The sequence below is a fragment of the Coenobita brevimanus genome, chromosome 1 (assembly GCF_032717465.1).
Source record: "Coenobita brevimanus isolate Jiangsu-jjx chromosome 1, ASM3271746v2, whole genome shotgun sequence".
NCBI lineage: Eukaryota > Metazoa > Arthropoda > Malacostraca > Decapoda > Coenobitidae > Coenobita > Coenobita brevimanus.
This window is the reverse complement of record NC_136954.1, coordinates 5,517,400-5,589,488: the sequence shown is the minus strand read 5'-3', so window position 1 is coordinate 5,589,488 and position 72,089 is coordinate 5,517,400.

Sequence of the window (72,089 nt, the reverse complement as noted above, 5' to 3'; positions counted from 1 at the left end):
TTTCTCAATAGTTGAGTAGTTCTTTTGAGGTGGAGTGAACTTCTTACTGTAATAAGATACAGGATGTTCAATACCCTGATCATCCTCTTGCAGCAAAACAGCCCCAGCTCCTGTATCACTTGCATCAACAGCCATCTTAAAAGGCTTAGCAAAATTTGGAGTAGTGAGCACTGGCTGACTTAATAGAATAGCTTTAAGTTTGTTGAAAGAGGATTCACAGTTATCGGTCCAGACAAATTTAACTCCCTTTTTCAGTAGGTCTGTAAGTGGTGATACAAGAGTTGAAAAGTTAAGAACAAATCTCCTGTAATAACCTACCATTCCCAAAAATCTTTGTAGCTCTTTCCTACTTTTAGGTCTGGGAAGATCACTTATAACCTGAACCTTAGCTCCTGGTGGTGCAACATGTCCATCACCAATTATGGTACATACCCAAGGTACTGAACTTTAGCTTGACCAAACTCACACTTTGATAAATTAGCTACAAGATTAGCATGAACCAAACGCTCAAGAAATTTACTGACATGGCATAGGTGATCTTTCCAGTTGTCACTGAAGATTAATACATCATCAATATAAACAACACACCCTGCCAAACCCTCTGTTACAACATTCATGAGCTTCTGAAATGTGGCTGGTGCATTCTTCATGCCATATGGCATTACAGAACATGCAAAGTCCTTCCTAGTGTTACAAAACATGAGATCTCCCTAGCACGTTCAGTCATAGGTACTTGCCACTATCCCTTTAACAAATCAAACTTACTTATGTACCTAGCCTTTCCGATCTTGTCTATGCAATCTTCCACGCGAGGGAGAGGGTAAGTGTCTGTTTTGGTTATCTGATTAACACGTCTGTAGTCAATGCAAAGCCTCTGTGACCCACCTGGCTTAGGGACTAGAGTGACTGGAGAACTCCACTCGCTCTGACAGGGCTCAATCATCTTGTGGTCCAACAGGTAGCCAAGCTCCTTCTGGATGAGAGGAACTTTCACTGGGTTCACACGGTAAGGAGGCAATTTAATTGGCTTTGCGTCTCCAACATCGACATCATGCATCAACACAGTGGTTCTTCCTGGAGTAGCACGGAACACTTGCGGGTACTCCTGCAGTAATGCCGAAAACTCCTGCCTTTCCTTGGGAGGTAGATGAGAAAGCTTAGTCTGGAGATCATTCATGATATCAGGATTCTTCCCCAAACTATCACTCAGGCTCATGCTGCATGGGAGAACTTCACTTGTAGACTCGGGTGGAACAGCTACAGTGCAGACTGGATTATTTTCGTCCCGCCTGTGATATAACTTTAGCATGTTGATGTGACATAGTTGCTTGTTCTTTCTACGATCTGGTGTGGCGATGACATAGTTGACATCACTGAGTTTCTTCTCCACGAAATAAGGGCCACTAAACTTGGCTTGAAGAGGTTGCCCATGAACTGGTAGCAGAATCAAAACCTGATCTCCTGGCTGAAAGTGGCGTAACCTGGACTTCTTATCATACCAAGTCTTCATCTTCTCCTGAGCAGCTCCTAAATTCTCTCTCGCCAGCTGTAAAGCAGTGGACAGCCGTTCTTTGAACTTCATCACATACTCCAGCAGGTTGACGTCATCTTCCTCCGACAGCCAGCATTCCTTGAGTAACTTAAGGGGTCCTCTTACTTCATGGCCAAACAGTAGTTCAAAAGGTGAGAAGCCCAGTGATTCATTTGGAGATTCTCTTGCAGCAAACACAACGAATGGAAGACCTTTATCCCAGTCTTTCTGATGTTCCAAACAGTATTTCTTGAGCATCTATTTGAGAGTTTGATGATATCTCTCCAACGCTCCTTGGGTCTGGGGATGGTAAGCTGAAGACGTGATCTGGGTGATGCCCAACTCTTTCAGAGACTGCTTGAAAACATTTGACATGAAATTACTTCCCCGGTCTGACTGTACCTCCTTGGGCAGACCAAACTTTGTGAAGAACCCTAGCATTTCCTTAACCACGTTCTTTGCTGAGATGTTTCTAAGTGGAATGGCTTCAGGATAACGAGTAGCCATATCAATCATGGTCAACACATAAGAAAATCCTGAAGAAGTCTTAGGAAGAGGGCCCACAATATCCACCAACACACGGGTGAAAGGCGCCTCAAAAGGAGGAATGGGAACTAGAGGTGCAACCTTTTCGGTCTGATTACACTTCCCCAAAACTTGACAGGTGTGACAAGACTTACAATACCAGGAAACATCCCTGAAGATACCTGGCCAGTAGAAGTGTTTCAAAATGCGTGCCACAGTCTTCCTCACTCCAAGGTGTCCTGCCAAACTGGAATCATGAGCCACTCTAATGATATCCTGCCTACAAACACAAGGGATGACAACTTGATGTACAACCTCCCATTCACAGTCGGCTGATGCTGTTGGGGGTCTCCACTTCCTCATAAGTACTCCTGACTTTACATAATAACAAGTAGAAGCACCGGCTGACTCTTCTTCACTGTAAGCAGAGTTAGCTAGACCTTTCAACTCAGGGTCTGCAACCTGCAACTCAACCAACTCTTGACGAGACAAATTATCAACACTACGGGGTACTGCCTCATCTGGTGAGTGGTCCAAATTAGCAAGAAAAGTGTCAGCGAGGATAACATCATCATTATCATTATCCTCTAAATCACCAGTAACTTTAGACTTAGCCCTAGTGACAGCACATGCAGGGAACACATCAGGGACACTACAAGCCTGGGACGCAGCCACCGGCTCACTAGACAACTGAGGAGCTGGACACACTTGACTTCCACCAATATCATTTCCAAGTAAGAAAGTTACACCTGACATTGGGAGTGTCTCAACCAACCCAACCATAATGGAACCATTAACAAAACCAGACTCTAAATTCACTCTGCACAGAGGGACAGAGAAATAATTATTCCCTACACCTTGTAAGATTACAGTTTCATCAGAGGAATTAACATTAGAGCCTAGAACACTGGTCAGCATAAGGGATTGGCAAGCACCTGTGTCACGATATATTTTAACTGATTTCCTGTCATTACTGTCCAGAGGACTGACAAAACCATCAGACAGGAAATTAGCACATGAACTCTTGAGAGTGTCACCCACGTTACTGCTCAAAAGAGGAGCTCCATCATGAGAATTTAAGTTACCCCTCAAAGCAGGTTCAGTTAACTCAGTTAAAGAATTCTGGGAACTCTCAAGGGTGGACACTAGACCAATTGACTGAATATTTAAAGACTCCTTTTTGTTCACATCACGCTGTCTCCTGAAACATTTCTCCGTAGTATGACCAAGCTTACTACAATAAGTACATTTACGTTTCTGAAATCTAGAGGTGAAGCTGGTATTTACTTCCTGAGAAACATCATCCTTATTCTCTTTCTTGTTACCTGTACTCTGAGTAGAGGCAACGTACTTACTCTCAGCTTTCCCTTTTTCTTTAGAATATCTCTTGTGAGTGAGAACATATTCTTCAGCTAAAACTGCAGCATCAGACAAATTATCTATTCTTCTCTCATCAAGATATAGGCTTACATCTTTATAAATACACCTTTTGAAATCCTCCAGCAAAATCATCTGCTTAAATTTACCAAAATCAGAATCCACATTCTTAGAATTTAACCACTGCTCTAACAGATCTTCTTTGATATTTGCATACTCAACATGGGATTGCTTATCTTGCTTGTAAGTTGTCCTAAATTTTACTCTATAGGCTTCAGGAACAAGCTCATAGGCCTTAAGAATCAAGCTCTTAACTACATCATAATTATCAGATTGATCCTGAGGCAAAGATGCATAAGTTACTTGAGCTTTACCGGTGAGAACAGTTTGAAGGAGTACTGGCCAATACTCCTTGGGCCAGCTAAAACCTGTAGCTACCATCTCAAACAACTGAAAATACTTTGTTAAATCAGATTCATTAAAAGGAGGGACAAGTTTAACATTTTTAGCCACATCAAAATCATCAGAGCTAGATGATCCAGTTCCACCTTGTTTCATGCGATACTCATGGTCTGCCTGAATCCTGGCAAGTTCAATTTGTGCCTGAGCCTGTACCTGTGCCTCTTGAATACGAGCATTTGCCTCATTAACACGAGCCTCCGCCTCCTTAGCCTTAGCCTCCTGCAGGGCTAGCTGTAACTTAGCTAATTCAATCTGCGTTTGCTCATTTGGAGGAGTTACATTAAACAAGCTTTCATTAATCATGTCAACAATTTGATCTTTAGAATGATGAGAGCGAACAGCAATTCCCAATTGTTGAGCAACAAGCTTAAGTTCATTCTTTGTTCTGTTTTCTATATCACACACTGTTTGCACATTTGACAAAAAATCTTTGGCTTCATCAAGTGTAGTAATAGTAGACATAATTAATAAGTAACAGTCACAAAATATCAAGCAATATCCTTATGATAATATCCTGAATATCCTGATATAAGGTCGCCAAATTTATGTTACGGAACAGAGAAAGATAACGTACACTTTAAGTGAGAATACTAAGAGTCACTACTGTCCCGTAAAGTTCCAGGTTCAAAACAAAAGAGTTAGGTAAAATTACAAGTTAAAGTTTAATGCTCAAACTAACAACAAAACATTCAGGACTCATAAGGATAATGTAATGGCAAATAAACAGGTTAAATATATGGTTAACTGCAATAGCCTCTATTAACACGAAATTAGCATGAGTAAATTTATCTAAGTCAGCCCTGATGAAATGAAAAACACTGGGTAATGCTCAGTTAATGCAAGATAAATTATTACAGATACAAAATATTATCAAAAATGACTGACATAAAACCCAACATTAATCAAAAAACCTCACTAGGCCTAAGAATTAACCTTATGCTACACAGTACAAGAAAAAATGCAATAACACTTATACTCAAATTACACACAGCTGCTAGATGTTTGGAGATTTCTTGAGCACTCACAATAATAATAACTGTACAGGGGAGGACAGAGATGTGAACAAAATGAGAAGCAGATCTAAGTGGCAATGATGCAGAGACTGAGCTCATTATATAGGGGCCAGGAGAGCTTGATACAACTTGTAAGAAGGACGCGCAAATGAAGCCATGGGGACAAAGAGCTGAAAATCCCGCTCTAAATAACAGAGAGAACGACTTACTCTACTATAACGGTAGAAGGGGGGGACTGAGGCAGAACACGATCGTGATCAAACATGCAGCAACTGTGCGTTTAAATTACACAAAGGATGATGAAATCATAGGCTATGTAACAATATATATATATATATATATATATATATATATATGTAGACTGGATATGAGGAGGACTTTAAAGATTTCAGTGTGTATATCGTGGTGACGAGTTGAGTGAGGGAGAAGAAAGGAGATTCTTTCTCTTTCTCTCTCTCTCTCTCTCTCTCTCTCGCTGTCTTTCTATATTGTTACATAGCCTATGATTTCATCATCCTTTGTGTAATTCTAACGTACAGTATGCTGCATGTTTGATCACGAGCGTGTTCTACCTCACTCCCCCCTCCTCCCTTATAGTAGAGTAAGTCGTTCTTTCTGTTGTTCAGAGCAGGAGTGCCAACTCTTTGTCCCCTATGGCTTCATTTGCGCGTCCTTCTTACAAGTTGTATCAGGCTCTGCCGGCCCCAATATAATGAGCTCAGTCTCTGCATTAATGGCCACTTAGATCTACTCCTCATTTTGTTCACATCTCTGTCCTCCCCTGTACAGTTATTATTTTTGTGAGTGCTCAGGAAGTCTCCAACCATCTAGCTGCTGTGTAATTTGAGTATAACTGTTATTACATTTTTTCTTGTACTGTATAGCATAAGGTGTTAATTCGAAGGCCTAGTGAGGTTTTTGTGATTCATGGGTTTTAGGTGTCAGCCATTATGAATAATATTTTGTATCTGTAATAATATATCTTGCATTCACTGAGCATTATCCGGTTTTCTCATTTTATCAGGGCTGACTTAGATAAATTTACTCTTGCTAATTTCGTGTTAATAGAGGCTATTGCAGTTAACAATATATTTAACCTGTTTTTGCCATTACATTATCCCTATGAGTCCTGAATGTTTTGTTGTTAGTTTGAGCATTAAACGTTAACTTGTAATTTTACCTAACTCTTTTGTTTTGAACCTGGAACTTTACGGGACAGTAGTGATTTTTAGTATTCTCACTTGAAGTGTTCATTATCTTTCTCTGTTCCGTAATATAAATTTGGCGACCTCTTTTCAGGAAATTCAGGATATTATCATAAGGATATTGCTTGTTATTTTGTGACTGTGATTTATTCATGATGTCTACTATTACTACGCTTGATGAAGCCAAAGATTTTTTGTCAAATGTGCAAACAGTGTGTGATGTAGAAAACAGAACAAAGAATGAACTTAAGCTTGTTGCTCAACAATTGGGAATTGCTGTTCGCTCTCATCATTCTAAAGATCAAATTGTTGACATGATAAATGAAAGCTTGTTTAATGTAACTCCTCCAGATAAGCAAACGCAGATTGAAATAGCTAAGTTACAGCTAGCCCTGCAGGAGGCTTATGCTAAGGAGGCTGACTTTCAGGCTCGTGCTAAGGAGGCTGACTTTCAGGCTTGTGCTAAGGAGGCTGAGGCTAAGGAGGCTGGGTGTCAGGCTCGTATTCAGGAAGCACAGGCACAGGCTCAGGCATAAATTGAACTAGCTAGGATTCAGGCAGACCATAAGTATCGCATGAAACAAGGTGGAACTGGATCATCTAGCTCTGATGATTTTGATGTGGCTAAAAATGTTAAACTTGTCCCTCCTTTTAATGAATCTGATTTAACAAAGTATTTTCAGTTGTTTGAGAGGGTAGCTACAGGTTTTAATTGGCCCAAAGAGTATTGGCCAGTACTCCTTCAAACTGTTCTCACCGGTAAAGCTCAAGTAACTTATGCATCTTTGCCTCAGGATCAATCTGATAATTATGATGTAGTTAAGAGTTTCATTCTTGAGGCCAATGAGCTTGTTCTTGAAGAATATAGAGTAAAATTTAGGACAACTTATAAGCAAGATCAGTAATCCCATGTTGAGTATGCAAAAATCAAAGAAGATCTGTTAGAGCAGTGGTTAAATTCTAAGAATGTGGATTCTGATTTTGATAAATTTAAGCAGATGATTTTGCTGGAGGACTTGAAAAGGTGTATTAATAAAGATGTAAGCCTATATCTTGATGAGAGAAGAATAGATAATTTGTCTGATGCTGCAGTTTTAGCTGATGAATATGTTCTCACTCACAAGAGATATTCTAAAGAAAAAAGGAAAGCTGAGAGTAAGTACGTTGCCTCTACTCAGAGTACAGGTAACAGGAAAGAGAATAAAGATGATGTGTCTCAGGAAGTAAATACCAGCTTCACCTCTAGATTTCAGAAAAGTAAATGTACTTATTGTAGTAAGCTTGGTCATACTACGGAGAAATGTTTCAGGAGACAGCGTGATGTAAACAAAAAGGAGTCTTTAAATATTCAGTCAATTGGTCTAGTGTCCACCCTTGAGAGTTCCCAGAATTCTTTAACCGAGTTAACTGAACCTGCTTTGAGGGGTAAATTAAATTCTCATGATGAAGCTCCTCTTTTGACCAGTAACGTGGGTGACACTCTCAAGAGTTCATGTGCTAATTTCCTGTCTGATGGTTTTGTCAGTCCTCTGGACAGTAATGACAGGAAATCAGTTAAAATATATCGTGATACAGGTGCTTGCCAATCCTTTATGCTGACCAGTGTTCTAGGCTCTAATGTTAATTCCTCTGATGAAACTGTAATCTTACAAGGTGTAGGGAATAATTACTTCTCTGTCCCTCTGTGCAGAGTGAATTTAGAGTCTGGTTTTGTTAATGGTTCCGTTATGGTTGGGTTGGTTGAGACACTCCCAATGTCAGGTGTAACTTTCTTACTTGGAAATGATATTGGTGGAAGTCAAGTGTGTCCAGCTCCTCAGTTGTCTAGTGAGCCAGTGGCTGCGACCCAGGATTGTGATGTCCCTGATGTGTTCCCTGCATGTGCTGTCACTAGGGCTAAGTCTAAAGTTACTGGTGACTTAGAGGATAATGATGATGATGATGTTATCCTAGCTGACACTTTTCTTGCTAATTTGGACCACTCACCAGATGAGGCAGTACCCCGTAGTGTTGATAATTTGTCTCGTCAAGAGTTGGTTGAGTTGCAGGTTGCTGACCCTGAGTTGAAAGGTCTAGCTAACTCTGCTTGCAGTGAGGAAGAGTCAGCCGGTGCTTCTACTTGTTATTATATAAAGTCAGGAGTACTTATGAGAAAGTGGAGACCCCCAACAGCATCAGCCGACTGTGAATGGGAGGTTGTACATCAAGTTGTCATCCCTCGTGTTTGTAGGCAGGATATTATTAGAGTGGCTCATGATTCCAGTTTGGCAGGACACCTTGGAGTGAGGAAGACTGTGGCATGCATTTTGAAACACTTCTACTGGCCAGGTATCTTCAGGGATGTTTCCTGGTATTGTAAGTCTTGTCACACCTGTCAAGTTTTGGGGAAGTGTAATCAGACCGAAAAGGTTGCACCTCTAGTTCCCATTCCCCCTTTTGAGGCGCCATTCACCCGTGTGTTGGTGGATATTGTGGGCCCTCTTCCTAAGACTTCTTCAGGATTTTTTTATGTGTTGACCCTGATTGATATGGCTACTCGTTATCCTGAAGCCATTCCACTTAGAAATATCTCAGCAAAGAACGTGGTTAAGGAAATGCTAGGGTTCTTCACAAAGTTTGGTCTGCCCAAGGAGGTACAGTCAGACCGGGGAAGTAATTTCATGTCAAATGTTTTCAAGCAGTCTCTGAAAGAGTTGGGCATCACCCATATCACGTCTTCAGCTTACCATCCCCAGACCCAAGGAGCGTTGGAGAGATATCATCAAACACTCAAATCGATGCTCAAGAAATACTGTTTGGAACATCAGAAAGACTGGGATAAAGGTCTTCCATTCGTTGTATTTGCCGCAAGAGAATCTCCAAATGAATCACTGGGCTTCTCACCCTTTGAACTACTGTTTGGCCATGAAGTAAGAGGACCCCTTAAGCTACTCAAGGAATGCTGGCTGTCGGAGGAAGATGACGTCAACCTGCTGGAGTATGTGATGAAGTTCAAAGAACGGCTGTCCACTGCTTTACAGCTGGCGAGAGAGAATTTAGGAGCTGCTCAGGAGAAGATGAAGACTTGGTATAATAAGAAGTCCAGGTTACGCCACTTTCAGCCAGGAGATCAGGTTTTGATTCTGCTACCAGTGCATGGGCAACCTCTTCAAGCCAGTTTAGTGGTCCTTATTTCGTGGAGAAGAAACTCAGTGATGTCAACTATGTCATCGCCACACCAGATCATAGAAAGAACAAGCAACTTTGTCACATCAACATGCTAAAGTTATATCACAGGCGGGACGAAAATAACCTAGTCTGCACTGTAGCTGTTCCACCCGAGTCTGCAAGTGAAGCTCTCCCATGCAGTATGAGCCTGAGTGATAGTTTGGGGAAGAATCCTGATATCATGAATGATCTCCAGACTAAGCTTTCTCATCTAGCTCCCGAGGAAAGGCAGGAGTTTTCGGCATTACTGCAGGAGTACCCGCAAGTGTTCCGTGCCACTCCAGGAAGAACCACTGTGTTGTTGCATGATGTCGATGTTGGAGACGCAAAGCCAATTAAACTGCCTCCTTACCGTGTGAACCCAGTGAAAGTTCCTCTCATCCAGAAGGAGCTTGGCTACCTGTTGGACCACAAGATGATTGAGCCCTGTCAGAGCAAGTGGAGTTCTCCTGTCACTCTAGTCCCTAAGCCAGGTGGGTCACAGCGGCTTTGCATTGACTACAGACGTGTTAATCAGATAACCAAAACAGACACTTACCCTCTCCCTCGCGTGGAAGATTGCGTAGACAAGATCGGAAAGGCTAGGTACATAAGTAAGTTTGATTTGTTAAAGGGATAGTGGCAAGTACCTATGACTGAACGTGCTAGGGAGATCTCATGTTTTGTAACACTAGGAAAGACTTTTGCCTGTTCTGTAATGCCATATGGTATGAAGAATGCACCAGCCACATTTCAGAAGCTCATGAATGTTGTAACAGAGGGTTTGGCAGGGTGTGTTGTTTATATTGATGATGTATTAATCTTCAGTGACAACTGGAAAGATCACCTATGCCATGTCAGTAAATTTCTTGAGCGTTTGGTTCAGGCTAATCTTGTAGCTAATTTATCAAAGTGTGAGTTTGGTCAAGCTAAAGTTCAGTACCTTGAGTACGTAATTGGTGATGGACATGTTGCACCACCAGGAGCTAAGGTTCAGGTTATAAGTGATCTTCCCAGACCTAAAAGTAGGAAAGAGCTACAAAGATTTTTGGGAATGGTAGGTTATTACAGGAGATTTGTTCTTAACCTTTCAATTCTTGTATCACCACTTACAGACCTACTGAAAAAGGGAGTTAAATTTGTCTGGACCGATAACTGTGAATCCTCTTTCAGCAAACTTAAAGCTATCCTACTAAGTCAGCCAGTGCTCGCTACTCCAAATTTTGCTAAGCCTTTTAAGATGGCTGTTGACGCAAGTGATACAGGAGCTGGGGCTGTTTTGCTGCAAGAGGATGATCAGGGTATTGAACACCCTGTATCTTATTACAGTAAGAAGTTCACTCCACCTCAAAAGAACTACTCAACTATTGAGAAAGAGCTTTTGGCCTTGATTTTGGGTTTACAGCATTTTTCATTTTATTTGTGTTCTGGTTTTGACCCCATAGTCATTTATACCGATCATAACCCACTGAAATTCCTTAGTAAGTTTAAAGATAAAAATCAGAGATTGACAAGATGGAGTCTACTTCTTCAGGAGTATTCATTAGACATACAACATATCAAGGGGAAAGAAAATGTTATTGCAGATTGCTTATCTAGACTTTAGACAGATTGTTTTAGAGTAATAAGAAATTTCCTTTGTAAATTTCTTTTTCTTTGTGGGGAGGTGTTACGTAGCCTGTGATTTCATCATCCTTTGTGTAATTCTAACGTATAGTATGCTGCATGTTTGATCACGAGCGTGTTTTACCTCACTCCCCCCTCCTCCCTTATAGTAGAGTAAGTCGTTCTTTCTGTTGTTCAGAGCAGGAGTGTCAACTCTTTGTCCCCTATGGCTTCATTTGCGCGTCCTTCTTACAAGTTGTATCAAGCTCTGCCGGCCCCTATATAATGAGCTCAGTCTCTGCATTAATGGCCACTTAGATCTACTCCTCATTTTGTTCACATCTCTGTCCTCCCCTGTACAGTTATTATTTTTGTGAGTGCTCAGGAAGTCTCCAACCATCTAGCTGCTGTGTAATTTGAGTATAAATGTTATTACATTTTTTCTTGTACTGTATAGCATAAGGTGTTAATTCGAAGGCCTAGTGAGGTTTTTGTGATTCATGGGTTTTAGGTGTCAGCCATTATTAATAATATTTTGTATCTGTAATAATATATCTTGCATTCACTGAGCATTATCCAGTTTTCTCATTTTATCAGGGCTGACTTAGATAAATTTACTCTTGCTAATTTCGTGTTAATAGAGGCTATTGCAGTTAACCATATATTTAACCTGGTTTTTGCCATTACATTATCCTTATGAGTCCTGAATGTTTTGTTGTTAGTTTGGGCATTAAACTTTAACTTGTAATTTTACCTAACTCTTTTGTTTTGAAACTGGAACTTTACGGGACAGTAGTGATTTTTAGTATTCTCACTTGAAGTGTTCATTATCTTTCCCTGTTCCGTAACAATGTATATACTGTATATATATATATATATATATATATATATATATATATATATATATATATATATATATATGCGGACCTGAGAGACTACGAGAGGAGGAAGGCTAGATGGTTGAGTATGTGGGTGTAATTTGTGAGTGTGTGAGGGAGGAAGGGATGGAGGGTGTGGAGGAGGGAGTGACGGTTAGTGGGGTGTGAGAGAGACAGGCAAGATGGCTACGAGGGAAGGAAGAATAGTATGTGGGAGGGAGGGTGATAAGTAAAGAGAGTAGGGATATAGGGTGTGCATGGGATGATTGGTGGGTGATCTGGAAGAGAGAGAAGGCGGGGTGTGAAGTAGCATAGGGTGGAGAGTAAAGGAGGAGGGAAGGGAGGGTGAAGTATGAGGAAGAAAGGGTATGGTGCAAGGGAAGGTAGAATACAAAGAAGATAGGTAAGGTGCAAGTGAGGGAGGATGGGTGGAGTATAAGGGAGATAGGGTAAGGTTCAAGGGAGGTAGGAAGGATTGGGAGTGCAGGAGGTTGTAGTGTGAAACAGGGCCCATATACATACAGGGTCTTCTCACACCTTTCTGCTGCGGAGATTTACTGACGTCACGTTTGAGACAGGGCACTTCCTCCATTTCTCCCCACCCACCATCTCCCTTGGGACCTAAGAGGGAGGCCTCAAGTCGAGGTGAGGTGCAGCTGTCTGTCATCCTCCAAACCCACCCCTCCCACCTTACTTCCTTAACACAACTCATTCCCCACACAAAATTTCCTCAATTCAAGTGATTGTTTAACCTCTCCTTTCTCTTATTTAAAGATACATGATTTACAAATAAGCACAATATACTCTAATAGTGATATTTGTTAGGATACATTATCATCTTGTTATAAATGATACCAAATGTTTATTGGTACTGCTACCGGTATTGACTATATATTACTATGTAGGAGCTTCATTTCCTTAACTTCGACATCTTACTCTGCAGCTTTGATGTCGAGTTAGCCAAATTACTATTAAATACCCGCATCCTGAAAAATACTCGGCATCGAACAAAAAAGCTAATTTCTTCGGTAGGATGAGACACATGCTTATATATTAGTACTGGCAGTGCCTTTATGCAGTCCTTGCCAGCCCTTAGCTCAGTTTCCCCATGATAACATTTAAAAAGGTTTTTCATTACTTGCAGCTGTGCAAAGAATTCACTCCTTGGTTTCCTGAGTTTATTCTATTGCCTACAAGCTGCCTCGTTCCATGTATTATCCCCCTTTTCTACATTTGAGCCAAGAAATGGAAACAGGAAATTTGTGTGCAATGTAGCCTCCAACATACCGCAACCCCTCATTTTCCATCGTCTCTTCAAAAGTAATGTCTTCTTCAGGAGGCATAAGTTGATCACAATTTTCTGAGTCCTCATTCTCATTCACCTGATCATCTTCATCTAATGTGGAAAACAGCATAGCAGAAAGACAAAGCTCACGATCAAGGGCAACATCTTTGTTTTCAGGCGCAGCTGAGTTTGGTGTGTTAACGATAGAATAGGATGACTCTGACATAATGACATCATTATCGTTACTCACTGTGTTGTAGCTGCTACCCACAAGTGCAATATCCTTACCAAGCAGATAAGATCTCACCCGAAATTTTACCTCGACTGGAGATGGATGTTCCTATGAGCTTTTCTGCAAAAACTAAATTTTCCTCATATGAGAGAGAGAGAGAGAGAGAGAGAGAGAGAGAGAGAGAGAGAGAAAGAGAGAAGGCTAAACATAATAAATAATAATGGAAAGAAAGCAATGGCTGTGTTTTCACCCACAGCGTCTCGTTGGCGTGAATTAACGTCCACATGTTTTGTCACTGCCAATCCCGTCGACATACATAAACACGAATCAATTGCAAGGTCTCTAATTTGCACAATTTTCAATTTTCGCGAGTGATTTTTGGCACGTATACACGGGACACCTTCCTCTACAAGATGCCAGGCAGAGACAATGCCTTACCCAGCATGACCTCCTCCCCCCCCTGCATGCCCTTTTCTCAGCAATTCACCTGTTATCAGTAACCTGGCCAGTAAAGCCATGTCATGCCACGGTACGAAATTCAGGGCCAGAGTGATTCCCCAATCGATGACAATGTGAAGGACAAACATTAGAGGAAGAAACAGTCAGAAATGATGATTAGGTAATGTGGCAAAAAATGGTCAGGTATGGTGATGAGTTAGTGAGTGAAACAATGTTTTTAATGCCTATATTACCGTTTGAAAACCAATATACTCTCGTACTACATATAAATTCGTACCAAATAAATAAATAAATACCGTTTATGAGTGGTGTGGAATAGTTATCCTCCCATAGAATTCGTTTTCTTTGCAGCAAGCCTGATAGAAAACCCTGTAAGGTAAGGAGGTACTACCTGGATCGAGTATTTTAAACCTCAGGTGAGCGATTTCTCTATGAATTTTCGATGTTTCTCACCAAAAGCGGAGGTTTGAGCCAAAAAATTTTTTTTCCAAAAATGGGATTGGGGGGAGTCAGTGGTGGAAAAGTGGTCGGGATGGGGCGGGTTAAATTACAGTTGGTAAGGCTTAGGTTTTATGCTGGTTTCAAGGCATATTATGTCAAATGTATATATTCTGCATATATCATGGAGAGAGAGAGAGAGAGAGAGAGAGAGAGAGAGAGACTGCGTAGATGCCAAATCGTTAATTATAAATAACAAATCTCTTATTCTGAGCTATTAAATATATGTGAATGTATTTCATATACTCTTTGTGGCTTCATGTACATATAAAAGCAATATAGTTTTTTTGAATTATTTACTTTGTGAGCATGAAAAGTGGCTGTATAAATCATTTCCAACGACCTGGCACCGTTGTTTTTGCGACTTGGAAGGGAGGGAAGGAGGAAAGGAAGGGGGGAAATGATAACATACTTCTTGCCAAATGCTTCCAGATGAAATTACTACGTTATGAACCTGCATTAAACAAATACATTCTGCGATATACCGTACTTCAGTTTCAACACTATTGCTTTATTGCTAGGGTCAATAATGGTTACCTACAGTACGTGGGTAGAAAAAAATAATGGTGGGTAAATATGGATACTAGCAACTCATACTAGTGTGGTGGCCAGTTCCCTCAATTTATTTTACCTGGGCTGGTAAATGCAATGCATCACGTGCTTTTCCACATTTCTTCAAGCAATAACCACGTGAGGGGAGATACTACTGTACAACTTATGAAGAGCAAAGGTGACCTGTGTGGCACCGTGACCTCTAAGCAACTGAATCTACTTCTCACTGTCTGGCACCCCTACTCGGGAGACCTCACCTGGTGTCTTCGCCATGACGTCATGCGACACGTTTTCGGGTTGGTATGGTTAGACCCTGTATGTATATGGGCCCTGGTGTGAAGGACAGTGTGTAAAGTGTGACGTTGGGCAAGAGGTGTGTTTGTGTGGGAGAATGGAAACAAGGCCTTATCCTACACGGTGTGATGAAAGACAGTCGCATCCACTAATTCTGTTTACGTCGGTGTTGGGTCCCTCTCAATCGATCTTAGCGAGATCATGGGATGCTGTTTCTCCTCCGTGGTTAGATTGCCTTCCTGCAGAGGATGTGCGGGAGGCTTAAGATTACATAGGTGAGGTTGGGTTAGGTTAACTTAGGTTTTTTTTTTATGCGAGGAAGAAGGAACCAAAGGCCATGAGCCCGCAATAACAGTTCCCTCCAAGAGAAAAACAAAATACATGAGAGAGCCAAATTCAAGATCCGATCATTTCGAGATGCCTGGACACACTGCGTTTGAAAGACTGGAGATCATAGGCAACAGGAAATACAGACAGAGGGAGACAGTTCCAGAGTTGACCTGTTGCACAAGTGTAGGACTGGGAGTAACGGTTAACTCTTACATTAGTGAGTTGGACAGAAAAGGGATGAGAGTTTGCTGCTAGACGGTTGCTACACACCCGTCGTAGAGATGGAGGAATGCATGCAGACATTTCAGAGGAGCAGTGACCATTAAAGCAGCGATAGAAAAGAAATAAAGATGCAACAGTGCGGCGAAGAGACAGAGGTTGAAGGGAGTCAGTAAGAGGAGGAGAGGTAATGAGATGAAATGCCTTTGACTTCACCCTATTGAGAAGAGCTGTATGTGGGGAGCCTCCCCACACATGAGAGTTGTACTCCACACAGGGGCGGATATAACCCCTGTATAGAGTCAACATTTGTGCAGGGGTAAAGAAGGAATGGAGTCAGCTTAGCACACCTAATCTCTTGGAAGCAGATTTTACAAGAGATGTAATATGATCTTTCTAAGACAAGTCCCGAGTAAATGAAACCCCAAGCAAGTTCAAGGATGATGCAGGATTAAGCTGAATATTATTAAACATTAATGGGTATACCTGTTGATGATTCTGTCGAATTGATAGGTGTAAGAACTGAGTCTTGGATGCATTAAAAACAACGAGATTATTTTTACCCCAATCAGAGATACGAGCCAAGTCAGACATTAGGTGTGCCATAGCCTAATCCCTAGTTTGTTGAAGTAACTGCTGAGATGGGCTTTGTGGGAACCGAATGGAAAGGTGAAGGGTGGAGTCATCAGCGTATGAATGGATAGGGTTAGGTGTACAGCTTAGAAGGTCATTGATGAATAAAAGGAAGAGAGTTGGTGATAGGACAGAGCCCTGAGGAACACCACTCTTGATAGATCTGTGAGAAGAACGATGGCTGTCTACAACAGCGGCCATAGAACGACCAGAAAGGAAGCTAGCGATGAAGGGACAGATAGAAGGATAGAAACTGTAAGAGGGCAGTTTGGAAATTAAAGATTTATGCCAGACTCGATCGAAAGCCTTTGAGATATCAAGTGCAATGGCAAAGCTTTCCCCAAAGTCCCGAAAGGAGGATGACCAGGAGTCTGAAAGTGGGAAGATCGCCAGTGGAGCATACCTGACGGAACCCTTACTGACGATCAGAAAGAAGGTTGTGATAGGAAAGATGCCTTAAAATTTTTCTATTGTGAACTGACCTGAAAACTTTTGAAATACAGGACGTTAAAGCAATTGGACGATAGTTGGAGGGTTGGGAACGGTCACCCTTCTTTGGGACTGGCTGAATGAGAGCAAACTTCCAACAAGAAGGAAAGGTATGAGTTGATAGACAAAGGCGAAAGAGTTTGCCTAGGCAGGGTGTAAGCACAGAAGCACAGTTCTTGAGAAAGACAGCAGGGACACCATCAGTCCCATATGCCTTGTTAGTATTGAGGCCAGTGATGACTGAAAATACATCAGCTGAAGAAATTTTAATGTCAGCCATGAGGAAGTCAGAGGGGGGAAGTGATGGAGGAACAGCACCGGTATCGTCTAAGGTGGAATTGGAGGAGAAAGTCTGTGCGAAGAGATCTGCTTTATCGGTAGAAGAAATGGCTACAGAACCATCAGAGTAGAAAAGAGAAGGGAAGGATGGTGAGGTAAAGTTGTTAGAAAGGTTTTTGGCAAGGTGCCAGAAGGAGCGGGAAGAATTCGAGTTGGAGAGTTGAGAGCATTTAGCACGGATGAAATTATTTTTAGCAGAGCGAAGAACAGACTTAGCACAAGTCCGGGCAGAAACGTAAAGATGATGTGATTCAGGGGTTGGTTGGCTCCGGTACCTTTTGTAGGCCCTCTCCTTGTTGCGGACAGCATTAGAACAAGTGTGATTAAACCAAGGCTTTCTTGCATTAGACAAAGGATACGAGAAAGATTAGATAAGCTTGCTTAGTATAGGTTAGGTTAAGTTAGACTGGGTTAAGCTGGGTTAGCTTCAGTGGAAAAGGGGATAGTTACAGAACAGTAGGTTGGTTTACGTTAGGGTAGAGTAAAATATGCTAGTTTTGGTTTGGTTGGGTTTATTTTGGGTCTGTTTGTTTGGTCTGGCTTTTGATTAGACTGAGTTTGATTGTAGTTAGTTATATTAGGGTGGGGTAAGTTACGTTGTGTTAGATTTGGTTGGTTAAGGTTCAGTTTAGGTTACGTTAGATTCGTCTGGGTTATGATAGTGAGATTAATTTGGGTTATGATTACTAAAGCTGGATTGGGTTTTGTATGGTTATTTTTGAGTTGTAAGTTAAATTAATTGCTAGAGTATTAAAGTAGGTTCGGTATTTTATCGGTAAATTGGGATGGGGTGAGCATATATTACCAACAGTACCTATAGTTCCTGTTAGTTGTCAGACTTTCCAATGAAGTGTCTCATCGTTTGAGCGTTTTCTAGATGATGGTGAGCCTTTCGAGTCTCAGCCTTTTCCTCTGACACTGATTATTAAAGCAAGTTAGGGAGCGAGTTAGAAGAACGGAATCGAGTTGCAGCGTACTAGTGTTCTCAGACAGTTCTGCCTCAGTTTTAACCAAATATATTAAAGCCTATTTAAGGTGTTGAGGTACAGCCAAAGCGTTGTTGACCCTTTGTTTTCGAGAACAATAGATCAAAAGTCAAGGTCAGAGGGTAAGGTAAAGTTAAAAGTTTTTGTCCGATTTAGACCAGTTTTGGTGGAAAGTTAGAGGGTAAAACAAAAATGAAGTGAATCGATTCTGTAAAATACTCAGATGCCAAGGTCACAGAGCAAGATCAAAGTTTGACAGTTGTATATCTGGTGTGTACAAAAAATAACTAAACAGCTTTGATCTCATTAGAACCAAACTTGGCTTTTAAGACCAATAACTCAAAGATGACATGGCAGAGTCAGCGGAGACTGTTCATTTGAATTTGACCAGACATTGTGGATGGATTCCGGGAAGTCAAAGATGAGAATATTTGATATCAAGAAGAGCCAATTAAGAGTCAGGGTCACTGTGTATGGTCGCAGTTCGCCTGTATATGTTGTAGTGTACTAGTATTTATGTGATATCTTTTTGCATATGTCGTCTTCAGTACGCTAGTCTTCATCTTCTTTTTTTCTTCTTGCTGAAGAAGAGGTGGGTGAGGGTAAGGATTCATTTTTCTTATCATGTTTTTTTCTGAGACAGTTTGAACCAGGACTTCTTTCATAATTATACCTGTAACGCTTAGCTTCGGTCATTAGTTATTTTGGGGGGAGGGGGTAGGGGTGTCTGTCTTCTGTCTGGAAAATTCTCTCTCTCTCTCTCTCTCTCTCTCTCTCTCTCTCTCTCTCTCTCATACACAAACCCCAATAATAAACAAACCCAGATCTTACCTACACCTGCGCAGACCCATCCCCACAAATACATGTAACAATTTCACGGCCTCACCGGAGTTTTTAATGGCTATGGCAGTGCCGTCTTGGATTCTGCCAGAGAGGTTTCTTGTATGTGTCTTGTATCCGGGAATTTTGAGTGGTTGTTGATCAGGTGTGCCGTGACTATTTGATTAAAATTATATCTGCGTTTAGGTTTCGGTATATGTTGGAAAGTCCTAAGTGTCTCCCTTTCCAATTCAGTACGTTGTGTTGTACGACTTTTATCGTTTGTGCCGTCTTGTTTTAAGGGATCGAGTATTTCCTTTTGATGTTCCTGGTGCAGTGGAGGGGAGGGAGGTGGTTTTCGGTTTTGCCCCGGTCATATCTTGAGCCTCGGGTGGGAGTGGGGTTTTGTAAAACTTTTGTGCTGGGGCGTATCGTGTTGTTATTTTTTCCTCTCCATCGGCTTCTTGTTCAGAGTCTGATGTGTGGTTAAGGTCTGACTTGGTGTCTGCTTTTTCTTCTTCTTTTTCTCCTTCTTCTTCATCTTCATCTTATTTTTCATTTCCATTTGCTTCTACGGTAATTTGGTTTGAGGGGATCAGGTTTTGGAGAAATTGTTGAGATGGGGGGTTGGGTAGTATAACTGTTGGTAACTTGTTGACGTTAAGGAGGTCTATCAGGGTGTTTTGTAATGAACCAGGGTTAAGCATATTCATTGAATGAGCGTGGAAGACGCAGATGATGATTTTGGAAATCTGGTTGTTCCCAAGGATTGTTGATGCAGTAGAAAGAGTCGAAGCGGTGGTGGGGACTGTAGCGGCTTGGGAGTAGGTTTGGTTTGTTTTTTGTTTTATATCTTGTTCTTTTTCCTTTACTTTTTCCTTCCTCTTTGAGCATTTGAAGGCTAGTGTTCTGTGGGCATCCCCACAGTTTACACATTTGTTTGTTTCAGAGGTAAAGGATGTCCATGTGTGGTCTTGGCTCGAGCACTCAGAGCACACTTTGAATCCTTTTGGGCTTTGGGCATTGTTTTGGGGCATGAACTTCGATAGCGTAGCATTTCATACAGTACCCGGTAATTGATTTTCGTGAAGCGCTCCTTTGAGATTTGCTGCGTGGCCATAGAGATGTGGAACTTCTTCAGGCCGTGTGTTGTTGCCTTGTCAGCCATGGAGACTGTTTCGAATTATTCTTTGAGCATATTATTCCTGCTGGTGGTGTTGGGGAATTTGTATACAGAGTGCACTTTAGCCCAGTCTTGATTGGCTTCATTCTCGTCAGCGATGTCGTTAATGGTGTTTTCAAAGGCTAGTTGATCGACCTTGTAGCAAATGATCGTGCGCCTGGCCTTGACTTCTTGAGGAAGTAAAGGAGTGAAGTCATTTTCAGCTAGTTTCTTTTTAAGCTCTGGTTCCAGGTTCTTGTCTACCTCTTGGTCTGTGGTGGTGGTGATTATGATACCGTCATTGGTCTCGTGGAGCGAGTTAGCGAATACGTTGGCGGGGGATAGAAGTTCTAGGAGTTTAAGCTTTGTTCTCCTTTCTTTTGGGTTGTCCTTAGATTTTATTTTAATCCTCGCAATTTTTCATTATTAAAGAAAGAATAAGAGTGGCCTCCTACCTAGGCGGACGCAGTTAGCGATATCTCGTCTTCTGAAAGACGTCGTAGGTATCCCACGCCGCTCCCTAACCCTACAGCTTGTTGCCCTACTCCCAAAGTATGTTAAGGCACTCCACTAAGGAGCCCCCTTGTGGCATTGCCCGCAGGGTTCACCTGGACGACAGAGAGGTCTCTAGTGGGCTAGTGGCCAGAAGAGAGGAAGAAATAGAGGGAGGAAAAGATTCCAGAGTCTGAATGTTGCAAATGAATGCTCAGAAAGCATAAAAAACTAAGAATGCGATGCTGGAAAATATTGAAAGTCTGTGGTAGTACTCCACAAGTTTCAGTTACTGGCTGAAATAACTCGAGCTGTAGGAGTTGACTGAATGATGGATGGGCCATTAAAACCTCCATTCCACACAAAATATTCGACTCGTTCTTATCAGACTTATTAGCAATAGATATAGAAACAACCACAGGCCCTATAGTAATTTCTACACTTTACCAACCTCCAATCAGAGCATACCTCCCAGCCCCAGACTTTCTACACCTCTTCCACAGACGAACCACGGTGTACATGATCGTCGACCTAAATGCACATCATCCCACACTTGGCCACAGAGACACCAACACCAAAGGCAGACAGCTACAACACATGATCAAACATAAAACACTGAACCACATAGGTCCCCATTTTCCCACTTAGGATGCACACACCACTGCCACTACACCAGACATAATATTAACCAACTACAGGACATACCACAACACTCTAATTACACAAGGACTTCTAACCAACAGCGATCATGTACCCATACTACTTACCATTTCTGTAGCCCCCATTCAGATCCCTATTCCCCCAAGACCATGCTTCAACAAAGCGAATTGGGATGCTTTCAAAGAGGATATCTCCCGGAACATGCAGGAAAACTCTACTATAGATCAAGCAACCTTGGAAGAAATAGACTGCGAAATTCAACAGTGGTATGATGCAACCGATAGAGCCATTAAAAGACATATCCCCACTACACACCACAGAACACTACCACACACACCACACAACCAAGGCACACAAAACCTCATATCTCAGTTCAACTCACTCAGAAACCATTCAATCAGACATGATTGGACACGTCATCACTACAACAGATACAGAGAACTCAGAGACATCATCCATGAAACACTCCTTGCAGACTGTAACCAGCATTGGCACAACGCAATCACCCAGTTTTCCATACTATATAAATATCCCCTTGACTTCTGGAGAAAACTTAAACAACTCTCTGGCAACCACACTCCAAATACACATTATCTCATAGATCAAAACAACACAAGACACTGCACCCCAGAAGCACAAGAAATGCTCCACAGGGAAATATGGAGAGGAATTTTCCAAGAAGAACCACATTGACAATGAAACAACTCGCTTGGTAACTCAGTACATCGGACACAACCTACACAGAATCACACCGGACAACAACGGAGACCCATCGAGACTCAATTCAGATCCAGTCCTCATACCACCAGTCTTGCCTGAAGACATAAAGAAAATTATCACATATATGAGGAAAACTTGCCCGGGCAGCAGTGGTTTAAATAAGACTATAGTGAAAAATCTGCCTGATAGAGCAGTCCAGAACCTATCAGACATACACAACGCATCCCTCTCTGCAGGTTACTTCCCAGACACATGGAAGAAATCCACCCTAAAACTCATTCCAAAACCTGGCATATCTCCCACACTCCTATAAATTACAGACCAATCTCACTTCTTGAGGTACCAGGGAAAATACTGGACCGAGCAAACATTTAAAGACTTCAAACCCACCTGTAACACACACAGCAATATAATAACTACAAATACGGATTTCGTCGGGAAAGAGACACAACAGAAGCATTAGCCCTCATAACTGAACAGATTACACAAAACAAATCAAACGGGGGGCAGGGCCACCTCATCCAGACAGACATCACAAAAGCCTTTGACAAGGTATGGCACCTAGACCTGAAATGCAAAATACTTTAACTGGGACTCCCAGCCATCATAGAGAAGCTCCCTCTGTGACTTCCTTGATGACAGAGAGGCCAGGATAAGTGTCAACCAGCACCTAGGTGCACCCTTCTCCCTGAACTGTGGCGTCCCACAGGGAAGCGTATTGTCCCCTACTCTCTTCATTACATAAACAAGTTATCTCCCTCCAACGCGACAAGGACTAAATATCACTTATGCTGACGACATTACTCAGATCACAGGATGCCCAGACAAATCAAAACACAAGATTAAACTAGGAACTGAAAGAGAACTAAAACACATAAATGACTATGAAGAAAATTGGAAAATGAAAACCAATACTACTAAATTCACCCCCCCCCCCCGGCATTAGGAAGCCGCGGAAATCCACCACCCAGTATTAACGACAATGAAATTGAATTCCAGTCACAAGGAAAGTCCCTCGGACTCATAATCCCCCTCATGGCTACTGCAGACACGCCCAGGAGAAAAAAAACAAGGAGAACAAGTTTTAAGAAACTATACAGATTCAGACACTTGCCCGTCCACATGAAAATACACTTAGTCAAAGTCATGGTACTTCCCACACTCGACTACCCACCCATTCCCACTCACACACTCAGCAACACACAAATTAGAAAACTACAAAGGACACAAAACAAAGCTGTACGATGGGGTGCAGATCAGAGATTCCCTTACACATACACAACAAGACAGATACACGAGCTCACTAACACAGAAGCACTAAACATACGACTACACAAACAAGCAGTTAAAATATGGGAAACACTACACCGACAACAAAACGAGACATACTGATTACTTATAGAGAACTCAGAAATTATCTCAGGATACCATAAAACTTCCCAAGTAGTCTAGAAGAAATTCAATAACCCCTTGACCCTCTTTACACTTAAAAAAAAAAAAAAATAGCTAGCTAGTTAAAAAGGCATTATACAATGCTACATAAATAAAAAGACAACACACAATACTATATCAACGACAAAATTGCACACCCAACCCAGAAATATATGGAGCAAACAATAAAACCAATACATACTCCTCACCACGGTGGTCGGGCCATCAGCTTTCCCTCTCCAACATATTTCCTTTTCCTCCCTCTTTCTCCTTCACCACACCCCTTCTTCTTCCCCTCTTTATTTAAAAAAAAAGAAAAAAAAAAAAAAGGCTTCACCGTGCCAGCATACGAAGACAGAACGCTAATGCTGGTATAATCAGGCTGGCGGCGGCGACACCGGCACCAAACTGATCAGGAACGGTGTTGAACATAGGCTTAAAACGTGCAAGAAACTAAGTAGCTAATTAATGAAGCCAAATCCAAGTAGGGAGGTGAGTTTGTGTTGTATGGAGAAGTTGGATTAGAGGATCTTTTTTTACCGAGGTTTAAGAGAATGAGGGTCTTGAGGCTTGAAGGGAGGAGTTATTTAATTTTTCTGGGTTGAGGGTGATGAGATTTTACGAGGTTAATTTTTTTCCAGGGTTGAAGGGAAGAGGTTTCTGGGTTTAAAGAGGAGGAGGGTTAATTGGAGTGTAAGTTTCTTTTTTTTTTTGGGGGGGGGGAGTTAAAGTGGAAAGAGAGTGTTTTCTGGAATTTAGGGGGAAGGGGTGTCAGGGGAAGGCGTTTTCTGGTATGGAGGAGGGAGTTTTAATTTTCCGGGGTTGAATGGGAGGGGTTTCTGGGGTTAAAGAGGAGGAGGGGTTTATTGGAGTTGAAGGGGAGGTTTCTTTTTCTGAGGTTAAAGAGGGGTGGGGTGTCTGTGGAACTGAAGTGGAGGGTTTTGTCTGGGATGAAGGGTAGAGTTTTTTTCCTGGGTTGAAGGTTGTGAGTTTCCTGGGTTTTAGAGGGGGGGGGGGAGGTCCTGTAAATTGAAGGGAAGAAGGATATTCTGTGCCTGAAGAGAGTGGGGTTTGTATTTTTCCCTTGAGTAAAATTGTTTGGCTTGAAAAGAAATGACCACACCTCATTCGCTTTGGAGATATTAATGGCTTCAGGATATGCCATTATTACTACATGTTTGCTACCTCCAGACGATTTTATTCAACTTAAGAAATATTTTTGTGAACGATGGGGTTACATATGGCCATCATTTACCCTTTCCCTATTACAGCTGCTTCCTGAGTTGAATAAAATCGTCTGAAAATCGTCATGTTCAAGGTGGGGTGGGTTTTCTTCAGCTGAATAACAATCACCTGGATGCTGCAGGGGAATATGGTCACCTCGCTCGCTTTGTTTGGTGGGCTTTGTAAACATTAACCCTTCCAGTTCAATAGCTCATTTTGCATTCATTTTTGCCCGCCCAGGACGATTTTATTCAACATAGGAAGAGTTTGGCATACCGGAGAGTGTTAGTGAAGGCTGTATACACTTCCCTCAGTTTAAAAAATAAAGCCAGACTTAATAATCCAAAGTTAGCAGGAATAAACTTATAAAAACACAATGACATTGAAAGTCTCCGTGATTATATAATTCACTCTGATTCCATCCTTGAATCTTGTAACGTCTGTTAGTCTATTCTTGCAGTTTTCAGGCGATTTTATTCAGCTTAACCTAGCTCTTTCGTACTGAAGGGCTACTGAAGACTGTTTTTCTAATTGGGTTAGGAGACATTATATTTTCATACATCACAAGCTCCATTCCTACATCTTTCATTCGGCCAGCATCTTCTGCAAGAGTGTCCTAGATTATTTAACAATGTGCAGCTTAGTCCCACGTCCTCTCCCAGTATTCTTAGGGTTTCATACGCCCGGAACCTCTCATGGAAATATCAAATTACCTCTCTTGCAACATCTGCTTCCAGGAGATTGGGTGTGCAAAGTCGACTCCACCCCTTCTTTACCCCCGCACGGCTGTTACTTTGTACAGGGGTCTTACTTATCCCGGTGTAGGGTACAGTGCTCATGTTTGGAAGGGCTCTGCACACACAACTCTTCCAAGTAGAGTGGAGTCGAAAGCTTTTCGTCACATCACCTCCCCTCATCTTATTGACTCCCTCAAACCTCTCTAGATCTTCGCCACACTGTTGCATCTTTACCTCTTTACTGTCGCTATTTCAGTGATCGGTGCTCTTCTGAACTCTCTGCATATATCTCTCCTCCATCACGGCGGGCTCGTAGCACCCGTCTGTCAGTAAACTCTCTCCTCTCTTCTGTCCAGCTCACTAATGCAAGAATTAACTAGTACTTTTAGTCGACTTATATGCAACAAGTCAAATCTGGATCGTCTTCCTCAGTCTGTATTTCCCTCTGCCTTTGACTCCCAGTCGTCTAACCGCAATGTTTTCAGATACCTTGGACGGATATTGAAACTGGGCCCCCTGATTATTTTAAAGAACAAATTTGCTGGCTTCTAGCCCTTGTTTTTTTTCTTCTTCCCTCTCCTCCTTCCCCCCCCAAAAAAAAAAAAAAAAATTAATAATAATGTCCCTTCAAATCCAGATTCTGTCGTCTGGAGGTTGCAAGAATTTGCCAATAAAACAGGTCGTGGCAGTAAAAGTCTTAACGATGATATAATTCACCGTACTTTTTACCCCTTACTGGAGCCACTCTGGAACCTCGGGAAACTGGAAGAAAATGCGCTTTCATTTCTCACCCTGCAGTGGACTTTCATACTTGGGGCTCCAGCCATTTCCTGCCCACTAAAGGATTACCAATAACTGCTTCCTTTATACTTACGGCTTTAACTGTCTCGTAACTCGTGAGGGAACACTGTTGGAATTGGGGGAATATGCACTCCAGAATTTTTATACGATGGTGGGGCGGTAATGATGGTGGTGGTGGACGGCCAGACAAACAACAGTTGGAAGTTACGGGGCTTGGTTCATACCCCAGAATTCACAGCCACACCTACAGTACACATTAGTTACACCTACACCCATGAGGCGACCATCATCCTTTCACTTGATGTAGTGCTGCCTACCTCTTCTTTCAACTTTATCATTCTTTCGGTGTCTGTCGTCCTCTTTTCCTATTTCACTCTTTGCCTCCTGTCACTTTTCATTATTATTCTTTCCATTTCGGGCGGTTCCACATTGACTGACAGGCGTAATGGTATCCTGTAAATCAGGAAATCATTTACCACTCTGGGTGGTAACCATATAGCCAAATAATGGGAGGAAGTTGAGCCTGCTATGATGCCCCTGTCCCACACCTACACATTAGCTACACTTACACCCACATCATCACCATACATAAAGCCACTCAGACGTACTTCCATAGCCTTCATTGGCGGCAAACTACTCATATCCACACAAACAGATACTTCCACGCCCTCCCTCGTCCACACCCTTACACAAACCCACATCGTCACGCCACATAACCACACACACCCACACTCGTTACACCACTCTTACCCACAAGAGCACACACACACACACACACACACACACACACACACACACACACACACACACACACACACACACACACACACACACACACACACACACACACACACACACACACACACACACACACACACACACACACACACCTTCTTCACTCCGGTTGTAAGGGCAATGCAATTATCACGTTGTAAGAAATTATTACAGAGGAAAAAGTCTTCCCAACTGCAGGCACGAGGAGAGTAGGATATTAACAAACCCTCCAGTAAATGATGGTTATGCCTCAGTACACTTCAATATTTCTTCGTAATTTTTAAAGCAAAGGAGCGTCGGTCTGTTTACCGGTGAGTTAGTGTTTTATTTTAGGTGGCATTGTAGGCCCCAGAACACCCTTTTTTCTTAGTAATACATTACACCCACGCACGGAAGGCAGGAATGGGTGTAATGTACTACTTTGTTTTACTCGTCGTGTGTGTGTGTGTGTGTGTGTGTGTGTGTGTGTGTGTGTGTGTGTGTGTGTGTGAACAAATGACTTGGTCAGTTTAACTCGATTTTAATCAAACCTGGTGGGGGATGGGGTTGAAGGCCAGTCAGCTGCTTGATCTGTTGCTTTAAGAGTAATAGGTCAAAGTCAAGGTCACAAGGCTAGATGAGAATTTGACCTAGCAAGGTCATTTTACAAAAATTTTTATCCAGTTCAGACCACACTTTGGGGAACGGTTGAGGGTAAGGCAGGAAAGAAGGGTTTTGACTTTGAGAACCATGAATCAAAGGTCAAAGGTCAAAGTCACAAGGCAAGGCCAAATTTTCCCGTGTGTGTCTTTGTGAACAAAATTAAACAGTTTCAATTTGATTTGAATTCAATTTTGAGGGATGTTTTAGGGATCATCAGATGGGTTGAGCTGTTGTTTTTGAGAGTGATAGGTCAAAGGTCAAGGTCGTATGACGAGATCAACTTGATCAGTGTTCATCTGACTGAGAGCATACTGGGGGGGCAGAGTTCAAGGTAAGGTAAAGATAAAGGGAAATGAATGTGAGAACAGCCATTCAGATACCAAGGTCACAAGGAAAAGTCAAGGCCACAGGGCAGTATCAACCCGAACAGTTTAGATCTCATTTTTCACCAAACTGGAAGTGTTAAGGGTCAGGCAAGATTTTTTTTTTTTTTTCTAGAGTACAGTTGTGGATCAAGAACACAAGATAAAGTCACGCGTTCGGCCGCTAGACCAACTGGTGGACGTGGGTGTTGCACTCTCTGATGCTCCTTCTTGACACTCATATCATACCTAAGATTATTCTAGTAGGTTAATTATATCGAAGCATTTTCTAGTATGCTATTTATGTCGTTTAAATATCGACGTTATTTGGACCAGTAACACAGACCACGATATTGAAATGTACCTTGCAAATAGTGAATAAATGTTAGGAAATCTCAAGGGCACTTGTAATATAACCCTCATTGTTTGGGAACATTTCTGCTCCGTTACACACGCACCCTAATTGCGCCACCAACACAAATATGCTCAGCCCCAACCCCCGCTTAATTTCTCGCATTGTTAACGACCGATAACGCCCCTGGGAGCCATCACGCCACTCACAGGAGGGGGTGGGGAGGGTTCGGCGGATGGGGAGTGCTGAGGGCTGCATCTCTTATCAGGGGTAGTGTTGAGGGGCGGCATGTGTTATCAGGGGTAGGGTTGAGGGGTGGCATGTGTTATCTGGGGTATGGTTGAGGGGTGGCATGTGTTATCAGGGAGAGTGTTAAGGGGTGGCATGTGTTATCTGGTAGTGTTGGGGGGTAGCATGTGTTATTTGGGGGGATGTTGAGGGGTGGCATGTGTTATCTGGGGGTGTGTTGAGGGTTGGCATGTGTTATCTGGGGGTGTGTTGAGGGGTGGCATGTGTTATCTGGGGTAGTGTTGAGGGGTGGCATGTGTTATCTGGGGATGTGTTGAGGGGTGGCATGTGTTATCTGGGGTAGTGTTGAGGGGTGGCATGTGTTATCTGGCGGTGTGTTGAGGGGTGGCATGTGTTATCTGGGGTAGTGTTGAGGGGTGGCATGTGTTATCTGGAGGTGTGTTGAGGGGTGGCATGTGTTATCTGGGGGTGTGTTGAGGGTTGGCATGTGTTATCTGGGGGGGTGTTGAGGGTTGGCATGTGTTATCTGGGGGTGTGTTGAGGGGTGGCATGTGTTATCTGGGGGTGTGTTGAGGGGTGGCACGTGTTCTGTGGGGTGTGTTGAGGCGTGGCATGTGTTATGTGGGGTGTGTTGAGGGGTGGCATGTGTTATGTGGGGTGTGTTGAGGGGTGGCATGTGTTATGTGGGGTGTGTTGAGGGTTGGCATGTGTCATGTGGGGTGTGTTGAGGGGTGGCATGTGTTATGTGGGGTGTGTTGAGGGGTGGCATGTGTTATCTGAGGGTATGTTGAGGGGTGGCATGTGTTATGTGGGGTGTGTTGAGGGGTGGCATGTGTTATGTGGGGTGTGTTGAGGGGTGGCATGTGTTATGTGGGGTGTGTTGAGGGGTGGCACATGTTATGTGGGGTGTGTTGAGGGTTGGCATGTGTTATGTGGGGTGTGTTGAGGGGTGTCATGTGTTATGTGGGGTGTGTTGAGGGATGGCATGTGTTATCTGGGAGTGTGTTGAGGGTCGGTATGTGCTGTCTGGGGGGTGCTTAGGGATGTCATGTCTTAGGTGAAGCCTCTGCATTTTACACACCTTTATTGGTAAGCCAAGCAGAGTAGCAATTGTTTTATCTTCATTACTAATTTATCACATTATTTCCCGGCCGATAACCCCCTGAAAACTATAAGGTCATTCACAGGAGGCGGGTAAGGCATCTCTAACCTCTACACCAATGGGCCTAAAATTACCGTCTCTCCATCTTAACAGCTAAGTTGTAACATTAGATTAAGACCAGATTATGATGCAAGTCGCGAAGAAGTGCTGTGGATGGACGTAGAACCATAGTATTTTGTTTTTCTGTCATTGAGTTCCATGAAATAAACTGCACAGGAACGAAAATGTGGGCTAGGTTAACGTGAAAAACCTATAGGTAACGTTGAAAGGTGAATGGGTGGGTAGGGTGGATGAGGGGAAGGGAGAGGCAACAGTTTGACACATATCCTTGTTAATGCAATATGAAATAAGTTATTTTCATCCATCCTCTTAACCCCTTCCCTGCGATTACGTGTTTTTCATGTTTATTCACTTGACCACTAAGGAATTTTTAAAACTTTCATTTGTCTACTGTGCAAGAAGTTGATTCAGGCTATATCAATTCCCTTCCTATTCTCTCCTAAACAGAATAAAAGCTTCCGAAACCAGCAGGAATAAACTAAAATATTACGGTACCAGAATGAAGAGTTTAGTATAATTTTATGAGTGGGTATAGGAGCCTGAGAGTGTTAGTGCGCCATTGACAGAAATAAGCTCGTAAGGAAGATGTGTTAGGCAGCCTCCCGAAACGACGAGAATATTTTCCACAATGGCCCTTCCACTTGGCAGCCTCAGTATTTCGTGATACCAAAGTGGACTGGGATGACAGCCAAATTTCCTTCCACTGCTGATCGAATGGCAGAAATCTGGGTTTGTTGTGCACCCCCTAGTCTGAATTGCCTCTGGATATTACCCCACTGGAATGTCATTGCCATTGTATAATTTTTTATTTGTTTAATATTGTTGATTAGTGTTCTGGTGTCAACATCTTTTTCCATATGAAGTTGTAGTATCACACATTTTACATAATAATTTTTAAAGCTGTTTAGTCATAATTAAGTGTGTAATGAAGTGTGAATGATGAACAACCAAATATCATTTCGCTGTTAGCTGTGGTATAGGAAGAAGGTGGATGGCAGACCACAAGGGCCACCCTGTTTCAATTATAAAATGAAGGTTAGGAGAAGTGAAAAGATATCTGAATAGTGCGTAAGTGTAAAGTCCTGGGGAACCATTTATTATGTTGGTATATGTGAATGTACTTAATACCATTTTATAGAGGTGTATAATGTGTTAGTAGAGTTGTCATTTATCTCTACTTTTTGCATAAGCCCAGAGTATATGTAATGCTCGGCACCTCACTTTTTAGCTGACCTCAGCACCGCGCCCTAGTCCGCTCGGTGACTGTACAGCGTCAGAGGCCGTTTTACAGTTTTAAAGGGAGGTTGTATCGCTCTTACATATCTCTCGGGTCGCAGTTATATTATTCTGTGCCCAATAAAGAGAGATTTAATCTGCTCATTTCTGTCACCTTACGCTACCACTTAATAACAGACCAGCTTCCACCTTCTCGTGGCAGAGGACCTTTGGTGGGAAGTGTCGGGCAGTGACGGCGAGTAGCTGACGTGTACTACAGACACTGTCGTCGATCCAACACGGTGGTCTAGTTATACTATACAGCAGAACACTTAATATGTAGTCAACTGCTACCCATAACGGCTACATTATTTTATTGGTGCTAGCGGTGGCACGATATTTAGTGCTAGCCGTGTACTGATACAAAAGGTGGCCAGCAGTGCGACGATACATTTTATTGGTGCTAGCGGTGGCACGATATTTAGTGCTAGCCGTGTACCGATACATTAAATTGGTGTTCAGTGCTGGGATACGATACGTGCTAAAGAGATTTATGCTGTGAACCAGTAACCCTTGCAATCGCTCGTTCCTGAAGGTGAAACAGAAAATCTTACTCTACTGTTGTAAGGGGACTAATTACCAGTGAGTTAAGTGGAGCAGATAAACTGGAGTGGTAAATATTAATTCCTCCCATTATTCTGCCAGTGCGAGATTCCTATCTTAAGCACAAACTGGCAGTTATCTCGCTCTGTGGTGTGCGAGATATCTCCATCTTCAAACGCAAACTGGCAAGAATCTCGCTCTCGTGTGCGAGAGGCGAGATAAGGGGAGTTCAAGCCAGTGCAGTGAGGAGTGGGTCAACTAGCGAGCGACTTCTAGCAACTAGAGACGCGGACGGCCGAGCGAGCCGAGGGGGAAAGCCGAGAGCGGCCGAGAGGTGCCACGATTGTGTGTGGTGCGTTGTGGCATCTGCCTGGCGTGGTGCAGGGCGACCAGTCGCTTGCTAACTCCTACAGCGAGCGGGCTGCCGTGTATGGTTCGAGGAGTCTGGTGGAGTGTGGAACGTGGAATGTGGAACATCATCCTGGACTTTCATATCTAGGTAGCGTCCATGCATTAAATCCACACACACACACACACACTTGAATCAACACACGTTAGTTAGTTGATGAGTGGAAAATAAAGGTTTCTCAGAATTCCCTTGAAATAAATATACTTTCTGTGTATTTTATATGTGTTCCGTTTTCTGTCACTTACCATAACTATCCTTTTTTATGTCAGTTTATCTTCCTGTAACTGAGAGGGGAATGTTACTGACAAGGTTAGATGGATACAGTGAAGTGGGGACGTAGAATTAGGGAAATAGAGATTAATCCCACTAGACTCAGAATTTTATGAGTGGGTTGATACATCAAATAAAAGTGCTCAGACATATTAAATGAGTGAAGGACATATTGGGGATCAAGGTGATGAGGATATTTCTGAAGGACAGGATGAGGATTTGAACGTTTTGCATTTGCGTTCTGGTCATACTTATTCAACAGTCCCAGAGCAATCAGTTAGATCCAAAATGGCCACTAGTCTTGCTAGAGGGTAATCCTAGTGAGGAGACTGTGGAAGTTGAGACTACAACAGTACCTTTGGTCACTCAGGATATGCAAAATCCAGTCATTAGTGATAGTACTACAACCACTCACATACCTGTGTATATTTCAGATGTTTTCAGTACACCACAAGGTTTTGGACAGAATTTATTTTCTGTTCCTTATTCAAATGCATGGGGTATAAACACAGATGGTATTAGCATGCAAACCCAGAATCCTAATCAATGGGGCATGAATACTAATATTGGCATGCAAACCCAGCTAATCAATGGGGCATGAATACTAATATTGACATGCAAACCCAGAATCCTAATCAATGGGGCATGAATACTAATACTGACATGCAAACCCAGAATCCTAATCAATGGGGCATGAATACTAATATTGGCATGCAAACCCAGGGCCCTTATCCAAATACCTGGGGCATGATTAACAATATGGGCGTGCAAAGTCAGACTAACCCTCCTCCTTTGTGGCAGATACCTGTACCTAATCTGGCTACTGATATAGTACAGCAGCATCCTAACTGTACTGAAAGTCAGGCTTTGGCGAAGGCAGGCATATGCTATGCAGAAGCTAGCAAAGCCTTGCAAACTTCGGGCTGGAGAGATACAGTTACTAGTTCTCCACAGCAAAAGACCAAGGCTGTTAAGCCAGAGGTGAAAAGATGGTGTGTCATACATGGGCATTGTCCTGATGAAACGGACTGTTGCCCCTTTGTCATTGAAAAGAGGAAGAAACTAGGGAACCCAGCTAGTTCTGGGGAAGCTCAGGGCCGCGCGCAAAAGTAATTAAAATAGTACAATCCACCGATGCGTGTGTGGCAGCTATTACTAAGGTGGACTTATTATCTATTCCTTGGATCATAGGGAAAGGCCAACTGTCCCTGATCGTAGATACAGGGTCATGTACAAATATTATTTCTAGTAAAGCGCTGGAAAGACTTAAAAGTGAAATGACTCTAACAAACTGGACATTATCACCACCTGATGTAATGTTGACAGGTGTGACAGGGAGTAGAATGAAGATTGTAAGCCAGGTGCCGTTGACATTGAGGGCAGATAAACGATCTCCTGTGTTACGTGCTACGTTTTATGTGGTTGAGGATTTTCCTCTGCCAGCTGATGGGCTGTTAGGCTTTGAAACCATGGAGGAGTATGATAAGTAATACACCCTCAAAGACATTCCATTTCCTTTAATGGGAAAGAGTTTGTAGGCCTTAATCCCTCAGCAACACGAACTGGAACTGGCATCCAATCAGGAGCCGTCCAACCAATTGTGACCCCGACAAGTGAAGCGTCAAGGGAGTCCCCGGATGTACGCGAAGCGGAGGGTATGGACTGGAAGAAAGTCAGGGCTATAATGAGTGGTAATCACCACTTACCCAGTCAAACTGTCTGTAAAATTCCTGTCCGAGTACCTGACGTGTTGGTGGGAACTGATGTAGCATGCTTAACTGAGACTGTGAAACATAAGGCATTGTCGCTGGAATCGACTCTGACTAGCGTTGGCCAAGACCAGAAGACGCCCCTCTTCATCGCAAATATGAGTGGTGGCGCAGTTAAGCTCAGAGATGGTTGTTATATAGGCGACTTGATGTGCTATGGTGCCCCCATAAAGGAAGTCGACGACGTGCCGGTGATCTCTCCTGTAGTTACATCTCAAGCAAGGACTCAGTCGGAACCCGTACGTCTGGCTAAGGAAAAACAGCTGGAGCAATACGTGAAGGTCACGGATAATGTAGACCATAAAACACGACTCCTAGCCCTCCTTAGAGTTTTCCGACGTAGTAGCACTTCCAGGAGAAGCGCTGGGTAGGATGGATAGGGTGAAGCATCATATTGGTTTGTGCCCTGGTACAAATCCAGTTTATGTGCCTGCATGCCGTCTACCGCACAGCCAAAGGAAAGCAGTGGATGAGGAAGTTGAAAGGATGCTTCGTGATGATGTTATCCAACCTTCCTCCTCGCCTTGGAGCACCACTCTTTCTAGTGCCTAAGAAGGACGGTGGTGTGAGACCTGTTGTGGATTTTCGGCAAGTGAACAAGGTAACAGTACCGGATCGTTACCCGATTCCGCATCTGCGAGACTTACTTCAATCATTAGGTAAGGGAAAACTGTTTACTTGTCTGGATCTAGCGTCAGGGTATTGGCAGGTGGAGCTGACCGAAGAGTCGCGTCCCATTACTGCTTTTAGCACTCACCGTGGGCACTTTGAATTTCTCCGGATGCCTTTTGGACTGAGTAATGCTCACATTTCAGCGGATGATAAACCAATTGTTTGGCGAGATGTTAGGGCAAGACGTCTTAGCGTATCTAGATGACCTAATAAATTTTCCTACACCACAAAACAAGGATCAGATAAGATCGTTCCTAGGCCTCACCGGCTTTTATAGGAGTTTTGTCCACAGGTATGCCATCATAGCATCACCTTTAACGACGCTACTTAAGAAGGACGCTGCATGGAAATGGGGACCCTCGGAAGAGAAAAGCTTCAACGAGCTCAAACAAGCCATGTCAGAAACACCCGTATTAGCGTTTCCTGATTATACTCAACCTTTCTATCTGTGCACGGACGCCTCAGGTCTGGGTCTGGGAGCGGTGTTACAGCAGAAGGATGAGCAAGGAAAGACACATACCATAGCGTATGCTAGTAGGGCATTAAGACCCCCAGAGAAGAACTATTCGACGACACATTTGGAGACATTAGCAGTCGTGTGGGCGTTAGGACATTTCCGGGATATTATTTTTGGCTACCGGATAATTGTTTAACTGACCATGCACCCATACGCGACTTGTTTAAAGGAAAAAACTTGCACGGTAAGGTTGCGCGTTGGTTTGGCAAGGTAATGGAGTTTGATCCAAAGGTCAGATATTTATCAGGCCGTCAAAATGTTGTAGCCGACGCGTTGAGTAGAAACATTGCTGCTACCATAGCCGAGGATGTTGCTCTTGCTGAGTATTCCTCAGACACGGTAAAAGCGGAACAACGTAATGATGCGATGTGGTCTCAAGTCATCTATGCCTTGGAGCCTGGCGACGAGACTTGTCTACCTGAACTCCCAGTACCAATGACTCACTTCCATCTTCAACAGGGTCTTTTATAAGCAACCCCCAGGGAAGGACACTGCATATCAGTTGGTTGTTCCTGCTACCTTACAGCAAGCCGTGCTACAGTTAGTTCATGATGTACCTCAAGCGGGTCATCCCGGTCGCGATAGATGCATACGTGAGGCGAGAAAGAAATACAATGGGCCGACCATGAGGAAGGACATAGAAGCCCACGTCAGTCAATGTGTCAAATGCGCGGAAATACGAGGAACGACGGGACTTCCGACTCCCATCTTAGAGTATCCTCTACCGGAAAAACCCTGGGATACAGTCTCCATTGATCTCTTAGCGTTGCCGAGAAGTCGTCAAGGTTCAAGTTATGTACTGGTGGCAGTGGACCATTTCTCACGATTCACTGTTTTAGCACCTTTACAGACGAAAACTTCAGAGGAGGTGGCGCACGCTTTTGTGACTTCAGTGATTTGTCCATACTCTACACCTAAGGTATTGCTCAGCGATAATGGCAGTGAATTTCGTAACCAGGTTTTACAAGAAATCTGTCGTATGTATGGAGTAAAGCAAGTTTTTGTAACGCCTTACAGTCCTAAGAGCAATGGCCTGGTGGAGAGAACAAACAGGAAGATACTGGAAGTCTTGAGACCAGTAATAACCTCAAATCAGGAGGATAACTGGGAAGACTGGTTACCACATGTAGCGGCGACCATCAACTCCTCTGAAAATTCATCAAGTGGGAAGTCTCCTCATTATATCCTTTATGGAGAAGAGAAAGTGTTACCCTACGATTTGTTGGCTGGACCTCTTACTCCAGTATACAACGAAGAAGACTACGCAAAGGTACAGTTGTTGGAACTCCAACATATACACAGTGAAGTACGGAAAAAATTAAAAGCCTTAAGAGCGGAGATGATGGCGAAACAACACATAGGTAGTCAAGAAAAGACGTTACAGGCAGGCCAGAAGGTCATAATCCACAACCCTGAGAGAATTTCCAAGCTCAGACCTAAGTTCCGCGGACCATATACCGTTGTGGAACGAGTACGTGGAAATACTTATAGAATAAAGATGAAGCTAATGGAACTCAGGAGGCAGTACATACTGATAGGATCAAACTAGTAAGTCAAGAGCTAGGCCTATCGTCTGATGTGTTGTGCCCTCTGTCTTCGTCGCAGTCTATGTCGTCATCCGTACCTGTCCCTAACCAAGAGTATCGCAGCAAGCTACGATCCCACAACAAGAGTGATTAAGGGAGTATCTACTCTTGCAGAAAAAAAAAAAATGTGGCTGTGGCTCATACTCCTCGTGCGTTGCTTGGGGTGGACCTATGGAACGACATCGGACATGGACACGACTGCGTTAATGCCAGGAGCACTGAAGAGCCCACTTGGAGAAGTCGTGGTAGTGGAAGATGCAGTATGCGTCTACTATCCAATGGAAAGCTATCTCCAAACGCCAGATATTGTCAAGGAGGTCTCCAAGGGCTTGTCGAATCTCAGACAGCAACTATTGGAAGTGGGAAAGATGTTTAATCGAAACCCACGATTGACAAACTCTGACACTGAAGCTTTGCTGAGCTTCAGACTAGGCATATAGACAGGCTCACCGACAGGCTCACTAACTTGCATGTAGCTTTACCTAACATACACTCTGATCTTTCCAAGCATGTCCATGCACATACGAAGAGAGGACTTGTGGATTTTCTAACTCTTTGGTACGGTATTAGATAAGGATGTAGTGCAATTGCGTAGACAGATGCATGACTTGACACTGGCAGCTAAAGCCAATAATAGATTAATCATGCATGTGTATAAACAGTTAGATGAGTTCACTAACAAAGCTAACGAGATAATTAGGACTACCAACCATCTAGTAGAGCTTGTGAACAACATCCAAATTAACCTACCAACCCTAGCTAACTTGGTATTATTCGCTGAGTACTTACATGCTCTCGACGAGGCAACCACTGCTTTGGAGAAGCATGCAGCCAATATGGTGGACGGCTTAATCGATGCAAGTTTGAACAGGGTTAATGCTTTATTGCTGCCTAGTAATATACTAACAAATGCACTTGATATAGCTATGTGGAAGCATGGACTTATGCCACTCTTTGATCTGAGTCAACTGGAATATTATTACCCATTGTTAGAGGCCCAGTTGACCCATGAAGGCATCCTGATTTTGGTACCTATGAGGAATGCTGTAACATATCAGGCATGGCGGTTCATTTCCTTCCCTTTTGCTACTGCTAATAATACACTTGTTGTTATTGAAGAGGGTCCAGAGGTGCTGGTTGTCTCAGATGACAAGAAATATGTAGCAGAAACGACTGTGGATGAAATTGAGAAGTGTAAGGCCTCATTTCTTGATCTCCATGTATGTCCTGCTTTCCATTTTGTCTTCGTACCATTAAAGGTAGAGGAGTGTAAGAGGGCCTTGTCGGACACAAATACTTCCTCTGCTCTGCAATGTTGCACCTTCGAACCCATTCAGTTGAAGTCAGTTTTCCATGCTCATATTCATGCGAAACAGTACTTTTACTTTCCTGAGACAGAGGATGTAACTGTGATTTGTGCCTCACAGAATCAATTCCTTACAGTAAAGGGGTACTATGTTGCACCTGATTTTTGTGAGTTACACAGTAAAGAGATAGCAGTTCTGCCTAGCAAGCATCATCTAGCTTTGACAGTGAACTTCTCATCCCAGTTACGACCCTTTTTACCTTCATTCAATGTTACTTCCTTGAATGTGAACAGGCTGTCTCATGTATTAAAGGAGCTTACCTTCCTCTCCCACCTGAACAGGACTGATTTAGAGCATTATGTACTGTCCTATCTTCCTTCGTACCTTTCTCCTTCCTATTTGGTCCTGGCGTTGGTCTTCTACTTATTGTGGTCTTGTCCTGTGTTTGTGGTTTAGGCTACTATTTAAGGCGCCATTAAGGAACCCACTGATACCACGTGTCCGTACTCGAGGATTGCAAGTGGATGTTCCTGAATAGTTAGCTACCCTATACTCTGGTTAGGCTACACGGTATTTAGGACAACAATGTCGACGAGGACGTCAATGGTGTGGCCGAGCGATGTTCTGGTGTCAACATCTTTTTCCATATGAAGTTGTAGTATCACACATTTTACATAATAATTTTTAAAGCTGTTTAGTCATAATTAACAGTGTGTAATGAAGTGTGAATGATGAACAACCAAATATCATTTTGCTGTTAGCTGTGGTATAGGAAGAAGGTGGATGGCAGACCACAAGGGCCACCCTGTTTCAATTATAAAATGAAGGTTAGGAGAAGTGAAAAGATATCTGAATAGTGCGTAAGTGTAAAGTCCTGGGGAACCATTTATTATGTTGGTATATGTGAATGTACTTAATACCATTCTATAGAGGTGTATAATGTGCTAGTAGAGTTGTCATTTATCTCTACTTTTTGCATAAGCCCAGAGTATATGTAATGCTCGGCACCTCACTTTTTAGCTGACCTCAGCACCGCGCCCTAGTCCGCTCGGTGACTGTACAGCGTCAGAGGCCGTTTTACAGTTTTAAAGGGAGGTTGTATCGCTCTTACATATCTCTCGGGTCGCAGTTATATTATTCTGTGCCCAATAAAGAGAGATTTAATCTGCTCATTTCTGTCACCTTACGCTACCACTTAATAACAGACCAGCTTCCACCTTCTCGTGGCAGAGGACCTTTGGTGGGAAGTGTCGGGCAGTGACGGCGAGTAGCTGACGTGTACTACAGATAGTGTCGTCGATCCAACACGGTGGTCTAGTTATACTATACAGCAGAACACTTAATATGTAGTCAACTGCTACCCATAACGGCTACATTATTTTATTGGTGCTAGCGGTGGCACGATATTTAGTGCTAGCCGTGTACTGATACAAAAGGTGGCCAGCAGTGCGACGATACATTTTATTGGTGCTAGCGGTGGCACGATATTTAGTGCTAGCCGTGTACCGATACATTAAATTGGTGTTCAGTGCTGGGATACGATACGTGCTAAAGAGATTTATGCTGTGAACCAGTAACCCTTGCAATCGCTCGTTCCTGAAGGTGAAACAGAAAATCTTACTCTACTGTTGTAAGGGGACTAATTACCAGTGAGTTAAGTGGAGCAGATAAACTGGAGTGGTAAATATTAATTCCTCCCATTATTCTGCCAGTGCGAGACTCCTATCTTAAGCACAAACTGGCAGTTATCTCGCTCTGTGGTGTGCGAGATATCTCCATCTTCAAACGCAAACTGGCAAGAATCTCGCTCTCGTGTGCGAGAGGCGAGATAAGGGGAGTTCAAGCCAGTGCAGTGAGGAGTGGGTCAACTAGCGAGCGACTTCTAGCAACTAGAGACGCGGACGGCCGAGCGAGCCGAGGGGGAAAGCCGAGAGCGGCCGAGAGGTGCCACGATTGTGTGTGGTGCGTTGTGGCATCTGCCTGGCGTGGTGCAGGGCGACCAGTCGCTTGCTAACTCCTACAGCGAGCGGGCTGCCGTGTATGGTTCGAGGAGTCTGGTGGAGTGTGGAACGTGGAATGTGGAACATCATCCTGGACTTTCATATCTAGGTAGCGTCCATGCATTAAATCCACACACACACACACACACTTGAATCAACACACGTTAGTTAGTTGATGAGTGGAAAATAAAGGTTTCTCAGAATTCCCTTGAAATAAATATACTTTCTGTGTATTTTATATGTGTTCCGTTTTCTGTCACTTACCATAACTATCCTTTTTTATGTCAGTTTATCTTCCTGTAACTGAGAGGGGAATGTTACTGACAAGGTTAGATGGATACAGTGAAGTGGGGACGTAGAATTAGGGAAATAGAGATTAATCCCACTAGACTCAGAATTTTATGAGTGGGTTGATACATCAAATAAAAGTGCTCAGACATATTAAATGAGTGAAGGACATATTGGGGATCAAGGTGATGAGGATATTTCTGAAGGACAGGATGAGGATTTGAACGTTTTGCATTTGCGTTCTGGTCATACTTATTCAACAGTCCCAGAGCAATCAGTTAGATCCAAAATGGCCACTAGTCTTGCTAGAGGGTAATCCTAGTGAGGAGACTGTGGAAGTTGAGACTACAACAGTACCTTTGGTCACTCAGGATATGCAAAATCCAGTCATTAGTGATAGTACTACAACCACTCACATACCTGTGTATATTTCAGATGTTTTCAGTACACCACAAGGTTTTGGACAGAATTTATTTTCTGTTCCTTATTCAAATGCATGGGGTATAAACACAGATGGTATTAGCATGCAAACCCAGAATCCTAATCAATGGGGCATGAATACTAATATTGGCATGCAAACCCAGCTAATCAATGGGGCATGAATACTAATATTGACATGCAAACCCAGAATCCTAATCAATGGGGCATGAATACTAATACTGACATGCAAACCCAGAATCCTAATCAATGGGGCATGAATACTAATATTGGCATGCAAACCCAGGGCCCTTATCCAAATACCTGGGGCATGATTAACAATATGGGCGTGCAAAGTCAGACTAACCCTCCTCCTTTGTGGCAGATACCTGTACCTAATCTGGCTACTGATATAGTACAGCAGCATCCTAACTGTACTGAAAGTCAGGCTTTGGCGAAGGCAGGCATATGCTATGCAGAAGCTAGCAAAGCCTTGCAAACTTCGGGCTGGAGAGATACAGTTACTAGTTCTCCACAGCAAAAGACCAAGGCTGTTAAGCCAGAGGTGAAAAGATGGTGTGTCATACATGGGCATTGTCCTGATGAAACGGACTGTTGCCCCTTTGTCATTGAAAAGAGGAAGAAACTAGGGAACCCAGCTAGTTCTGGGGAAGCTCAGGGCCTGCCAAGCAAAGTAATTAAAATAGTACAATCCACCGATGCGTGTGTGGCAGCTATTACTAAGGTGGACTTATTATCTATTCCTTGGATCATAGGGAAAGGCCAACTGTCCCTGATCGTAGATACAGGGTCATGTACAAATATTATTTCTAGTAAAGCGCTGGAAAGACTTAAAAGTGAAATGACTCTAACAAACTGGACATTATCACCACCTGATGTAATGTTGACAGGTGTGACAGGGAGTAGAATGAAGATTGTAAGCCAGGTGCCGTTGACATTGAGGGCAGATAAACGATCTCCTGTGTTACGTGCTACGTTTTATGTGGTTGAGGATTTTCCTCTGCCAGCTGATGGGCTGTTAGGCTTTGAAACCATGGAGGAGTATGATAAGTAATACACCCTCAAAGACATTCCATTTCCTTTAATGGGAAAGAGTTTGTAGGCCTTAATCCCTCAGCAACACGAACTGGAACTGGCATCCAATCAGGAGCCGTCCAACCAATTGTGACCCCGACAAGTGAAGCGGGCCAAGGGAGTCCCCGGATGTACGCGAAGCGGAGGGTATGGACTGGAAGAAAGTCAGGGCTATAATGAGTGGTAATCACCACTTACCCAGTCAAACTGTCTGTAAAATTCCTGTCCGAGTACCTGACGTGTTGGTGGGAACTGATGTAGCATGCTTAACTGAGACTGTGAAACATAAGGCATTGTCGCTGGAATCGACTCTGACTAGCGTTGGCCAAGACCAGAAGACGCCCCTCTTCATCGCAAATATGAGTGGTGGCGCAGTTAAGCTCAGAGATGGTTGTTATATAGGCGACTTGATGTGCTATGGTGCCCCCATAAAGGAAGTCGACGACGTGCCGGTGATCTCTCCTGTAGTTACATCTCAAGCAAGGACTCAGTCGGAACCCGTACGTCTGGCTAAGGAAAAACAGCTGGAGCAATACGTGAAGGTCACGGATAATGTAGACCATAAAACACGACTCCTAGCCCTCCTTAGAGTTTTCCGACGTAGTAGCACTTCCAGGAGAAGCGCTGGGTAGGACAGATAGGGTGAAGCATCATATTGGTTTGTGCCCTGGTACAAATCCAGTTTATGTGCCTGCATGCCGTCTACTGCACAGCCAAAGGAAAGCAGTGGATGAGGAAGTTGAAAGGATGCTTCGTGATGATGTTATCCAACCTTCCTCCTCGCCTTGGAGCACCACTCTTTCTAGTGCCTAAGAAGGACGGTGGTGTGAGACCTGTTGTGGATTTTCGGCAAGTGAACAAGGTAACAGTACCGGATCGTTACCCGATTCCGCATCTGCGAGACTTACTTCAATCATTAGGTAAGGGAAAACTGTGTTTACTTGTCTGGATCTAGCGTCAGGGTATTGGCAGGTGGAGCTGACCGAAGAGTCGCGTCCCATTACTGCTTTTAGCACTCACCGTGGGCACTTTGAATTTCTCCGGATGCCTTTTGGACTGAGTAATGCTCACATTTCAGCGGATGATAAACCAATTGTTTGGCGAGATGTTAGGGCAAGACGTCTTAGCGTATCTAGATGACCTAATAAATTTTCCTACACCACAAAACAAGGATCAGATAAGATCGTTCCTAGGCCTCACCGGCTTTTATAGGAGTTTTGTCCACAGGTATGCCATCATAGCATCACCTTTAACGACGCTACTTAAGAAGGACTCTGCATGGAAATGGGGACCCTCGGAAGAGAAAAGCTTCAACGAGCTCAAACAAGCCATGTCAGAAACACCCGTATTAGCGTTTCCTGATTATACTCAACCTTTCTATCTGTGCACGGACGCCTCAGGTCTGGGTCTGGGAGCGGTGTTACAGCAGAAGGATGAGCAAGGAAAGGCACATACCATAGCGTATGCTAGTAGGGCATTAAGACCCCCAGAGAAGAACTATTCGACGACACATTTGGAGACATTAGCAGTCGTGTGGGCGTTAGGACATTTCCGGGATATTATTTTTGGCTACCGGATAATTGTTTAACTGACCATGCACCCATACGCGACTTGTTTAAAGGAAAAAACTTGCACGGTAAGGTTGCGCGTTGGTTTGGCAAGGTAATGGAGTTTGATCCAAAGGTCAGATATTTATCAGGCCATCAAAATGTTGTAGCCGACGCGTTGAGTAGAAACATTGCTGCTACCATAGCCGAGGATGTTGCTCTTGCTGAGTATTCCTCAGACACGGTAAAAGCGGAACAACGTAATGATGCGATGTGGTCTCAAGTCATCTATGCCTTGGAGCCTGGCGACGAGACTTGTCTACCTGAACTCCCAGTACCAATGACTCACTTCCATCTTCAACAGGGTCTTTTATAAGCAACCCCCAGGGAAGGACACTGCATATCAGTTGGTTGTTCCTGCTACCTTACAGCAAGCCGTGCTACAGTTAGTTCATGATGTACCTCAAGCGGGTCATCCCGGTCGCGATAGATGCATACGTGAGGCGAGAAAGAAATACAATGGGCCGACCATGAGGAAGGACATAGAAGCCCACGTCAGTCAATGTGTCAAATGCGCGGAAATACGAGGAACGACGGGACTTCCGACTCCCATCTTAGAGTATCCTCTACCGGAAAAACCCTGGGATACAGTCTCCATTGATCTCTTAGCGTTGCCGAGAAGTCGTCAAGGTTCAAGTTATGTACTGGTGGCAGTGGACCATTTCTCACGATTCACTGTTTTAGCACCTTTACAGACGAAAACTTCAGAGGAGGTGGCGCACGCTTTGTGACTTCAGTGATTTGTCCATACTCTACACCTAAGGTATTGCTCAGCGATAATGGCAGTGAATTTCGTAACCAGGTTTTACAAGAAATCTGTCGTATGTACGGAGTAAAGCAAGTTTTTGTAACGCCTTACAGTCCTAAGAGCAATGGCCTGGTGGAGAGAACAAACAGGAAGATACTGGAAGTCTTGAGACCAGTAATAACCTCAAATCAGGAGGATAACTGGGAAGACTGGTTACCACATGTAGCGGCGACCATCAACTCCTCTGAAAATTCATCAAGTGGGAAGTCTCCTCATTATATCCTTTATGGAGAAGAGAAAGTGTTACCCTACGATTTGTTGGCTGGACCTCTTACTCCAGTATACAACGAAGAAGACTACGCAAAGGTACAGTTGTTGGAACTCCAACATATACACAGTGAAGTACGGAAAAAATTAAAAGCCTTAAGAGCGGAGATGATGGCGAAACAACACATAGGTAGTCAAGAAAAGACGTTACAGGCAGGCCAGAAGGTCATAATCCACAACCCTGAGAGAATTTCCAAGCTCAGACCTAAGTTCCGCGGACCATATACCGTTGTGGAACGAGTACGTGGAAATACTTATAGAATAAAGATGAAGCTAATGGAACTCAGGAGGCAGTACATACTGATAGGATCAAACTAGTAAGTCAAGAGCTAGGCCTATCGTCTGATGTGTTGTGCCCTCTGTCTTCGTTGCAGTCTATGTCGTCATCCGTACCTGTCCCTAACCAAGAGTATCGCAGCAAGCTACGATCCCACAACAAGAGTGATTAAGGGAGTATCTACTCTTGCAGAAAAAAAAAAAAATGTGGCTGTGGCTCATACTCCTCGTGCGTTGCTTGGGGTGGACCTATGGAACGACATCGGACATGGACACGACTGCGTTAATGCCAGGAGCACTGAAGAGCCCACTTGGAGAAGTCGTGGTAGTGGAAGATGCAGTATGCGTCTACTATCCAATGGAAGGCTATCTCCAAACGCCAGATATTGTCAAGGAGGTCTCCAAGGGCTTGTCGAATCTCAGACAGCAACTATTGGAAGTGGGAAAGATGTTTAATCGAAACCCACGATTGACAAACTCTGACACTGAAGCTTTGCTGAGCTTCAGACTAGGCATATAGACAGGCTCACCGACAGGCTCACTAACTTGCATGTAGCTTTACCTAACATACACTCTGATCTTTCCAAGCATGTCCATGCACGTACGAAGAGAGGACTTGTGGATTTTCTAACTCTTTGGTACGGTATTAGATAAGGATGTAGTGCAATTGCGTAGACAGATGCATGACTTGACACTGGCAGCTAAAGCCAATAATAGATTAATCATGCATGTGTATAAACAGTTAGATGAGTTCACTAACAAAGCTAACGAGATAATTAGGACTACCAACCATCTAGTAGAGCTTGTGAACAACATCCAAATTAACCTACCAACCCTAGCTAACTTGGTATTATTCGCTGAGTACTTACATGCTCTCGACGAGGCAACCACTGCTTTGGAGAAGCATGCAGCCAATATGGTGGACGGCTTAATCGATGCAAGTTTGAACAGGGTTAATGCTTTATTGCTGCCTAGTAATATACTAACAAATGCACTTGATATAGCTATGTGGAAGCATGGATTTATGCCACTCTTTGATCTGAGTCAACTGGAATATTATTACCCATTGTTAGAGGCCCAGTTGACCCATGAAGGCATCCTGATTTTGGTACCTATGAGGAATGCTGTAACATATCAGGCATGGCGGTTCATTTCCTTCCCTTTTGCTACTGCTAATAATACACTTGTTGTTATTGAAGAGGGTCCAGAGGTGCTGGTTGTCTCAGATGACAAGAAATATGTAGCAGAAACGACTGTGGATGAAATTGAGAAGTGTAAGGCCTCATTTCTTGATCTCCATGTATGTCCTGCTTTCCATTTTGTCTTCGTACCATTAAAGGTAGAGGAGTGTAAGAGGGCCTTGTCGGACACAAATACTTCCTCTGCTCTGCAATGTTGCACCTTCGAACCCATTCAGTTGAAGTCAGTTTTCCATGCTCATATTCATGCGAAACAGTACTTTTACTTTCCTGAGACAGAGGATGTAACTGTGATTTGTGCCTCACAGAATCAATTCCTTACAGTAAAGGGGTACTATGTTGCACCTGATTTTTGTGAGTTACACAGTAAAGAGATAGCAGTTCTGCCTAGCAAGCATCATCTAGCTTTGACAGTGAACTTCTCATCCCAGTTACGACCCTTTTTACCTTCATTCAATGTTACTTCCTTGAATGTGAACAGGCTGTCTCATGTATTAAAGGAGCTTACCTTCCTCTCCCACCTGAACAGGACTGATTTAGAGCATTATGTACTGTCCTATCTTCCTTCGTACCTTTCTCCTTCCTATTTGGTCCTGGCGTTGGTCTTCTACTTATTGTGGTCTTGTCCTGTGTTTGTGGTTTAGGCTACTATTTAAGGCGCCATTAAGGAACCCACTGATACCACGTGTCCGTACTCGAGGATTGCAAGTGGATGTTCCTGAATAGTTAGCTACCCTATACTCTGGTTAGGCTACACAGTATTTAGGACAACAATGTCGACGAGGACGTCAATGGTGTGGCCGAGCGATGTTCTGGTGTCAACATCTTTTTCCATATGAAGTTGTAGTATCACACATTTTACATAATAATTTTTAAAGCTGTTTAGTCATAATTAACAGTGTGTAATGAAGTGTGAATGATGAACAACCAAATATCATTTTGCTGTTAGCTGTGGTATAGGAAGAAGGTGGATGGCAGACCACAAGGGCCACCCTGTTTCAATTATAAAATGAAGGTTAGGAGAAGTGAAAAGATATCTGAATAGTGCGTAAGTGTAAAGTCCTGGGGAACCATTTATTATGTTGGTATATGTGAATGTACTTAATACCATTCTATAGAGGTGTATAATGTGCTAGTAGAGTTGTCATTTATCTCTACTTTTTGCATAAGCCCAGAGTATATGTAATGCTCGGCACCTCACTTTTTAGCTGACCTCAGCACCGCGCCCTAGTCCGCTCGGTGACTGTACAGCGTCAGAGGCCGTTTTACAGTTTTAAAGGGAGGTTGTATCGCTCTTACATATCTCTCGGGTCGCAGTTATATTATTCTGTGCCCAATAAAGAGAGATTTAATCTGCTCATTTCTGTCACCTTACGCTACCACTTAATAACAGACCAGCTTCCACCTTCTCGTGGCAGAGGACCTTTGGTGGGAAGTGTCGGGCAGTGACGGCGAGTAGCTGACGTGTACTACAGACACTGTCGTCGATCCAACACGGTGGTCTAGTTATACTATACAGCAGAACACTTAATATGTAGTCAACTGCTACTCCATAACGGCTACATTATTTTATTGGTGCTAGCGGTGGCACGATATTTAGTGCTAGCCGTGTACCGATACAAAAGGTGGCCAGCAGTGCGACGATACATTTTATTGGTGCTAGCGGTGGCACGATATTTAGTGCTAGCCGTGTACCGATACATTAGTATGCCTCGAAATACCTCATGTATTTTCTTTCATTTACTTTTCTATACTATATATGTATAGCTCTGTGAATTAGAACGATGTTTACTTTATAAAGGGAAATCTGATCTATATTTTGAGTGGTCGACAACAAATGCTATAACGACCAGTTGTCAGAACCATCATACGAACTAGAGAATAATTCATTACCCTTGGTATCAGTACCACAGCTACCACAAATTTATTAGACCTCCACCACAACAATAACCATCACCACCACCACAGTCACAACACGTTCATCAAATAAACCCACACCCCACCACACCAAATACCACCACCACCACAGTCACAACATCCTTTCGACCATACCCACACTCCAAGATACCAGTAACCATCACCACCACAGCACCCTCTCGACCATTTACCGCCAGACTCAACCTTCATAACATTTTAATGCCCCCTCCCCCCCCCCACCACCACCACCGCCACCAAATAGTTTCTTTCAGCCAACCGTCCGATCGGCTTAACGTCATGACGGCGACAATTCCGGTAAGTCGTAATGTCTCTCGGCCAAATCATCGTTCGGTCAGTCATCCATCCATCGGCTGAATGTCTATATGTCAGGGGGAGGCGGTGGCTCGATCGATAGAGAGGTGGCCTGCAGTCCTGCCTGACCCGGGTTCAAATCCCCGCTGGGACAGGGAACAGTTTAAGGATTTGAAATTCATAAAATCAAACTTTATTGATCTACCAGAAGGCCCGCCGACATGTCTTAAAAATACCCCCGCTACTACCAATACACCAGTCCTGTATGGGACAGCCCTAGCATGCATTCAATATGGACGGTGGGTGTTAGCGCCGAAGTGGTGACATGTAGACGTGTATGGCATGTAGGAGGACTACTGGGCCTTGAGAGCAGGCTGTGAAGCCTATGCCCAGAGTCGGACACATAAAAAAGTAAAAAATCATCGGTCAGACGACTTCGCAAGACCTTATCCCACCACGCCCAACCTCAACCACCACAACCCACCACCCGACCAACACCACATGCGGTCTACTACACCACAACCACCATCACCACAACCCACCACATTACGAACACCACACCCAGATTGGTGCACCACAGTCACCACCACCACAACCCACCACACTACCAACACCACACCCAGTCTACTACACCACAACCACCACCACCACATTACCAACACCATACCCAGTCTACTACACCACAGCCACCATCACCACAGTCCTCCACATTTTCGTCACACCGTCACAACTCCTATTCCACCTCACGACAACCATTACTGCCAACACCCTTACCACAGTACCATCACACGTATCACACTCCATCTTACTCACGACATCAAATCCACCACACCACTGCCATCACTACACCTACTCTCCCACACCACACCATTACCACACCACCAACGCCACCACCACAACACGTGCAATATCCCATCACCACTGATAATATAATTATTCCCTTGTGATTGGAATGGTTCCTCTCCTACCTCAGTGAAACTTCCAACACCAACACTATTTCTAATACAACAACAACAAAACAACAACAACAGCAGCAACAACAACAACAACAACAACAACAACAACAACTACTACTACTACTACTACTACTACTACTACCATCGTCGCCACCATCACTGCTGACGATGACAACGACGACGATGAAAATGATGATGACGACTAATATGACAGCACTGAATAATAATAATAAAAATAGTAATAATAATAATAATATTATTATTATTAATTTTATTATTGCCACCACAACATTAATTAATAACGGAAATGGCCTTAAAGATGTGCTTACCAGAGAGTCGAGGTAGTGACATTAAAGAATAAGGTCAGTGCACGGAGAGAGAGAGAGAGAGAGAGAGAGAGAGAGAGAGAGAATTTTCAATAAGGTAAAAAATAGTAATGAAAGATACACACACACACACACACACACACACACACACACACACGCACGCACGCACGCACGTGCGCGCGCGCGTCCCTCTTCTCTCAATTTACCTACACCTCGTCTTTGCTGGTTTCCTTGTACCTTCCCTCCCCATGACATCCCTCAAAGAGGAAGGGAGGGAGCGAGAAAAACAAAGATGAAGTGCAGAGAGAAATCGAGAGGAGGAGGATGTATGTGTGTGATGGTGGGGGGGAGGACAATCTATTCATTAAAGTTTTCCTCGGTTGACTCTCTCTCTCTCTCTCTCTCTCTCTCTCTCTCTCTCTCTCTCGTCGCAATACCACTAAACCTTCCCTTTGACACGGAGAGAATTTTTCAAATATCATTTTCCGATACGAGCCAAAGCTGCGTCGCAACTCTCTTACTTATGATGGTGTCAGCGCGTGTTTACTCTGGCGACTCAATATATGGACTCTGGTAATTGAGACAGGCAGACAGACAGAGAGGTGATGTAGGAATATACAGTACTGAGGCATTAATGTAAAAAGACATTAGTGAGTTACTTGGGCCCCTCATTTGGGGTTTAGATAATACGTAACAACTTTTACCTAACGATTTATTGAGCATATTACACCTAAGAAGTCTTGCATGGAATTCATGGAAACATTGTCGGTACTTAGAATTTCTATAAAAAAAAAAAAAAAAAGATTGGTCGGGATGGTGGTTTGCCACTGTGCCTTTTTTCCCCATGTTTAAACCCCTCCCCCACCTACACCCACCTCCCACCTGCACCACCCACCCATCTACACCACCCACACACCTATACTAACCACCCACCTACACCACCCACCCACCTACACCAGCTTCTCCAGCAATGCTACTTATATTTATATGAAATTTGCACTATGAAAGAGCGTAATTGTATGGTTCCTCTTCACCGTAACCGTAACGGGTGTACACAGAGATCTTCGCTGGCCCCATCCTGCCTAAAATCTGATCAAGGAGGTGGTCTACCGTTGTGCAGAGTTCCAATTTCTTAAGCAAGGAAAATGATAACACACACACACACACACACACACACACACACACACACACACACGCACACAACACTCTCTCTCTCTCTCTCTCTCTCTCTCTATGAAAGTGATTCGGTGCCCGAAAGTGGGCCAGCTCAAACCAAGTCTTAAGCAGGGAACGGTTTGATTACTGAATTTCATTAAAACACACGTTATTGATCATCCACAAACCCCTCCGATGTCACAAACATAAATAAATAAATAAATAAATCCCCTGCATTACCGGTACACCCTCCCTGAATGATACAACCCTTACGTGTATTTCTTATGGACTGTGGGTATGAGCACTGAAAAAGTGACAGTTTTGACATATGTCTCATGATAGGACTGTCACATTGCCATATTGCAGAACTTCTGTCTATCAAAAATCTATTATTCCCCAAACTTCATCTCTTTGGAACTCGTTTCCCCAGAGTAGTTCCCCCCAAACTTCAGCCAACAGCAGTTCAAGTCCAACTGTTACAGATTTTTTTTTTATGAATGGAGGACACCTGCAACCTGGTGTGTGGATTATTATTTAAAATTTAATTTGTTTTTGCTCCTCTGTTCACCTTCTGTAAAAAAAGAAGAAATGGAAGCGAGTGACGCCTAGTAGGACTGTTTGACCTCAAAGGCCTCAGACAATGGACTATATAATATATGCCCAGAGTCGGATATTATGTATGTGTGTATTTTTTCCCCATAAATATGTCTTATCTCTTCAGTATTAGTACTATAATTTAATCTTTCGGAGTTCTGCCGTTTTGTAAAATTAGCTTTCTATAGTTCATTCGCCTTTAATATCTTTTTTTAATCGTTCGTAGTTATATATCGTAAAAGTCATCAGTTTCTTTATATATCACTCTAATCATATGCATCAGTGGGGATTTCGTAATATCATTTACAAAATGCTCTTATTTTCACTATTTACTAGCGTTCCAATCCTTTGCAGTACATGAAGTGTTCTCTATTTCATTTCATTTTGTTTCATCTTTTAATGTAATCCTTCGTTTTATCTGGTATTCATATAATTTTCCATCTCGCAGTTCGTTCACTTTCAGTACAATAAGTCAGTCTGAGTCCTAAAGTTATCTGTCTTACAGCTCGTTTGGTTTCTAATTATGATGGGATTTTTTACAGTAGAGTATTTGTCATTCGCATAATTTCCATGTTCATAGTGTTTCAGTCTTGTAAACAGTGTGCTCAATAAAATATCTGTCTTACTGTTCGTTAGGTTATAGTAACAAACCCACTAATCTAATCTTCCGTTACACCGCATATTGTGAAATTTTCCATATAAAAAGTTCGTTCGTTTACAGCACCATTATCTGACCTTTTGAAACACCATATTACTTACAGTGTCCCCTCTCACAGTCCGTTCAGTTTCAGAAAAGGTCAGATACCCATAATACCTAACCTAAAGAAAAAAAAAGTTTCAGCATGTCCTAACCTCTTAAGAAGTTTCAGCATGTAACCTAATTTTTATTTTCCATAGCACTGGGCGTTCGTAATATTTCCCAGCTTGCATTGTGTTCAGTTTCAGCAATGTAATAAAAGTTTCTTAGTTTCAGTAATATAGCTTAGACTTTCATAGCATTTAGCATCTGCAATTTTCTGTTGTCGGAATTTAGTTTTTTTTTCTTTTTTTATCTTACACTTCATTTGGTTTCAGAACGCACCAAACTTTGTCATACAACGTTAGGGGAAATACAGGAAAAATGGAGGAAGTGGGTGATATTTTTTTAATGGTCGCCTGAGGGGGTTAACCTGCATGTTTTATGCAAATTTCGTCCTACTCTGCTCAACTGCATGTACATTTCATGCGGGAGTTTGGAAACTCGCTTACAGGCATTATTATAATTTTTTTTTCTAAACACTTTCACTACAATGGGATAGTTTAGTTTACTGTATTCCTGCTGACTCTTGACGGTTCATGAAGCGTAAATGAGAAGCTTTTCGAACCTGAGTGATAATATATAACATTCCTTAACCCATTAGTGCCCAGGGATTCTGTGGGAGGGATTGTTATAGAAAGTTACTAAGCATACCGCTTTCCGCCTATTGGCTTATTCGCAAAGCCGATAGATCCCTGCCCCTGGGTTACCCCTTTCATAAACTTTTAAATTACCAGTTCCGTGCTACATTGAGGACACTGGAGGCCAATGGGTTAAACCCTGCACTGCCACGGCACACTCTAAAGTTAACATCGTCAGACGGTAGCAAGAATGTAATATACTGTATATAGAAGACGTCCTCGGCCTGTAGTAGGTAAGGACTTGAATCGTAACAATACTCTGCTGTTAATTGTACTCAGTTCTGTTTAACTGCTTTAATGACTACACATTTTTAACGGCGACATCTGGTAACGCACACTGTGGATGTTATATGCTCATTACCTTTTTACTAAGCACATAATAACAACCAACCTTTCTTTATTTTATTTCCTTTAACTTCACTGTACACGATTTCACGTAACATTGGAATGACTTTCTTGTAGTAAAAGAGTCACTGAAGGCTGTGTTGAAAACCTCTTTACTCGCGTCTTAACATTGAGTAACAAAAGTAGTTGATTGCTGCAGGGTTGCAACTTTCGCACTACTCAATTTGAGGTTAACTTTGCAAGCTGAGATAACAGATGTGGTAAGGGTCACTGTTTTCCCAAACATAAGATTACAATTAACCCTGTTGAGGCGATGGGTTCTCTTCGGTTGAATGAAATCGTATGGGGTTGCCCTAATTTAAGGGGAAAGTTTTTATCGCAAGGCCACCACATTGACCTCTTCAGTACGGTCACTCTTTTTATTTTTTTCTGCCTCCAAACGATTTCATTCAGTTTAGGCCTGTCAGTTTATAAGTATTAGGTATAGCCTTCACTAACTCCATCAGTAGTTGCATGCTGCACTAAACTGAAACAAATTGCAGTGTTGTAAAAAGAATAACTTTATAAATCATATTATGCATCTCCCAAGATAAGGAAATCGATTGGCTGGAATAGGAATATTAAACAGGCTTCAGTGTCTTTGGAGGGTGTGTGTATGTGTAATTACATGTGTGTGTATATATTGCAGCGGACAGCATACACTCCTTTCCCATCGACGGGCAGCTCTGATATACACAATCAAGTCGTGGTACACAGGTCGTGAAGGGAAATCATTCCCCAGGTTAAAAGAACTTTTTTTTTCTTTTTTAATAGAGAAATAGCCCACTCCCACCCATTGATCCACCCACGGGTATAGAAGGCTTTTGGAGTGTAGAGTGAGAGAGTGCATGTGGAAGCTGTGTTGTAGTTGCTGAGTTTGTGAGCGTGAGAGTCTGTCATGGATGAGGCTTCGACAGAGGACCAGCTTCTGAGAACACTTGAAAGGACACACTACTTTACCCTTGTTCTGCAGGCCAGGGACGTAATTTTTATGTAATTCTTCTTGCATCTGATTATTTTATTCATGTAAGGATAGGCTTTTGGAACGCAAGGAATGGGATGCAGCCTTAATTAACCCTTACGGTACAAGACATATCCCGTTCCTGAATAGTCTCGTCTGGAAGTAGAAAAAAAAAAAAAAAATGGTATGTCCGGCCTCGGGTGGGACCAAACTCAGGTCAGAAGACTTAGTGGACGGACACACAACCCACTAGACCTCTCCAGGGATAAATAGTGTCGTGTGTGCTTTGGCTGGAGTTGGATGGCACCATAAAGTGCATCCACTCTCGTAAAACCGCCCATCTTCAGCGGAAACCAATAACTGGGGATAGAAACTTCATTGAGTTATTTAAATGGTGCGGTATATGAATTCGATACAGCGTTTCGGCGTGTGATGGTGAGAGATATGAGGGACGAATGGGCGGAAGGGCGTTAATGTTGGTGCGAGTGATGAATGTGGCTGGCGGAAGAGGAAGTCTGTGATTTACAGGGAATATTGTGAATGATCTTATATTTCTTATTACGCCTTAACCCCTTGAGGCATGTGGCGTATATTTTATTCCTGATATCTATAAACGTTTTATTCAGCTTAGGGGGAGATACTGAGAACTGGAGGTGTTTGATTTAATGATTACTCCCTCCTCCTCAAAATAAATATACACATAAATAAAAAAGTAAATAAAAAAATAATCTCCAACTTCATGAATAGTCCTAAACTTTTTGTTGACAAACTACCCAACCAAATAGTTAATATTTTTTTGTGTCCTGAAGTAGGGTGAAGTCTTTTCTTTTTCTTCTTCTTCATCATCATCTTCTTCCTCTTCCTTTTCCAATTTCTCTTCTTTTCTTCTTTTTCTTAGATACGCTAGTCATCCGCTGAATATTATCCTGTAGCTGCAGTATAATAAAAGCTGAAACAAGACCTTTTCAGTAAAACAGGACTAAACTATGAAACACGTGATGGCAGTGAAGTAAGAAGTACGGTATATGTATGAATGTATAATGTTGGGTAGTTGGGTTGTGGGGAATGATGCCAGGATGGAATTGTGAGTGAAAACTGGAATTTCTTTCTGCTGCTATTTCTCATTGACTAGGATTTTTCATGACTGGGATTTCACTGCTGCGTTTTACCTCTGCTAGGATTTCCCTGTGCTAGGATTTTGCTCAGCAAGGATTTAGGATTTCTTTGAACTAGATTTTACCTCACCTCTGATTTTTCTCAACTGTCATATCCCTCGGTAAGGATTTCTCTCACGCAGGATTTCTCTTTGCTAGACTTTCGCTCAGTTAGGATTTTACTTGGCTAGACTTCCCAAAGGCAGGGTTAGCTTACTCTCAACAAGGTTTTTTTCTTTCATTTAAGATTTCTTTGTTAGGGTTTCTCTTAGACTCTCTCAGGTAGAATTTTTTTCAACTAATACTTCTCGTAACAAAGTTTTCTGTTAGCTAGGATTACCCTCAGGATTTCTACTAATAAGGATTCTCTCTCTCTCTCTCTCTCTCTCTCTCTCTCTCTCTCTCTCTCTCTCTCTCTCTCTCTCTCTCTCTCTCTCTCAAAAACTATTTCTCATATCTAAGATTTCTCTCACTTAGGATTTTGATTAGTGTAAATAGAAAAATAGCAGACCTTTCATATTATTCTTACTCTTATTTTACATATATTTATTAACGTATGTGTTCATGTATATTTTTGTTTAATCTTATTATTTTAATCCTTTTGTTTTTACAGGTAAGTAATGTCCTTCTGCAACTGTGGTACAAAAACTGTAAGTATTAAGAGACATACAAGGTAGATACGGTGGTATACAGTGCTCGCAGAAAATATTTTTTTTCCCGTCTGCGCATTCTGCAGCATTGCATGAATTTTTAAAGATCCACCGTAAACGTTTTTACTTCTGCTTTCGCCTCTTGTTTCTGTTAGTATCGTGTCAAGGAGGAACTTTTCACCAGGTATTAAGTACTTTGAAGTAAGAAAACTGTGCCTTATTATATGCATCTAAGACTCAGTTCTTACACCTATCAACCCGACAAAATCTTCCACAGGTATACCCACTAATGTTTAATAATAATCAGCTTAATCCTGCATCATCCTTGAACATGCTTGGGGTTTCATTTACTCGGGACTTATCTTGGAAAGATCATATTACATCTCTTGTAAAATCTGCTTCCAAGAGATTGGGTGTGCTAAGTCGACTCCGCTCTTTCTTTACCCCTGCACAATTGTTGACTCTATACAGGGGTTTTATCCGCCCCTGTGTGGAGTACAACTCTCATGTGTGGGGAGGCTCCCCACATACAACTCTTCTCAATAGGGTGGAGTCAAAGGCTTTTCGTCTCATTAACTCTCCTCCTCTTACTGACTCCCTTCAACCTCTGTCTCTTCGCCGCACTGTTGCATCTTTATCTCTTTTCTATCGCTACTTTAATGGTCACTGCTCCTCTGAACTGTCTGCTTGCATTCCTCCACCTCTACGACGGGCGCGTAGCACCCGTCTGGCAGCAAACTCTCATCCTTTTTCTGTCCAACTCTCTAATGCAAGAGTTAACCGTTACTCCCAGTCTTTCATTTATGCAACAGGTCAGCTCTGGAACTGTCTCCCTCTGTCTGTATTTCCTGGTGCCTATGATCTCCAGTCTTTCAAACGCAGTGTGTCCAGGCATCTCAAAATGATCGGATCTTGAATTTGGCTCTATTTTGTATTTTGTTTTTCTCTTGGAGGGAACTGTTACTGCGGGCTCATGGCCTTTGGTTCCTTCTTCCTCGCATAAAAAAAAAAAAAACTGACATGTTAGGTCAAAGATATTATTTGTAAGCATTGTACACTCGACACAATGTGTATCACAAAACTGAGCGTCATTCAGTATAACACAACAACGGAAGGATGAGAGAATTGCCCTTCGAATGTGGAGGCATAATCAGTCACGGTGATTTAAGTAACAGCATAATAAATCATGCTTTGGGTTGTACGCGGCAAAAATTTGGTTCCATATACTGTTAGGAAATTGTTTAGTGATTCGTGTCTTGCTATGAAAGTGCCGTGGCTTGACGAAGTGGAAGATTTATTGCCATATCTGGAGGGTTTTATTGGTGAGATAAAATCAGTTTCAGCCTGGGTTTACAACTATGGGTACAGTTCTGTGTAGCGATTCATCCAGTAGCCAGATAAATCAACTGTACTGAGACAGAGATAATTATAGTGCTCATTTAGAAATCAGTCGTACCCAACTGATCGGATGCATTTGTGTGTGTGTGTGTGTGTGTGTGTGTGAAGTTCTGCATCTGCTAGAAAATATTTAGGAAAATGTGCAGTCAATGACAGAAATACAACTACTGTCGCTGTGCTAATTTGTAAGGTAAAGGAAGCAAACATATGAAACGTTTTACCTGACAGGCGGTTTCCCTGCTGGAAGCATGACCTGCGACGACGAAGACCAAAGTGGCCAAAACACTGTCTCGGACATCTCTCTCTCTCTCTCTCTCTCTCTCTCTCAAACACACGCACCCCCCCTCTCTCTCTCTCTCTCTCTCTCTCTCTCTCTCTCTCAAACACACGCACCCCCCCCCTCTCTCTCTCTCTCTCTCTCTCTCTCTCTCTCTCTCTCTCACACACACACACACACACACACACACTGGCTAATAAATCTGAAGCTGCACACCTTTCCACCCACAGTGCACTCAACTAAGCCATCACAAGTGCCGGAACACTCCTTTATGATATCATTTTGGATCAAACTCGAAATGCCTGTAATTGACCCCAGTGTGTGTTGACAGTTTCGCTAAAACGTGCTGCATATCTGGGTTCGGAGTTTCAGTGTACTGTAGCCTATACGTATAAAATCGATGAGAATAGTATATTTGCTTTTTCGTGTCCTAAAAGGCTTCATTATGACATCCAAAAATTTCTTTAGTATGCAACATCTGGTAACTCACAGCAAACGTCTCACAGGCTGTACAGGAGGGACCAAAGACTGAGCATTTAAGAGCAGATGACCAGCCTACTCCCCTTGGTGACATTACATAAAAAAAAAAAAAAAAAAAAAAAAAAAAAAAATCACCTAGTGGGGGTCGATCTTATACAAATTAGTTTTTGTCACTGGGGCGTTCTAAACACTACCAGGAACTTATGTAATTTTGAATATTATAATGACATCAGGTTAGAATGAAATGTTCCCATAATTAAGGCAAGTATTTGTTCATTTAATTCATCCAGACCAGAGCATTGCACTGTGAGAAATATTTTGATCAGACTTGTAATTCTAATATAATAATAATAATGATAAAAAAAACTTGGTTCTCGAAAAGTACTCAGTTTGTGAGAAGCGTATGTGAGTATTTCTTACTAACGTGGCAGCCATATCAGAGCTAAAACACGAGAGAGAGAGAGAGAGAGAGAGAGAGTATTGGTTGCAAGAATACCACGTAAAATGTCTCGGTGAAGGGCCTCCTCTGAGCTGAATTAAATCGTGTAGCAGCAACAAGACAAATTTAAATAAAATAAAAATTCATGTTGAAGATTAAAACCCAAAAGATGATGGTCATTTAATATCGGGACGCATTATCTTACGTGGGAGATGCGAGGGAACCATTTAAAGCCGTCTAGAGAAGTCATTTAAATTGCATTCATAACCCGGAGATTTAAATTTTTCGTTTCAGTCTCCGTGGTTATGCGATTGTTTCAGTCGTTCGTTCGTTCACGATTTCCTCTCCTATAGAGAGGGCCGGGCCGTGTATTAGCCCGGTCGGTGTTTAGGGCTGGGTTTGTTTCAGTCACTTCCTCTGTGCGATACCATTATCTTCGTTTTCGGAGAGAGAGAGAGAGAGAGAGAGAGAGAGAGAGAAAAAAAAAATGTGTTGTGGCTTTATAGTACGGGGGTTGTTGTTCTTGTTTTTGCATCTACCGTAGTTATAACATTACTTTTATCCCTTCCCATGCCCAGAATGATCAACAAAGAATTTACATTTATACTTTATTTATTTTTCTTCCTGTTTCGCCAGCCATTCATAATCGTTGCCATCATGCAGCGTTTGAACATCGTGTGTCTGGCAAGTGAAGTGGGAGGCACAAGGCCCGGGCGAGAAGGGTTGTGATTGGTGGACCCGTAGCAACTCGTGTCCTAGTCACATCCCATTTTTTTCTCTCTCTCCTATTTATCTCCCAGTTATTTCACATTTCATTTTTAGGTCACATGTTTTAGGCTCAGCGAGTAAAATTCGTACATTTCGTGATATCGTATCTCTTCACATAGCCATGAGCCCATGACAGTCACGAATAATAAGTTTATAAAACATTTGAATTTCTGCATTCTTCCCGCCTTCCCTACTCGTTAGGGAAATCTGTCATATTGTATTGTTGCGAATTCATCCAATAATTGACGATTATGGCAAATGCAGTGGCCATGTATATTCAGTGTTACTGAATACGAAAAATCATTGTATAACCTTCATGGTCGAATATAATGAACATTTTAAAACTCACAATTTTGTTACCCGCGTCTCATCCCCGATCTATTTTCACACATCACTGGCATATGTTCTACATCTCTACGCTTGTATGTCGTGCATATGTGTCGTGTGTGTAATATTCATGTAGTTAGTGATACAATGAAACTTCGCATAGCGTTGAAAAAGAAGGTGAATATCGTAATATTTAAACGCTCGTGTGATTACCCATGATGCCCTGCTGGCCCCTTTCCCCCTCCTCCTCGGCGTCAGTCAAGATGAAACAGTGGGTGGTGTTGTTCTCGTGTGGTTCATCGTAAAATACCGCCTACTTCGCACAAAACCTCACCCCGTTACGTTCAGAATGCTGTGGTTGACTTGTTGCAAATGGAGTACGATATTAATGAAATGTGGAGGAGATTACGAGGAAATTACCTGAGCAGGCGTTTAAATGACCCAACCATCAGCCGTCCTTAGGTGTGTATTGTGGACATTTAACATTCATTCTGGTAACGTGATTTATAGTTGTATGTTTGTTACTACCAGGCGATTTTATGTAGCTTATCGAGACGTTTTGTTGTGAATTAGAATACCATTTCGTCACGTGGTTAAAATCGTCTGGAGATCATTATTGGGATCAAATTGGTTAAGCAAATTATATTAACAGTACTGATAGCAAAAATTTTATTACCCGTACTGCATGCTAGAATGGAAGTGATATTGAAAAAAATATAATTATTTGTTTAATGACATTCTATGTCTTGAATTTGGCTTTTTTTGTTTTTGGTGCCTTTTTGTGAGGGGGGGGGGGGGATTTACGTGCGTGTAGCCTCTGCTTCCATCTTCGTTGCATTTTTAAAAAATCATTATACAGTTCATGATTAAAACTAAGGAGATAGTAAAGCGTGTGTTTTTCTCGTTTTACTTTCCTGAGTTTGGTCATTAGGATGTAACATTAGCCTAACAGGTGTAAGACTGAGTGTATTCCATGTTGAGCATGCATTAAGGACAGTTAGGCACAGGACTGATACTTGGTGACGCGTTGGGTTCTGGAATGGTTTTGTACTTTTTTTTGGTTTGTTTTGCCAGACGTAGCAAGGATTTAGTGTATTCCTCCCTTGAATCGTTTCTTGACGCATCGGGATATATGTATTTTATAAGTAGTGCTTGATTATTAATATGGCAGGTGTATATTATGAACGGTTAACGAGTATGCGTTGTCTTTTAAATACGGTACGATCAGTTTTCCGCAATGGCTGTCACCATTTCCGGCAAGTAGGCCCTTTGTAGAGTTAATTATTAGAGCCGAGTGTTGTGCCCTGCGTACAAAACTGTCAGCGGAGTACAGAAGAAGAATTTCTGGTTGATTCACTTCCAGTGGCGTTCGCTCATTTTTGCAGCTAAAAAGCATCTCTGTGTGTAGCAAAAGTTCTATGCTTTGAGACTGGAAATATGTGCTACAAAGAAATATTATGTTATAAAGCTATTAATTTGTTACCTAATCTCTCATGCTGTGAGGGAGTTGTCTCTTCAGAAGTAGGCCCAAGCAGTTGTCACCACTCGGTAACACCTTCAGTCCGATGGCATTTTATATTTTGTTCTTGTTTCTTTACGGCGATTTTGTTTAGCTTCGGAGACTTTTCATACCAGAGGGATTTGGTACGATTTTCATTAATCTCTTCCCTACAAGATATATTTCTAGTTTAATGGTGTAGCGGCAACACTATAATAGGAGCGTCTTCATAACACGGTCATGAGTAATAAAAATAAAATAAAGTAAATGAGATGATTCATGTGGATTTTTATCTATCTATCTATATACCTAGGCTGCTTCCCCCAAGGAAAGGGAGGTAGCCGAGACAGGACGACACACTCCCAGTTTACTCATCCATTCAAACACATTCATTCGCATCTTAGCCCCAAGGGGAGAACGGACAGATCCTCACCGCACAAGGGTCAACTGCGCAATGCAAACATTGACATCCGCAGCAGGGCCCGACAGCAGAGCTGGTTTACCCCTGCCACATCATAACAGACCCATCCCCTTCCCCGCGCCTGACCTGACTAGCTGATCAGCCCAGATGCGGGAGAATATCACCTCAGAGCTGCGTCATCACTTATTCATTCACAATTTCTCTCCATTTATTTGTCACGCACAGCCACTCTTCCTTGCTCAACAGACATCCCTCTCGCATCCAGTGCTCTCTTCACACTGTCCATCCATCCTATTCGTGGTCTTCCTCTCAGCCTTACACCTCTCACATCAGATCTAGTTATATTTTTCACCAATCGCTTATTATCCATTCTCTCCATATGCCCAAACCATCGCAACACCCTCTGCTCAACTCTACCAGCCATCTCCCGAACAACTCCAGTTCTTCTTCGCACTTCATCATTTCGCACTCGATCCATACGCGTCACTCCACACATACTCCTCAGACACCTCATCTCCATTACATTCAAACTTTTCCTCTCTGCTACACCCATATTCCATGTTTCAGCCCCATATAACGCAGTCGGTACCACAACACCCTCATACAACCTTCTCTTTACATCCATTCTAAGCGAACGACATCTAAACACTTTTTTCATTCCTCCCAGCACCTTTCCTACTTCATTTATTCTAAACTTCACTTCTGCATCTATTCTTCCATCCACAGCAACATGTGACCCTAGATATTTAAAACACTCTACCTCCTCAAGCAACTCGCCATTCAAAGCTATATTCATCCCCCTACCATCTACCAACCTCGTACACTTCATCACTTTACTCTTATTGTCATTTACTTTCAATTTCCTCCTTTCACACACCCTTCCAAACTCCTCTACCAACTGTCTCAATCTCTTCTCTGAATCAGTCACCAGTGCAGTATCATCTGCAAACAGCAGCTGCTTCAGATTCCACTCTCCACCATCAACATTCACCAGACTCAGACCTCCACCTAAAGCAAAAATTTAAAACAATCTTTAGTCCATCGAAGTCAAGGGTGACCAGTTTAATATACAGAGTGGCGTCATTTCAGTAATAAGTCCCAAATTTGCTCTTGGATTTTAACATAATTTATAATTCTTCCCTCATTCCTTGATCTTCCCCGACTTGACTTCATTGCTCTTCCCTATATCATGCTCTTTCATATTTACATTTTCCATCCTTCTCTCCTCTTGCACGCCTCATTAAAATCTGCTCATTTTCTTCTGTCTCTCCTCAGCAGCTTACTTCTTTCGTACTTTCCATCATCCACCATCTCCTTTCTTACATCTTGAAAGATTCCTCCCCTCTCCTCCCCTTTGTCTTCTCTTTCTCTCATTGGTTATATTCTCTTCACTCCTCCCTCCCTCTTTCTAATTCCTCTCCTCTCTCCCTTCCTGCATTCTCCTCCTCTACCCTTTTTCTATTTCATTTACTCATTCCTTTTCTTATCTTTTCATTTTCCTTTCCTCTACTCATCCATTCCTTATACAACTTCTATTCCCCCTTCTTCCTTCCCTCCCATCCCTACACTGAGTTATTTATACCTTCTCTCGCGCTCTCTTTCCTGTCTGGTATACCCACTCTTCCCTTCACCTCTGCTTTAACTGCTTCTTTTATCATACTTGCTCTCAGACTCTTCTTTATTCACAGTTCTTTTATACCTTCCTCTTCCCCATTCAGCTCGCCACCCTCCTGTTCCTCTTTCCTTGCTTTCTTGGGTGGGATTTCGTGGAGCTTTTTTTTTTTTTTTTTCCTGTTCTGCTCTTTTGTTTTGGTTCATAGTAATTACGTTGTCTTTTTTTTTTTTTTTTTTTTTCCCTCTTCCACCTTCCCACCATTTAACCATCGACTCTTCTGTTCCTTTGTCCTTGCTTTCTTCAGTGGGATTTCCAGGACCTGTGCTTTTATGTTTGTGCATTTGCTTTGGTTCCTGTCAACCTTTCTTTGTCTTTGTTTATTTCATTTTCTAGCCCTTCCATTTAAGTTAACCCTTTCTTTTTTCTTTCTGTTATTTATTTACCGGTTTTTATATGTTTCTTGTTTTGAGCTGTTGTTTTTATTCTGTATATTTCAATCTTCGTTCCTCATCCTCGCATGTGTGGGAGTTCTTAGATGGATATTTTTTCTTCATTTATTTTTGACTTTTGTTTTGATCCTATTTTATCTCTGTCTTCCTTTTCTTGCTTTCTCAGGTGATATTATTGAAGCTGTTTTTCCTGTTTTGTTTAACTGTTTTGATTTCTGTGTATATATCTCTGTGTTGTTGTTTATCATGCCTTCCTCTTCCCTTCCAGTTAACTCCCCACCCTTTTCTTTTCTCATTTTTGCTATGTACTTTTTCCTGTCATGTGTTAGGCTGTATTTATTACCGTTCTCAGTCCTAGTGTATTTTCCTATGTTTCAGTTTTGGGGCTATTTTCCCCAGGGTATAATTCGTTCCACATATCGCTGTGTCTTCTGAAAATTTGCATAGGCTTGGTGTTTCAGAGGAATAGGAAGACTGAAGATGGAATGGAAGGACAGAGAAGAAAATGGTTGTAAATGAGGTAAGGCGGCTTGGAGTGGCGGGAAGAAGAGAGTGGTGGTAGCCGTATTCTAGGTGGCAAAGGAGGCTTCCTAACAGCGGCTCGTTTGCAATTTATTCTTCACATTTCACCCCAGTATTCGTGTTTATTAGAAATCATGAATATATTCGTAACAGCGGCTTGCTAGCAATTTATATTACACATTTCAGCTGAGTATTCCCTTGTATTTTATTTTGTGCAAATTATGTGGATATTAAAACTAGGCTACATAGTTTACATGTATTAGCAAGTTGGCGTAATATGCAATACAGTTCGCTACGGATTGACTGATTACATTAACCCCCCTCCCACCAAAAGAGATCAGGGCAGCGTAACAACATGGTCATTATCGCCATACAAGTTAAAAGTAGAACAAGGATCAAATATATACATATCTATACAGAATAATACATAAAAAAAATTAACTGATGTTAAAAATTATAGAAAAACGTCAAGAACACCAAAAACCTGTGCATAAAACAACTACAGATAAAACAATGCATGAAAACTAAATCGCTACAGAAGACGTGCTTGAATCAGTGCCTAAAACAACGCTAATTAACACTATGCACAAAACTACTCTAATTAAAACTGTGCGTAAAAGCTAAATCGCTTCGGAAAATACGCTAGGAACTCTGCTATGCCTCCTAGCAGGCAAGCGCTTGGAGGCATTTTAATCAAAGGCTTCCTGGAGTACTCTGGCATTACCGTAGCTGATTGGCAGGTATTAGGGTTGCATGCTTTAGCGATTGAAATGTGGAATGTAAACTTTAATTTCTCTGCAGTTATTTCTAAAGCACGTGCCGAAGGTGGACGACTTTATCCTCACTATAAAGTTGCTAAATGCGCTGTGTAATATGGGATGCATGCTGAATATACGTAATTACCACAGGTGTTCCATTAATGATAGTCAGACATTAGGGATTTGCCTAACACTTTTTACAGGCATTTTTTTAATGGAGGGCACCTGGAATCTAGTGAATGGAATTATTTTTGTTTTTTGGTTTTCCTTACAGTTCAACTTCTGCTAAAAAAAAAAAAAAAAAAAATGTAAAGCTGAAGCATGCGGCTCTGAGTGTCATTTCGCATATTTCTGGAGATGTTCAGTTCGGATTGTTTTCGAAAATTTTTGCTTATCCTTTTGAGAGTGGTGAGGCATTTATTTTTATTTTATTTACTTCTTTATAATATTCTGAGAAGTTTCACCCAATTAAGAAAAGAGCTGTAGTAGTAAAGGTTGTTACTGAAGGATAAATGTAACTCACACAACCATTCACTTAAAAAAAAAAAGAAAAAAAAAAGAGGATTAGAAAGGCTTACGTCAAAGGAGTCACAAGTTTAATGGTTCGTAAGCAATTGTTGGAAAAATTACTTCTGTTTCGTATTTAGTGTGTGTGTATGTGTGTGCGTGTGTGTGTGTGTGTGTGAAGTTGTTGAATGTGAAAACTGGAGATGGCCAGTTTCTTTGTCAAGATTAACGGCTTCTGTACAAATATTATATATATATATATATATATATATATATATATATATATATATATATATATATATATATATATATATATATATATTCTTGCTATTAGAGAGAGAGAGGGGGGTGTTGGGAGAGGAAGAATTTATTGCCAAACATTTTGTTGTTAGCCATTTTTCGATACTGTTATGGCTCTCTCCCCCCCTCTCTCTCTCTCTCACTTTCTGTTTTTACTTCTCTTCGTAATGTATCTCATATTATCATGTTTTCTACCATTGTTTTATTTCTCCATACATATTTTTCCTCATGTCTTGTCCCATTTGGTATTTTTCTCCTATTTTCGCCATTTTTGTCTTTTCATCTTCAACTTTTTAGCCATAATTTTGCAATTGTCATTTTTCCCGTAAGTTTCTCGTTTCCCGTCACCCACTACTTTTTTTCCCTTAGCTTGTGCTGCCTTTGTCCCTTTTGCGTCCACCTTTTTTTTTTTTTTTTTTTGTATGAAGCTGTCATTTCCTGTGTCCTCGTTTTGCGATCCTTTTTTTATGTTCATGTTTTGTCCATTTCTCTTGCCCTGTTTTTATGTTCATTATCGTATTCTACCTCCCTATTTCCATGCCCTCCTCCTCCTCCACCTCCTCCTCCACCTCCTCCTCCTCCACCACCTTCTCCTCCTCCTCCTCCTCTCTGAACCATCCACTATTTTATCTCTGAGGCAAAAAAAACCTCCCCAAAAGTTATAGCCTGAGTAAAAATAAAAATCCGCATTTTTAGGTCTCTTGTCTCAAAGTTTGCTTGCTGGTCAAAGAATTCTGGGACAGAGTTTCATTTGAAGTTTCTAGGCAAGTGAAGACAATCAAGAGGAGAGTTTTTATACCGTTAGACAAGACGCATTTTGAGATGAAATTCTGGATGAGGTGACGTGACGGAGTGGAGATATGAATGAGGATGTTATGAGCTGGAGGGAGGCCAGCCTAGTGGAGATGTGAATGATGATACGAGTTGGAGAGAGGACAGCCCGATAGCGGAGGGTAGGGTGACATGGAGGCGATTTGTTTGTGGCCTTCTCTGGGGTTAAGACATCTGGCTATGGATTGATAGATACTGTAATATTTCTAAACATAAAGCATTTAATCTGTGCACTACGATGATGCAAGTACTGTGTACCGGTATTGATGTTACGAAAATACGACTTTCAATCAATATACGAGATCCACCGCAATGCAAGGGCTGGTTTGTTTATACAGAAGGGAGAGTGTATGGATTTCAAAAATATATAGTTTCACTGGGTTGAGACTGAGTACATCGACAGCCAGATAGTTTTCCATGTTCATTCTCTCTCTCTCTCTCTCTCTCTCTCTCTCTCTCTCTCTCTGTGGGGGGGGGGGTTAAATTTTTAACACGTTTTTCTTTGCGATTTATTCTGTCTAGTACGTCTTTCTATTCTCCTCTACGGTATTGAGACAACAGATATTGACACTAGAAATATATAACATTGAAGAGGACGTCAGGGTTTAATATGTATAATAAATCGCCAAGAGAAAGGTACTACGAAGCCTATAATGCCATCTGTAATGTAGAGAGTGAGAGCATTGCGAGTATAAGTGGTTGGGGAATGGCTGGGAGAAGAAGAGATGAGAGGAGGGAGGAAGAGATCAGTAGGGCGGAAGTAGTGGAAGCGATGAAGAAGATTACGTTGGGAAAGGCCCCAGGAATTTTTTTTTTTTTTTTTTTATGCGAGGAAGAAGGAACCAAAGGCCATGAGCCCGCAGTAACAGTTCCCTCCAAGAGAAAAACAATATACAATATAGAGCCAAATTCAAGATCCGATCATTTTGAGATGCCTGGACACACTGCGTTTGAAAGACTGGAGATCATAGGCAGCAGGAAATACAGACAGAGGGAGACAGTTCCAGAGCTGACCTGTTGCATAAATGAAAGACTGGGAGTAACGGTTAACTCTTGCATTAGAGAGTTGGACAGAAAAAGGATGAGAGTTTGCTGCCAGACGGGTGCTACGCGCCCGTCGTAGAGGTGGAGGAATGCAAGCAGACAGTTCAGAGGAGCAGTGACCATTAAAGTAGCGATAGAAAAGAGATAAAGATGCAACAGTGCGGCGAAGAGACAGAGGTTGAAGGGAGTCAGTAAGAGGAGGAGAGTTAATGAGACGAAAAGCCTTTGACTCCACCCTATTGAGAAGAGTTGTATGTGGGGAGCCACCCCACACATGAGAGTTGTACTCCACACAGGGGCGGATAAAACCCCTGTATAGTGTCAACAATTGCGCAGGGGTAAAGAAAGAGCGGAGTCGGCTTAGCACACCCAATCTCTTGGAAGCAGATTTTACAAGAGATGTAATATGATCTTTCCAAGATAAGTCCCGAGTAAATGAAACCCCAAGCAAGTTCAAGGATGATGCAGGATTAAGCTGAATATTATTAAACATTAGTGGGTATACCTGTGGAAGATTTTGTCGGGTTGATAGGTGTAAGAACTGAGTCTTAGATGCATTAAAGACAACCATATTATTTTTACCCCAGTCAGAGATACGAGCCAAGTCAGACATTAGGTGTGCCATAGCCTCATCCCTTGTTTGTTGAAGTAACTGTTGAGATGGGCGTTGCGGGAACCGAATGGAAAGGTGAAGGGTGGAGTCATCAGCGTATGAGTGGATATGGTTAGATGTACAGCTTAGAAGATCATTGATGAATAAAAGGAAGAGAGTTGTGATAGGACAGAGCCCTGAGGAACACCACTGTTGATAGATCTAGGAGAAGAACGATGGCCGTCTACAACAGCGGCTATAGAACGACCAGAAAGGAAGCTAGCGATGAAGGCACAGACAGAAGGATAGAAACCGTAGGAGGGCAGTTTGGAAATTAAAGATTTATGCCAGACTCGATCGAAAGCCTTTGAGATGTCAAGTGCAATGGCAAAGCTTTCGCCAAAGTCCCGAAAGGAGGATGACCAGGAGTCTGAAAGGTAGGTGAGAAGATCGCCAGTGGAGCGTCCCTGACGGAACCCATACTGACGATCGGAAAGAAGGTTGTGATAGGAAAGATGCCTTAAAATTTTTCTATTGAGAATTGACTCGAAAACTTTTGAAATACAGGACGTTAAAGCAATTGGACGATAGTTGGAGGGTTGGGAGTGGTCACCCTTCTTTGGGACTGGCTGAATGAGAGCAAACTTCCAGCAAGAAGGAAAGGTACAAGTTGACAGACAAAGACGAAAGAGTTTGCCTAGGCAGGGTGTAAGCACAGAAGCACAGTTCTTGAGAACAACAGGAGGGACCCCATCAGGCCCATATGCCTTGTTAGTACTGAGGCCAGTGATGGTAGAAAATACATCAACTGAAGAAATTTTAATGTCAGCCATGAGGAAGTCAGAGGGGGGAAGTGATGGAGGAACAGCACCGGAATCGTCTAAGGCAGAATTGGAGGAGAAAGTCTGTGCGAAGAGATCTGCTTTATCAGTAGAAGAAATAGCTACAGAACCATCAGAGTAGAAAAGAGGAGGGAAGGATGATGAGGTAAAGTTGTTAGAAAGATTTTTGGCAAGATGCCAGAAGGAGCGGGAAGAATTCGAGTTGGAGAGTTGAGAGCATTTAGTATGGATGAAATTATTTTTAGTAGAGCGAAGAACAGACTTAGCACGGTTCCGGGCAGAAACGTAAAGATGATGTGATTCAGGGGTGGGTTGGCTCCGGTACCTTTTGTAGGCCCTCTCCTTGTTGCGGACAGCATTAGAACAAGCGTGATTAAACCAAGGCTTTCTTGCGTTAGTCAAAGGATATGAGAAAGGAATGTATGCTTCCATGCCCGAGAGAATAACCTCCGTAATGCGCAAGGCACACTCAGATGGCTCACGGCCATGGAAGCAATAATCATTCCAGGGAAAATCAAAGAAGTACTGCCTGAGGGCCTCCCAGTCTGCGGCTCCAAAATGCCACAGACGACGTTTCCCTGGAGGGTCCACAGGCCGTACCGGAGTGATAGGACACGTTAAGGTAATAAGGTTGTGATCGGAGGAGCCCAACGGAGAGAAAAGATTAACAGAGTAAGCAGAAGGATTAGTTGTGAGGAAGAGGTCAAGTATGTTGGAGCTCTCTCCAAGGCGGTCAGGGATACGGGTAGGGTGCTGTACAAGCTGCTCTAGGTCATTAAGGATAGAAAAGATGTAGGCTTGTTCACCAGGTGGATCCGTGAAAGGAGAGGAGAGCCAAAGGTGGTGGTGAACATTGAAATCTCCAAGAATGGAGATTTCAGAGAAAGGAGAAATGGATAGAATGTGTTCCATCGTAGAAGTAAGATAGTCGAAGAATTTTTGATAGTCAGTAGAATTAGGGGATAAGTAAACAGCACAGATATATTTAGTCAGAGAATGACAGGAAAGCCGAAGCCAGAGTGTGGAGAATTCAGAAGAATCAAGTTCAGGAACACGAGAGCAAGATAAGTCGTTGCGTATATATACACAACAGCCACCTTTGGCTTTGAAATGAGTATAGAGAAAGTAGGAGGAAACAGAAAAGGGTTTGCTGTCAGTTGCCTCAGACAGCTGAGTCTCCGTTAGAAAAAGAAGGTGAGGTTTAGAGGAGGAGAGGTGGTGCTCAACAGAGCGAAAGTTAGAGGAAAGGCCGCGAATGTTGCAGAAATGAAGAAGAAGAGAGTCAGACAGTGGTTCCAGGCACCTTGAGTCGTCACCGGGAGAGGGGCAGATGGTGGGGGCATTTATGGTCCCCCCCCCTGGGGACTCCGAGGCTTGATATAACGACGCCATTTTAGGTAAATTTTGAATAGGAAGTGTAGTGTGTACTGTGCATGTAGTTTGGTGAAGATAGTTAGAGAAATTTGTACTGGAGAGCATGCTGGCCTACTCTCTGTGTAACTGAGACACTGAAAAAGTTCAGCATAGGGGGATGGTCAGGAACTAGTCCTGAGGGCTGATGAAACGGGAGCTCCAGCACTCCCTGTCATCAGCTTTCCATCCACCTCGGGAGTACTGCCCTGCTCGACTGGTGCTACAGTCTACTCCACTTGATGGAGTAGGGCAGTGATGGAGTGTGTGGTGAAATGCTTAGGTATGGGGGTGAGATTGATGTGGAGTGGATATGGAAGTTGTGTAGATTGGCTTGGGAAGAGGGAAGGGTTCCAGAGGACTGGAAATCAGGTATAATTGTTTCTTTTTTACAAAGGAAAAGGGGAGAGAGGAGTATGTGGTAACCATAGGGGTATTTGCCTACTTAGTGTGACTGGTAAAATATATGGTAGAATACTCATTGATAGGGTTAGGCATATGATAGAGGAGCTAGTTGGAGAAGAACAAGTGGGATTTAGGAAGGGAAAAGGGTGTGTAGATCAGATATTTGTTCTAAGATGTTTAGTGGAGAAGGATCTAGAGAAGGGAAGGAAAGTGTATGCTGCCTTCATGGACTTGGAGAAAGCTTATGACAGAATAGATAGGCAAGGTATGTGGAAGGTATTAAGAATATATGGAGTGGAGGGGAAATTGTTGAGTGCTGTGAAGGAGTATGTACGAGGGAGCTAGGGCTGCGGTGCGAGTGGATGGTGAGCTGAGTGAGTTCTTTGATCTCAGTGTGGGACTGAAACAGGGTTGTGTGATGTCTCCATGGCTGTTTAATATATACATGGATGGGGTTGTAAAGGAGGTGCAGGGTAGGGCAGTGGATGTGGGGGTGGCTCTATGAATGAGGGTGAGATTTGGAAGCTTCCGGTGTTGCTGTTTGCTGATGATACAGTACTGTTGAGTGAAGATGAATGGGAGTTGCAAGGTTTGGTGAATGAATTTGGGACAGTGTGTAGGAGGAGGAATCTGAAAGTTAATTTAAACAAAAGTAAAGTTATGGTGTTTGAGAGGAATGAAGTCACAGAGTGTGCAGTGAGGTTGGATGATGAGGATATGGAGAATGTGAGTGCATTCAAGTACTTGGGTAGTGTGATGAGTAGGGATGGAACTTTGGGGGATGAAGTGCGTGAAAGGGTACAGCAGGGAAGGAAGGTTGTTGGTACACTGAAAGCAGTGATGAGAAATAGGGAGGTGAGTCACTGCATGATAGTATTGTGATCCCTACCCTGACGTATGGAAGCGAGGCATGAACCTTGCAAGAGGGGAACAAGTCAAGAGTGAGAGCAGTGGAAATGAGTTACTTGAGAGGAGCATGTGGAGTGACGTGGAGGGATAGGTTGACGAATGAAGAAGTGAAGGAACGCTGTGGGGTGGATGTGGATGTGGTTGAGAAGATTAGGAGAAATACACTAAGGTGGTTTGGACATGTGAAGAGAATGGAGAATGAAAGACTGACTAAGAGGGTGTATGTAGGTGAGGTGGAGGGAGGGAGAGGGAGAGGTAGACTGAGGATGAGGTGGAGGGATGGAGTTGAGAGGTATATGAGGGAGGGGGGGGTGAGTTTGGGGGAGGGTAGTCAAATGGTGGGTGACAGAGCGACTTGGAGGCGTTTTGTCTGCGGCCACCCTTTGCGGGATTAGGGCGTC